Raw genomic sequence first — 72,089 nt, forward strand, 5'->3', positions numbered from 1 at the left:
TATGTGATCTCAAAAGAGGTAGGGCACGATGAAATGTGATCTCAAGAGAGGTAGGGCACGATGAAATGTGATCTCAAGGGAGGTAGGGCACGATGAAATGTGATCTCAAGAGAGGTAGGGCACGATGATATGTGATCTCAAGAGAGGTAGGGCACGATGAAATGTGATCTCAAGAGAGGTAGGGCGCGATGAAATGTGATCTCAAGGGAGGTAGGGCACGATTGTAAAATATGTATTGTGACGGAGGAATAAATAACACACGTAGGCTGGTTGTAAGACTAACTCTTTATTCATCTACCCACACATATGAAAGTATATATATGACATCTCCCTTTTTATAAGGAGAAAAAAAAATTAACAATAAAAAAAAAACATGCTAAATCAGCTAAATCCATGAGAGGATTTCTGAGATGATTACATTAGATACATGCAATTTTTATTACAAAATTATACATGCTGATTATTTTACAATTCATTCATTAATTTTACAATGACTTGGTATTTTAATATTTTAAATTATATCATGTTTAGGTACAAATTTTTAATAGTTTATTTGTAGTAGCTACAAATGTTCAGAGTGCATTATGCTGGAGCTGGACAAGTCCGTATTATATTATAGTTAATTAAACATTTAATTAGGAATTATTCTTACTACATTAACTTAAACGCATGACAATACAGGCAAAATTAGTTTGTAAGTGATTGTATCACATAAACGTAAATTGACTTATAACATATAGCTTTTACATAATTTTATTCGCCATTCCTGAACCAAACATGTGGAACATTAAGTATGTCTAGGTAGGTACAAAATCTCAGGTCCTTCGGTGCGTGTCGGTGTAACCCCAGCGATCAGGCGGTCTCACTGTCCTGCCGTAACGAGTAATGTATAAGTTGTTGTTTTGGTTACACGGATTGTTGGATAAGCTAGAATTTAAATTATTCTGGTTGTTCGGGATGACAATATCATCGTATGATTGGGACCGGTGTTGAATATTATTGTTGCGTCGTTCAGAATCGGTAATCACGTGCCTACGGTTCCTAACTATTTCATTTCCGGTTTCCAAACGAATTAGGTATGATCTTATTCCGACATTTTTTTCTATAATCCCACTTTTCCACTTTTTATTTATAAGTGCTTTTACTTTTTGGCCTATTTTTAATGATGGAAGATCATGAGCATGTTTATCATAATAATGTTTTTGAGTCATCTGTCTATCTTGCAACTTTTTTACAATATTTTGCTGAAATTTAGATTTAGACATAGTAGACGCACATGGTACTATGCTACGAAGTTTTCTTTTATATAGAAGTTCTGCAGGTGAAGGTATGTCATTACTCATAGGTGTATTTAAAAATTCGAGAAGTGCTAGATTGAAGTCCGAGTTAGTGTAAGTTGTTTTTCTTAATATGTTTTTTATCGTCTGTATACTTCGCTCCGCAAGACCATTCGATTGAGCGTATCTTGGAGATGATGTAATATGTTGGAACTTCCAATCACTTGAAAAACGCTCAAAAAGTTCAGAACGAAACTCTGGCCCATTGTCAGATACAAATATAACCGGTTTGCCCTGTCTTCTAAATATCGTTTTCAAATGACTAATAATTTTTTCTGATGTTAAAGATTTAATTTTGACAACTTCAATAAATTTACTATAGTAGTCAACCACTAATAAGTATGACTCACCATTATAATGGAAAATGTCTGCCGCAACTTTATACCACGGGTTGTTTGGTACTTCGTGCGGAATCATCGTCTCTTTACAGTTCGACCTCCTATAGGATAAACAAGCCTGACAATGTGAAATCATATCAGCAATCTGCGAATTTATGTTAGGCCAGTAAATCGTTTCTCTAGCCCTTAACTTGCACTTCTCAACGCCTAAGTGATTCAAATGAATTTTCTTTAACATTTCAGTGCGCATACAAGTAGGTATTACTATTCTAGTGCCTTTCCAAATTAATCCATAAGACAAGGTCAACTCATCTCTTACGTCCCAATAACTACGTATATTTAAATCAACATCATTTTTATTAATAGGCCATCCCTTTTTTATCGTTTTCATCAGGTGTTGGAGTTCGTTATCTTCGCGCGTACATTTCTGTATTAATAAAAAATGTGTATCTGTGAGCGGGTTGCATGCGGTCAACGCACACACCTGCGCTTGCGCTTCCAGATGATCGCGCGGGTCTGTGTCAAGGTCAGCACCCGGATTGTTATCACACGCCCGAGATAAGGTATCCGCTATGTATAGGTATTTACCAGGTTTATAAACTAGTTTAAATGTATACGGCTGCAACCTCATTAGCATTCTTTGTAATCTGGGTGGCGCGCAACCTATGGGTTTATTTATTATAGAAATTAGGGGCTTATGATCTGTTTCTATTGTAATATCGGAACGTCCGTATAAATAAGCATAAAATTTTTCGCACGCGTATACACAAGCGTATAATTCTTTTTCTATTTGTGCATATGCTTGTTCGGTCTTATTAAGTGATTTAGACGCATAGCATACTGGCAGATTATTTTGTAAAATGCAAACTCCAAGGCCATTTTTGCTCGCATCAACTGAAACCGTTATGGGTATGTCCAGTGAATAATATTGAAGTACGGGCGGATTTATAAGGCACTGTTTTAGCAAGTCAAAGCATTGCTGATGTTTTTCATGCCAATGCCACTCCACATCTTTTTTTAAAAGTTGGCGTAGCAAGTGTGTCTTATCAGACAAATTCGGCACAAAACTACCTACGTATGTAATTAAGCCAAGAAATCTTTCTAGGTCCTTAACATTTTTTGGCTTAGGCATATTTCGTACAGCCACTACATGCGAATCGTCGGGCGAAACCCCATGTTCACTTATTTTGTGACCTAGGTATTTTATTTCTTTGAGGCCAATTTTACATTTGTCTTTGTTTAATTTTATATTTATTTTACGACACCTGTCCAAGACTTTTCGCAATCGTTCATCGTGTTCTTATTTGGTTTTTCCATAGACCAACAGATCATCGATGAACTGACACACGCCCTCTAAATCATCAAATTGTTCTAAAAGTTTTTTGTGAAATACCTCACTAGCTGACGATATTCCGTATGGTAACCGTAAAAATTTATATCTGCCAAAAACAGTGTTAAAAGTGCATAAATCAGTGCAATCTGGGCTATGTTTCACCTGCCAAAACCCTTGCTTAGCATCTAAAGTGCTAAACCATTTTGCACCTAATAATTTAGAAGTAATCTCATCTAGGGTCGGCAAACGAAAATGTTCCCGTCTTATGGCTTTATTTAAATCCTGCGGGTCTAGACAAATACGAAAATCACCGTTTGGTTTTTTAGCCAGAGTCATACTATTCACCCAGTCTGTTGGACCCTCGACCTTAGAAATTATTTTCTGTTTTTCCATTTCTATCAATTTGCTTTTAACACTTTCCCTTAGTGCAATGGGTAACTTTCGGGGAGGATGTATGACTGGACGCGCGCTCTCGTTTAACCGTATCTTGTACTCTCCAGGAAGACAACCTATTCCTTCAAATATGTCAGCGTAATCTGCTAACATGCTGTGCTCGTTACTATTACTATCTATCGACATTACGCGCTTCACTAAATTTAGTTCCTCACTAGCATCGCGACCCAGTACCGGGGGAGAATCAACGTCGGCAACAATAAACTTCAATATATAGTTATTGCCCTTATAGTATGTTTTCATATAGCATTTGCCAAGTACTTTGAGACCGTCACCCGAATAACTTCGTAATTTTATAGACGTTTGAGTTAGCTGTTGCACTGACATGTTAATATTTTGCAAACTGTTTAAAGGTAAAACATTTACAGCGGCACCAGTATCAATATTAAATGTAATTGAATTATCGTTAATACTAAGTGTAACAGACCAATCAGTACTCGAAGTATTATTATTATGTCTTTTTACCTGATCACTGGAGGCTCCCTCCACAGCATACACCCGGCACATCTTCGCATAATGATTATACCCATTGCAACTGTCACAACGCACACCGTATGCCGGACATTTGTTATACGCGTGATTACTTCCACATCTCGAACACACTTGATAAGACCGCGAATGATGAGTCGAGACGTTACTAGGTCCAGGTCTCGGAGCCCTGTCCGCCTGTTCAGGGACTGCAGCAGGAGTGCGACGACCTCTTCCTCGTCCGCGACCGCGCCGGCGGCGCCCGCGCGGCTCCCAGGAGCCGGGGGCGGCGGCTGCGGGGGGCGCACCTCTCACCGCACGAGCTCCACAACGACAATACGAATTGTTTACCCAGTTTACCGCTTCCTCAACGTCTTCATGTCTACTTGTACCACAATTCGTGCTTAATTCATGAACATGATGCGTCTCCGATTCTGGTTTTATAGTACTGGCTTGCACCTGCGACATCTCCACTAAACGGCAAATATCCAGCGCTGAGCTAAGTTTTAAATCGGGCTCCCTTAACAAACGTTCACGCAGAGTAGTATTTCGTATACCACAAATCAAACGATCTTTTACAAGGTCATCACATAAGTCTTTGAATCCACACTTGGCAGCCATTTTATTGAGTTCAAAAACATATTGTTCTGCTGATTCTTGTGATTTCTGTTCCCTCGTGAAAAACCTATGCCTCTCAACTGTCGTATTGGTTTTAGGCAAGAAGAAATCGTCAAATTCTTTTAAAAGCGCCTGCAAAGTCGTTGGTTTCACCGAAAACTGCTGATATACCTCTCTGCATTTGGGTCCGATGACGTGCAATAAAATATTAGTTTTCACTTTTTCGTCTTTTTTATGAAGTTCGCATGCCTCACAATATATGTTAAATGCAGTTTTCCAGTTTTGCCACGCCTTACTCAAATTTCCCGAAGTAACACTTGAAATATTGTTCTCAAATAGAAACGGCGCGGGTGGTTGTAACACAGCTTCCATTGTTCATAGGTTAGTTTAACTTCACATAGGAAATACACTTATTTTGTACACTTCGCACTCAATTTTCTTATTACAACGGATACGGGCCGTAATTTAGTACAATATAATTCCGATTTCACGTAGATTTACTCGGCTGCGCCATGTAAAATATGTATTGTGACGGAGGAATAAATAACACACGTAGGCTGGTTGTAAGACTAACTCTTTATTCATCTACCCACACATATGAAAGTATATATATGACAACGATGAAATGTGATCTCAAGAGAGGTAGGGCACGATGATATGTGATCTCAAGAGAGGTAGGGCACGATGAAATGTGATCACAAGAGAGGTAGGGCACGATGAAATGTGATCTCAAGAGAGGTAGGGCACAATAAAAAAACTACACCCTTTTGGTCAAGGTGACGTTCGATGTCAATTGCAGCTGCTTTACTGTTGCGGCCTTGAGGCCGGCGCTGTATCTGTCAATTTCCTTGACAAAGTGAGTGACGGAATGAACAGTTAAAAGCTACTTCGGACTCGATATTTGAGAAAAAACTTAAGCAGATATTGTTGGACATGGCGTGCTACGGTATTGATGAATTCGTTAAGTGCTACAAGTCACTGATCCATCTCTACAATTGTTAAATAAATTATTTTAAGTAGAGGAGACATCCGCATTGCATGATATTGTAATTTGTGATATTAGCAAATGTACCTAATCTAACCTATCTAATACCTTTAAACGAGCAATTCTTGTTTATTTATTTATTTATATATATATATGTCGGCGAAGGATGGTCCTAATGGCGGTGGGCGCGTGGGGGTAGTACCTAGATGTATTACTTCACAGCCAAAATAGTGGGTATGCTACCAACGCATGAAATAAACATTCGGACTCATTAACCATACTAGTGCCTACTATATTTCAGTACTAAATGATGAAAAGAACTAATTGCTATTAGAATGTTGACTGGTTAAATTGAAAATAAAAAGATCACATGAAATCGTTCAAATCTTTATTTCAGTCAAACTAAACCGGTTCCAACCCTACACCTCTGACCCGAGAAGATTTAACCCGGCAACAAACTCGGCGGGACACATCTTTTCAAAACAACACGTAGTTTCTTTATTTTACAAAAGTAAGCTTCTAATGGCACATAAGAAATCAAAATAACACTTGGAATAGAACACTTAGCTAAACGGTTAAACAACGTGAGAATCTATAAGCTTTCAGAATAATCCTTCAGGTGTAAGCCTTCAGGAACGTAGCGAATTAGGCACGAGCTTGGCTAACGTCCGATCTCTAGCGCGGTCCGATCAAGAAGAAGGAAGCCAGTTCCAGCGGCGGAGCCAACCGCTCCCGCCTCCAATTCAAGTTGGTAAACCTGCCTGACCAGTCTACCAACATAACGACAAAAATGCCTGCTTGTGCCTACGTTCACTCAAGATACCCCTCTTGACGTTCCAAAGCCTTCTACCTGTCATCTTAGTTCATCAATACGCCAATAGATGGTGGCGTTACTCTCTACGCAACTTTATGATTCCGTTACAAGCAAATAATATGTAGCCAAACATTGCTAATCGACTTTTACAGGCGTCTAACTATGAACTGTAATGCTGCAATACGTCTTTCTGGTGTCTCGCTCCGACACGGCCGTCCTGCGCTACACACGTCCTCGTGTGTGGGTGTATGCATTTGATACTGAAACAAAACATACAGCACAGTATCTCATCGCTCGGTCATTCCTGACCAACAATTTGGTTCTCACCCAAATTACTATTAAAATCAAACTTTGTTATCAATCAAACCAGAAAAAAATAATTGTTCAAAACTACTTTAACAATCCTCAATTCTCTAGTCAAAAATAGTCCATCGAGCAACGACTAAATAAAAATAATCATCAGTAATCATCGCCGCTATCTAACGGATACACTCCAATAATCATCGCCTCCATACGGCGGATACTCTCAAATTTATGTGAAAACAGAACAATCCCAAACATCAAAAACACAAATCACAACAGCTCTAATTCATTGCTCGACAGTATCACTACTATTGTCGTCAATATCAATTTACGGGGAAATTATCTAGCATTAAAAAAAAATTGGTCATATGTGATCTAAATTTTTGTAAGACATCTTAAAATAAATAACATTCTGAATTGATAGTTCCAATTTTACTCATATGAACACAGTACATAAACGGGAATTCATTTTTAACAAAACAACACCAGTCCTTCGGTGCATTGCCAGTCCTTCGGCAGATACCAGACCCTCGTCAGAAGTAACCATCTCAGCCGCGTAAGCGCTACTCCTCGCAAAGAGCATTCTGCACATAAAAAGCAGACCACGTGCACATCTTACATGCTCCGGCACTTCTGATGCGGTCACTAAAAAATACCCAGTCCATCGGGCATACTTTCAGTCCATCGAAAGCGCATGAGTGCGTTTTATTTCATTCTATGAACAAACAAACACGTGTTCCAAAAATAAGTAACAAGGTAAAATGGGCCAATACGAAAAGTGACAGCTTATTAGTTACGTTCGACTGTTATGCTTCGCCATTACACTCAAAATAAAATTCACTAATAAACAATTAGAACGAAACCTGTCCTTTTATTTCCAAATCTCCAGCACAGAAGATACTGCACAGCTGCTTCTGTGCCACGGGCGTAATGGTGTCTGCAAGTTCGCTCGGCTCTGGCTGCAGGACACTGTAACATTAATTTTCATATGCGTAGCTCATGTTTCCATAGTATTCGCTATTTGTGATCTATCACGGCATTACGAGCAATAATTTGTCGCAATTTTATTAATTACTAAACGTTACAGGGTAATTTTTCAAAATCGCTTCTTAGCTCTTGTACACTTTATAAATTCAACCTATTGTCCAAATTTCAACGTTCTAGCATTTGTAATCATTAATTTGGAATTTTGCGTAGTAATTTTGCATTTTATTGTTGACACGTCTTATTGAATAATGTACATTTTGTTATTGCTTGTTAATGTTATGGTAATGGTATACAAAGTATTTGTAGTTAATGTATTCCATCACCTATTTATATATTTCTACGCCAGTGATGGCAGAATATGCTGTTCTACACCAAAAAACAACGACACCAAAATTGTACATACCATATTCTATGAAATAAATTTATGATTATGATTATGATTATGTAGTTTCGGCTCTGCGTTGATGAGTCAGTCAGGACACGTGCATTTATATATATAGAAGATATGTGAAAACAATAGGTATCACAAACTCATTTTAAATGTTACAACATGATGACGATAAACATCGTTGTTGTCATTGTTATCGTTGTCTGAGTACCCAGAACACAAGCCTTCTTGAGCTTATTGTGGGACTTAGTCAATCTGTGTAAGAATGTCCTATAATAATTATTTATTTGGGTCAATTTCTGAACACGATTTTTTTTCTGTCCGTGATGAAAATCGCGGATTAGCATCAGATAATACTTACCATTTTTTTTTTACATAAAGAAGTCACACTTTCACACCGAGTTCCATATGAATTCACTGATTAGTTGGTTTTTAGAGTACACATAAAAATACCTAAAGGCTCAAATTACTACTCCCGTGCCCTGTCCGGAATCTACTTTTAAGCATAATGAAAAATCCTACGAAAAATTCTACATTAGTATCACTAATTTAGTGTCAAATACTTAAACTAGATGATATTTACTATCACTGAGCACATATACTATTAACTTAATTGTGGTAAATAACTTGTGATCGATGTTTAAATTTTGTCCGAGCGCGCGAGTAAAATTTCGTCGGCAAAACTCAAAGGGCTCTGACAGCCGACGTTTGTATTTGAACCGCCTCGTGTCCCGCCTCACCTGTACTGGCAGTATTCGGCTGTCTCTCAAAGCAAGCGGATGTAAGTCAAGCCGCGGCGTGTTCGAGGAAATCGCGTAAGTATTTCGGAATCCGGATGGGCGACAATTTTTTTCTAATTTCGATGCCCCTTATAAATTTTATTTTCCACATAGCTTTTCAATGACAATTGTCATATTTGGGAGCCCTTTATGTATCTTTATGTAAGCGATAACATATCAGTTTGGTCAAACACGATTTAAATTTTTGGCGAATTTTTTTATTACGAATTCTAATTTCCGTGCCCTAATTCCCATAGCAAATTTACCTAAAACAGCTGATTAAGTGGCACGGGAATTAGAAAGTATTACATATATTGTCAACAAATCTTTTATTGGGGGCACTGTAAGTTAATTGGCAATGTTTACGTCATATTATTATTACATATATATATTGGCATTGAATATATATTATATGTAATAATAATACGACGTATATCTGTCTATTTTACATTTAAGGAAATCTTAAAGAATGCACAAAAATCTGTGAATAGTTTTTTAATATAAGTACTATAGTACATACAGGATGGACCCGAATAACCCGGGCAATTTTAATACGTAAGGTAAGGTGGGGTAAGACGACACCGGGGTAAGACTATCACTTGTATGGAATCCTTGTACTGTTAGTCTTATCCCACCTTACCTTATTCATTGATCATATTATAACATTAAAATATTATATAAACATAAAACTATTTCTGGAATTATTACATATTATAATACCTGTACCTAAAGTTACATGAAACAAAATGAATCACATTTGCAATGTTTTGTTTTTGTAAATTTGACAGCTGACAGCGTATGCCGTATAAAGTTTAAATATCTGGGAGACCGAGCTTTGCTTGGAAAACATATACCTACCTACCTAAAAACTCAAAAATGCGCGTTTTTCCAGAGATAACACCTACCTAGATCGATTTTTCACCCCAGAAAACCCTCATATATGATCAAATTTCATCGAAATCGTTAGAGCCGTTTCCGAGATCCCCGAAATATATACAAGAATTGCTCGTTTAATAGATTAGTTGTTATAAATTAAACCGTAATACTATTAGATACCTTATTTGGGTTCCGTAGCCAAATGGCAAAAAACGGAACCCTTATGGATTCGTCATGTCTGTCTGTCTGTGATAGTCTTACCCCGGTGATAGTCTTACCCCACCTTACCTCATATGTGGTTAAACAATTTTTTGTGTTATGAATTTATGAAGGCAGCATATTCGATTTCTTCAGATTAACTTACACAATAACTTCTTCTCTCTGTGCCCCTATTTATTTCTTAGTATCATTTCCTATACGGCCATATACCAGATCATACACCTTGTACCTATCTACATGCAGATACATAATGACACTTTTTAATGAATAGTTTTGTATGTAAGGCGGACATGTTTACGCAACTACTCAAAGTATTGTTTTGAAATAAGTATATTTTACTAAGAAAGAGAGATTAGTTGCCATTAAAATCAAGGAAACGATTAGTCAAATACGTAGTTTTTAGTGTATCATACTTTCGTAGATTTGTCGTCCGAAACTAAAATTAAAGAAGATAAATATGTTCGATGCCGCTTCAGTATGGTTGAAGTATATTATTGTAGATTAAAATATATATAAATAATAGTTTTAACTACCAAAATAAGCTAAGAAAACAATTCCTGTGCCATGTTCTAATTTCCGTGCTAGTAAAATCTAATTCCCATGGACACACTAATTCCCGTGCCCTGACCAAAATTTTAAATTGAAATAACTTTTATAGTTTTATGAATTTTTTTACCCCATAAGAAAATTAATGTTTATTATATTTTTTATCAAATTATCAGCATAATTTTTTTTGTGTAATGTTGGTATTTCAAAATTCCATGGGAATTAGACAAAAATGCTCGTTTGGTGAAATTGACCCATTTATTTAAACATGCATGCATATTTTGACGTTTTTAATTTAATTCTATTTGCTTTGTTTTGATTTGTTATGTACTAATTTTATTTTACTTTATATTTTGATGTTCGGTTCTAATTCTTATTATTATTCTAAAAAAACGATCATCATACGACAACTTAGTACAAGCTGAAATGTATGTATATTTTACCTGTATGAAAATTGTATATTGAGATAAATAAACTAAACTAAACTAGTGATGGTCTACTTTACGTCGGAATACCCATATTATCAACACACGTCACATCAACGTACGTGACGTTACTATTACATTAATTTTCGAGATTTGGAACAAACTTTATTTTCCCTGTCCCTAAAAAAAGTATCATATCGTTACTATAGTTGGTCAAACCAAATTGTCAGTAATAAGAACAAAAACAACTATACTCATCCTTTTCTTTTGGGTGCTGGTACTAGTGTAAGACAAAGACAGTATGATTCTCTCTGTCTATGTTTGAAATGAAAATGAAATGATCCTTTGACAATAGTAGTTTGTGTTACAAGGGATCAAAATGATATATTTCCGTCAAGGGCGTACATTGAATCCTGAACGAAGCGATGGATTCTACAATATAGAATCCTGAGCGTAATGAGGGATTCAAGTGTTAACGCCCAAGACGTAATAATTTTGATACCGCGTGTGACACATACTGCTTTTCACATCAACTATGAGGAAAATAAAAAAATCTTAGTGTTTGCACAATCTGATGCTTAAACAGATTATTAAAGCTAAAAAAATAATGTGCAAAAAAAATGTAAAAATAGTGTGCTAGAACAGAAAAGTGTTACTTTGATCCCTCCTAGCAGGGAGGAAAAGTGCTACTTTGATCCCTCCTAGCAGGGAAGAAAAAGCTTTTTTCTGAATAGGAGGTGTGAAAACTATATTTTTCATAGACTTTGTATATCTAACGGTAACGGAATGGAAGAAGCAAAAAAGTATGGAATTTCAGCTAGTGGCACTTTTTTCGAGCTTGTAATTCTGAGCTCGAATAACACAACTTTGGGAACAAATCTTTTTTTTTAATATTTTGATTTGTGTTTTTTTAAGAGGAAAGTTAAATTTATTCAGAAATTTTCGTTAATACAGTCCTTAAAAAAATACTTAAAATATAAATAAATTAATCAAAAATACCTCTACTAGTAGTAGTAGTAGTAATCACACTACTATATATAAATTATAAACTGAAATAGATGTCATTATTTCAGTTTATAGGTTCATAATACTTTCAATAAAATGGTCCCACATAAATACACCATATCTCCATTCTTATAATATACCTCTGACCGAAAAACCCCTCAACTCAGCGAAAAAAGATGAAGCGTCGCTTCTCACAACCCTATTCTTCATGTCACTGCATGTGCGCTTACCTCCAAATCTATTATGTGAAACAATTTCTCACGAAAAAAACCCCGCAATTATTCAAAGAGATTTACAACCGTATCACCCGGTTATAGGGTTCAATTTAGCACTGTCGAGAAAAGTAATGAAGTGTAGGGTTGCTACTGCTCTGGTATTTTGGAATTCGTAATGTAATTTGATGTTGAGATGCGAGTGATATGCACAGATTAGATTATGACACCTCAAAAATGCTTTAAATTCGTAATAACAGGTTGCAAAATATGATGTTGCTCGCACTTAACACTTGGTGACATCGCGTGTAACCAAACGTAGTTCCCACTTGTAGGTATAAGAAGAAAGAAGACATTTTTGAAAAGAGGAAAATGGGGACTACGTTTGTATGGAGAAGTGGTCATCTGCTAGGTACCTGCCGTCTTGAGAGGGTTGCGCCGGTAATGGATTTTCGTACAACATTGGCTGATCTAGGCCGGCAAAGAGGTCATGAGCGCGCGTCACGACGCACCGTTCATTAAGATTTTAGGCTATTAATATTTAGATAGTAGTTTGACCCATTTTAGATGACAAATACCTACTTATCTAAGCCAGAATCGGAATTATCGGCCTTGAATTCATAAAATGGCTTCGCTTGGCTCGGAACTTACTATCAAACTGGGGCGAGAATATTTTATTTCCGACCTTTGTGGCACCTAATGAACTGTCACATAAATCTGTTTTTTGTTACAGATACGTCTGAGCAGTCTTGAAAAAGTTTTCAATGACTACAGCTTGGTGACAAATACGTTCGTCTCCCTGAGAAGAGATTCTATTACTCTTGCGGGCTTTCAAACAATACATAAAAAGAAATTACACATTATTTGTAACGTCCCTCGACAGGAATGAAGTTTCAGAGTTTAGTATGAAGATAGGACGATTCCCGTACACTCACATGCTTTTAGTAGCTGTCACCTTTTTTAGGGTTTTGTACCTAAAAAGGAATAAAAAAACGGAACCCTTATAGGATCACTCGTGCGTCTGTCTGTCCGACCATTCCCCCCCCCTTTCCCAACTATGTACTGGGTCTGAAATTTTGAAAAATAAAATAAATCTTTACCTAGATGACAGGAAAACCTATTAGAAATGTGCAGTCAAGCGTGAGTCGGACTTAAGTACTTCGTTTTTGATCCGACCCCTACGGAAAAATTGGGTACCTAATGTACGGAACCCTTGGAAAGCTAGTCCGACTTGCACTTGACCGTTTTTTTTAATAATAAATAGAGGTCACTGAAAACTGTCAATCATGTGAGTGGATAAGGAACATCGTACATTGACCCGCTTATTGCTATCTCTTTTGCACGGTCTAGCTGTCTTTGTGAAATCGGAACATACCTGTATAATAAATCTTGATGAGAGGCCGCAGAGGGGCATACATTATATGTAAAATTAAATTTTACATAAAAGCTCAAATTTTGGGAGGTTATTTTTGTAATGTTTGAGCCCTACCTACCTACGTCCATGTAATTAATTTATACATGGACGTAATACGTTACTACGTCACGTCCATGTAATAATTAATCGTCGTCGTCGTACGTCGTGGTACGTTATGTTTTAATTATTTATAATTTATTATCTTTCGTCGGAAGTTTCGCGCAGCCATATCTATTGTTTCCTACTAATTTCCTGGCTTTACCCTCTTAATTGGCATCAGAATACGAATTTGGGGCTAAAGACAAACGACTTCAGAACGTGGTTCACAATTAGAGCGTTTTCTCATTGCCCGATCCGATATCAGATGTCGGATAGAAGTAAAATGTATGATACATAATATATGTGTTTTTCTGTATTTATTAATTCATTTTAATAAATCATTATTACTAAAAACACGATAGATAACGCAAAAAAGGCGGACTTGATGACGTATGGCACTCTCCTGCAGCTGGTTTTCTCATGTAAAATACTTCTATTTCACTACATAGCATAAAACAAAGTCGCTTCCCGCTGTCTGTTTGTCCCTATGTATGCTTAGATCTTTAAAATTACGCAACGGATTTTGATGCGGTTTTTTTAATAGATAGGGTGATTCAAGAGGAAGGTTTATGTATTATTTGTTAACCCGTGCGAAGCCGGGGCGGGTCGCCAGTTATCAATAAAAGTTTGTTTGTTTGATTAATTGATTGATTAATATGTGCGTTCCGACATTCGATATCGGAAAGGCGCTTCCGATAATTCTCCCGTCAGCTGTCGGACCGATAATATTTGTTCGTGTGCGTATGTGTAGGCGTAATTTTTGTTGCCGGTCCCATATTGGGATGCCCTCCTTCATTGAGGGGGGATTTAAATCTTCTCGAGGCAGAGGTTGGAGCCGGTGTAGCTTTATTTGACGTTCATAAGCGCATTGTAATATGCCTACTTGAATAAACTATTTTTTATTTATATCTTATGTGAATCTTGGTGTAGTCCGCCGGCGTTGCATGTACGTAGGTACCATCAGCCGTAAAAGTACATGGCGAATTGATCAATGAGTTTATTCATAATTTCTCCATGCAGTTTCACAGCTCACTACGTGTACACGCCCCGCGGCTCGACATTGTAGATGATGTAGTATCCCACATCCGATATCGCATCGTACAATGTGAAACCGCTCTTAGGGCCCGATTCCAATTATGAACTAGATATCTATTAGATATCTATTAGACATCATCAAGATATGTCAGTGTCAAAAAAGTGCCAAAAGTGACGTGTTTGTTTGAAGAAACGTCACTATTGACACTTGGTTGACACTGACATATCCAATCCATATCGTTTCAATTAGGGTTTGCAATCCGGATCCGAAATGTATGAAATTATCCGGATCTGGATCCGGATCCGCGGATCTTCCCATACATTTCGGATCCGTCGTGCAAACCCTAGTTTCAATATCTAGTATTTGACGTATCTTAAAGTTCGAATATGGCTGTTAGGCGTTTTATTGAAATTCTATTCGGGAAACGTTGGAATGAGGTTGTGGGTGACGTTTTGTGTATTCAGATTGCCGGGAAACGGGAAAATCAAATTCCGGTTTGAAGAATCGGCATTCCGGACCAGGCACAATTCGTTCAGTGCCTTTATTCGTTACGAGTAATAGAAAAAAATTCTATAGTGAAAAAACTTATTGTTATCTATGTCGGAGGCAGATCGTAAAATCGGCCATATCGAGATATTCCTAGGCATACCATGAAACGCCGCCATTTCATGATCTGACTAGCGCGACCATCAGCCATATCGTGCAAACTCAAGGGGTGATATTCCTAGGCAGATCATGAAACGCCGGCATTTCATGATCTGCCTAGCGACGACCAGCCATATCGTGCAAACCTCAAGGGGTGATATTCCTAGGCAGATCATGAAACGCCGGCATTTCATGATCTGCCTAGCGACGACCAGCCATATCGTGCAAACCTCAAGGGGTGATATTCCTAGGCAGATCATGAAACGCCGGCATTTCATGATCTGCCTAGCGACGACCAGCCATATCGTGCAAACCTCAAGGGGTGATATTCCTAGGCAGATCATGAAACGCCGGCATTTCATGATCTACCTAGCGACGACCAGCCATATCGTGCAAACCTCAAGGGGTGATATTCCTAGGCAGATCATGAAACGCCGGCATTTCATGATCTGCCCAGCGACGACCAGCCATATCGTGCAAACCTCAAGGGGTGATATTCCTAGGCAGATCATGAAACGCCGGCATTTCATGATCTGCCTAGCGACGACCAGCCATATCATGCAAACCTCAAGGGGTGATATTCCTAGGCAGATCATGAAACGCCGGCATTTCATGATCTGCCTAGCGACGACCAGCCATATCGTGCAAACCTCAAGAGGTGATATTCCTAGGCAGATCATGAAACGCCGGCATTTCATGATCTGCCTAGCGACGACCAGCCATATCGTGCAAACCTCAAGGGGTGATATTGCTAGGCAGATCATGAAACGCCGGCATTTCATGATCTACCTAGCGACGACCAGCCATATCGTGCAAACCTCAAGGGGTGATATTCCTAGGCAGATCATGAAACGCCGGCATTTCATGATCTGCCTAGCGCGACCATCAGCCATATCGTGCAAACCTCAATGGGTGATATTCCTAGGCAGATCATGAAACGCCGGCATTTCATGATCTGCCTAGCGACCATGCACCAGCCATATCGAGCAAACCTCAAGGCTCAAAAGGAACGTAAACTTGTATTAAAAGGTACGATCTGGCAACACTGACTCGGACGCAGGGCCATATAGAATGCAGCGCCATATAGAATGCAGCGCCACCAGTGGCAAAAAATGCAATTATTTTACGATGCGATCGGTATGAATGAAGCTAGGAATTCGACGAATTCATTGCTCCCATCGATCTGCCGAATCTTTTATAAGACAGATCGTGATATGCCTGAGTTAATTTTAGTCAGATCAGGAAATGGCGGCGTTTCATGATATGCCTAGGAATATCTCATCAATTAATTTACGATGCGCCCGGTATGAAGCTAGGAATATCAACGAATACATTGGTCTGACCGATATGCCGCCTCTTTCATAAGGCAGATCGTGATACGCCTGGGTTAATCTTAGTCAGATCATGAAATGGCGGCGTTTCATGATATGCCTAGGAATATCTCGATATGGCCGATTTTACGATCTGCCGCCGACATCTACACGGCAATGGGATGGGATTTTTTTTTATTGAAGAGGGTGTCTTTATTGAGAACTAGCTTAAAGACGATTATAACCGTTCATCTTAAAAAGAATCTTCGTTGGAAATGTTTATAAAGCGTTGTTTCTTTAAATGGTAACGGCACCAGTCATGAAATATTTAAGAGAAAAAAAAGCGGCCAAGTGCGAGTCGGACTCGCCCATGAAGGGTTCCGTATTTAGGCGATTTATGACGTATTAAAAAAAAACTACTTGCTAGATCTCGTTCAAACCAATTTTCGGTGGAAGTTTACATGGTAATGTACATCATATATTTTTTTTAGTTTTATCATTCTCTTATTTTAGAAGTTAGGGGGGGGGGACACACATTTTACCACTTTGGAAGTGTCTCTCGCGCAAACTATTCAGTTTAGAAAAAAATTATATTAGGAACCTCAATATCATTTTTGAAGACCTATCCATAGATACCCCACACGTATGGGTTTGATGAAAAAAAAAAAATTTTGAGTTTCAGTTCGAAGTATGGGGAACCCCAAAAATTAATTGTTTTTTTTCTATTTTTGTGTGAAAATCTTAATGCGGTTCACAGAATACATCTACTTACCAAGTTTCAACAGTATAGTTCTTATAGTTTCGGAGAAAAGTGGCTGTGACATACGGACGGACAGACAGACGGACAGACAGACGGACAGACAGACGGACAGACAGACAGACATGACGAATCTATAAGGGTTCCGTTTTTTGCCATTTGGCTACGGAACCCTAAAAACTGAGTTTGTTTGATATTTCACTGATAGAGTCTGTTTGGAAAGAGAAGAGCCATGGAATGTATTCGGCCCCATACATTAAACATACCTGTAAAGATTTTACCACTTACAATCCCTCTGGTGTCCCGCGTGTCCATGGGCAACGGTAATCGCTGACCATCGAGCGATTCGTCTGCTCGCTTGCCTTCTATATAAAAAAACGTATTTCCCGTAGCCAGGCATCAGTTATGGCCGACAATACGGACGGGATGACAGACGAGCGGTAATAAACCGCGAGCGTTTTGTGATTGATGACGGTGACTTTGCTGTTTGCGGATGGTGCAGACCGGCGGTTAGAACGCTGGGTTTTATTTTATTGTTATAACATGTCGGTGGCAAATAGCGTTAAGGTGCCCACTGATTATCAGGCCGCCGGACGATATCGGCGTCAGTTAAAAGCAAAAGGTGACAGTTCTGAACAACTGACAGGCGGATATCGTTCGGCGGACTGATCATCTGTTGGCCCCTTAAGATGTCTCATTCCACTTACCTAGCTGTCATCAACATGTCTTTGTGACAGTGACAGCTAAGAAATATATTGCCAATTATACATTTTTTTTAAATGGATGTCAAATTATTGCGCTGCAGAGATCCTTGGCCTGACTCCGAACACGACAAATTAAAGGGTAATAAAACTTCCATAAACCGACAAGAAATCTTGAATAGAGTAGTAACTATGTAATTAAAAGTTGATAACTTGAGATATGAAATTAAAGAAAATTTTACTTAAAATAGATTTACATCAGGTTCAAATTTCTTATTTTATTTATTTAAATATTTTCTATATTTATAAGACACAAAGTCTTGAGTTGTCAACTTTTTCCCGCCGTGTGCGGTTATTTTGAAACAACGTTCGTCTGCATTGCGCCCGGCGCCACAAAACCCAGTCCATTGAAATAATAACGTGCGATCGACAGCCCTATTGTCGTCGATTGTTTTTAGCCGTTTCGATAAATGTAGCTTCTTTCATAAGATTTTATCGAAGAATTTAAACAATGTTTTAACAAAAACGCGACTGCTCAAAACAGATTGAAATACCAACGTTGTTTAGGACGGGCCGCGTTCGGGCCGGAGCTTCAGGCGCTTACTTTTCTATGACAGATGACAGGTGATCACGTGATGGTTTCCATAGAAAACGAAGCTCTGGAAGCTCCGGCCTGGACACGGCCCGGTCTAACGTGAACAGTCCGCTGGACCATAGAGAAATATAGTAAGACAAGAGTGCTCACTTCATACATCAGTTAGACTATTAATTTCAGTGTCTACATCTAGCATCGAGTAGCGGAACTATCAGTACTGCTATTTGACAATAGATGTAGCACCGACCGGAAAGTCTTATCTCAACAGCATAATACTTTCCGGTTGGTGCTACATCTATTGTCAAGTAGCAGTACTGATAGTTCCGCTACTCGATGCTAGATGCTAATAGTCTTTTTGGTACTAAAACTGATGTATGGAGTGAGCAATCTATGTATTTTTTTCTCTATGGCTGGACGATATTGGATGTCAGAACAAAAAATTGACAGTTCCGAACAACTGACAGGACGATACCGTCCGGCGGACTGGTAATCTCATCTATCTTCAGGTTCAGTATTAACGGTAATAGGATCGACAAATACAATTTCAAAATCATTTGATGTTTAATTTTAAGAAGGCAATTTCCTCATATTCTACTTCTAAGGGAAAAATTTGAATGAAAAATACTTAATAGCGTTCATTTGGATTTGATTTGTAATATTTTACAGTTAGTATTTTCCTGGAATGCCGCGTTTCACAAGAAGCAATTGTTAAACTCTCGTGCGTTCAAAATCCTTTCAACGCTCAAGATTACACTTTTGAAACTTTGGAATCTTTGCTTGGGTATCAATATTAACATGAAAAATTAAACAACAACATCGCCCCTTTGTCAAACACGTTCGCGAAAATCCTCGAAACAAATGGACATCGTAATTTTATTTTCACCTCAGCAGCTCGAACAAGGGTACTTTGATTCTTAAAAACAGTGAGCAAAATGCGATTTTGCTCACTGAGTGAGACAAATGACATTCAAGTGACCTTTATAGTCAAATGTCATTTCAACATGCGGGGTCTAATAAAAGATCGAAATACTTGGGTTCTATTATCTCTGTCCCTTTCACACTGTTAGCAAAAAGAAACAGACAAAAAAAGTTAAAACGACATTCAACAGTATATTCACGGTTTATAATAGACCCCCGAAAAACTTCAGACCGCATCGTTCCAAACCACGTACGAGTATGAATTCTTAATAATTAATAAATAAAAATAAAGTTTAAGATTTGATAAAAACTGATAAAATACGATATTTTAGGTATTTTATTGTACAATTAAAATAACGAACTCAAAAATACACAGATCATCACGCAAAATTAATTATTTTACTTTTAAGAATTTCTACCATAGTTGACAAATAGTACGTATCCGCAATTCGGACCGTATCTTACAAAGATTTTTTTTACAAAAAAAAATGGTCGATTGAAGTGTCAGTTAATGTTTGTTTTTTGTATATTATTTTACTGGAATTGATTATTACGTTTTGTTTTTGTGTTCCATTGCGGTAATTAAACTTAATTGTTTGTATATCTTAAGAAAACATGAGTGCAGGTATTAAGTGATGAAGAAGGATTACATTTTTCAAGTTGTCTAATAGGTATGTTCTCACTGCGCTGAGGTGAAAAATGTTGTGTACTACACGAGATCAAAGTTATTTACATCTCGTGCGCTTTTGAGTCCCTTACTACGCTCAAGATTCTAAATTAGATTCACTCGCTACGCTCGTGAATCTATTATAGAATCTTTCGCTTGCACGGGACTCAAAATAAGCACTCGAAGAAATATCAAACTTTGATCACTTGTTGTACAAATAACTATAGTTACAATACTTACAACGTCTTATCTGTGAAAGGCCTCCTACTAACAAGCGCTTTTTCAACGCGCGTTAAAAACCGCTTGAATCCGTCCACATGCTAAATTCGATTTAACGACCAACGCTTAAAGTCGAAATTCCAACAACGCTTGATAAATAGCGCCACCGCCATCATGTATCCATTTGTGTCATTCAAACGATTTTTTAACGCGCGTTGTAAAAGCGCTCGTGCGAATGAGGCCAAAGTGTGATATGATATTGATTGATTATTGCGTAATATTTATGTCGATGTCAATATAATAATGACATTCAAATTTCGAACATCTCTGAAAAAGCAGGACCTCATTTCTAGTATCAGTCGAAATTACGTTTTATTAAGTGTGTGGTCAAATGCCGCAATGGCGTTCGTAACACATGGTTCCTTAAAAACACTTTGAGTGACCCGTTTAAATATATAGAATATGTCTGTGTCTCACAGATTCTATCCGACTTTACGACATATCTAGAAAGATTTAAATTCGAAACCTAAATTGAAAGTAAAACCACGACCTAAGTAGGTAATTTAAATCACTATAAATTTGCATTCCCTCTCAATTACTTGCTAAAATGAACTTTCCAAAGGAATCCAAACTAACCCCATTAGGAACCACTCGTGGTTTCCTTCAATCGTCTTAATACCTCAGATTGCTCGTTCTATAATAAGATTAACTAGCGACCCGCCCCGGCTTCGCACGGGTTAACAAATTATACAAAAACCTTCCTCTTGAATCACTCTATTAAAAAAACTGCATCATAATCCGTTGCGTAGTTTTAAAGATCTAAGCATAGAGACAGACGGACAGACAGACAGCGGGAAGCGACTATGTTTTATACTATGTAGTGATAAGTATATACCTATACAGTATTAAGTCTTATTACTTTGAGTTAAGATCCAAAACTTTATACTTAGGAAGTAATATTGGTTTGGAATAAATAGCTCTCGAACGTTCGCTTTTCTGTTTTTAGCCTTTGTATAGTAAAGTTTATAATTGGGATAAGTCTAGATTGAAGTACTACTTATTACTAATAAACTTAGGGAAAGAGGAGGTAAAGAAATATATCCCCAATTAACTTTCTTTTGTAAATAAATAATAATTCAGCCTATATAGGTACGTCCCACTGCTGGGCATAGGCCTCCTCTCATACGCGAGAGGGCTTGGGCTATAGTCCCTACGCTGGCCCAATGCGGATCGGAGACTTCACATACATCATTGATTTTCTTTGCTGATGTATGCAGGTTTCCTCACAATGTTTTGCTTCAACGGAAAGCGGTGGTTAATATCAAATGATATTCCGTAGATAAGTTAATTAATTTGGTCACGAGCCAGAAATTGAATCCGGAGCGGGTTGAAAGTCGGACGTCATATGTCATCATATGTCACTCAAGTAAAGTTAGTTTTAGCTACGATGTTAGTTTTAATTTTTAATATGTTACGTTGATTATGTAAGTACTTACAACAGAGACTCGCACCTGCAGTCAAACTGTGCAAACAGTTTTGCAGCGAACTGTATTAGATTATAAGTTTATTTCATGTATTAATAATAACAAATAAATAATAAATTAATAATAATATCAACTCGGCCACCGGTGTTTTTTATTTTACCGGCGATTTATATACCAAAACCATGCCAAATATCAGCTTTCAGCTTTTTAGCACTAACGATGTAAATCGAGGTAAATTTTATGTAATATACCTATTACCCAGTGGAAACCTGTTAATTAACTATAAATTCTGTTTCCAGTAAAGCCGTAATACATTTGATATTAAATTGTTTGCATAATTAGATGCCAAACAAATACTAAGCGTTGCATAATTTTACCAGTACATTTTCAAACACGCTACATTTCCGTACGTTGCATGATCTGGAGGCTAAAGGTGAAAAGTTCATCAGAAAAGCAGAGAGATATTTTTTATGATATACGTCTGCTCTTTTGCCTCCTACATATATAACATGATAAAGCTAGATACCTAGTTAATTTGTAATTCTCTAGTTTTTGACGTGCAATAGTTAAGTAATGAGTAAAGAGTTTATACTTCATTTAGTTTATATTTTGAATCAAATACAATTATAGCGAGCGAGCGTATCTTTCCTTTCTCGAAATACAATTTAAAGATTTTCACGATAACTTCAATCTCGTTTTCTGATTTCAGGTTTCGAAATTATGAAACATCAGTTTTGTAAACATTTTACTCTTTTATATTATATAAAGAATGGGAAAATATTAAACTAACAGACATGTCGATACTTGTAAAATTATAAAATACAATATAAATATAATTCTTTTGAAAATATTAAGCTTGGTTTATAAGTAGGTAGATATACTATTTGTACAATTTTTATTGCAATATTTTTATAGTTAATGGTGTGATATAAAATTTAATAAACAACGTTTAAGGCATGAAATAACGTATCGTCTTGAAAAGGTGTAAATAAGGAATAGAGATATTAGATTTTTACTAAACCGTCCATATTAAACGCGAAGATGAATTAGGAACATCAAATTATTAATGTTAATCATAGAATACGCTACCACCTCTAATATATTATACATTGAAATATTAAGTCTTAAAACTAATAAAAAAATAAACTAATGGACAGCTAATTCTTCAGTGCAATTAAAGTGGTAATAATTCATGAAAACTTGATCCATTTGTGCATTTATTTGAAAAAAAATTATTTTCAGAATCATTAAATTATTTGACTGTATAAAAAGACACAGAGTATGAGAGTAGTTATAATTGTTTTAGTTAAATCTATTCTTATTATTTAAAATACCACCCACGGCCACGATAATAAGTATTAACACTAAACAATTATATATGGTGAGAGGTAGGTGTCTTAAATTTCTCTCAAGGAAGTTTTGGAAATATTAGTGCTATTATGCATTATTTCAATTCCATTTACTAGATTAAAGTTCACGAAATATAAAGCCGATTGTGTTCAAATTTGTTCGAGAGATCGCCTCACTTTATATTCCGTCAACCTTACATACAAATGATAACATTTGTATGTAAGGTAGGCTCGAAGGCAACTCATTATGGATCGTTCTAGTGTGAAACATGCTTTATATGTGTTAGATAGTACAGCTGACGTCAAAGATATGTTTACATTATTTCGCCTTATTACAAAGAAGTAAGATGCAAAAGTGTAAATATATCTTTGACCTCGACTTTACAACAGATTCGGTTGGATCGTTATGATTATAACGATACCTAATACTTTCTTAAAATGTTTTTATTAGATATTACTTATAGTTACCAAAGAAAAATGTAGGATTAGATACAGATTTATCATAGAAAAAATATATAGTAGGTATTATAATACTAACGAGTATTTATTGTAAAGTTTGATTAGCAGTTATATTTAAAAAAGATTAACGAATATTTTTCTTATTTCTATTAATCCATTTCTTAAAATATTTGGAATCTCATTATTTATACGCTATTCTTTGGTGTTCAATGGAGCACATTCAAATTAAGAACTAGGATCCTATTTGAATAGAAAAAGTGACAAAAAATAAGTGACATATGATAAAAATTGCAGCTCGACCGTACTGAATAGTGATGTGGTAGCCATTATTTAGCTATAATTTCACCTTATGTCACTTTCTCGATTCTAACAAGGTCCCAATAATACTTAAAGCTTTAAAAAAACAACAACAACACAAAAGTCGGTTTCAAAAACTTTTATCACTTTTAAAACTTTTTTGTACTTTAAAAACCTTAGGAAACCAGAAAAATTTCGCCGTATTTTTTTTTAAGTATATTTTTCCTCGGATGCATGTTGTACAAATTTAAAACACATTGTAAATAATTTATTTTATGAATAAATATGTATCTTTTCGTTTTCATTAACATCATAAGATTCATAAGATAAAGTGGTTTGACATACAAGTGAAATATCCCCATTTTTAATAAAAAATATTATTCAGCTAATTTTACGGTTTAACCCACGTTTGTAGTCACTCGGGCGACATAATATGTTTCATGCGCCGCATAAGTACAAACACCAACACTCTTCACTGTCCATCGGTGGACCTTATGTCTTTTGAAATAAGGTACGGTACGGGTGTACGGTTTGGTACGGCTGACATGACCGCTGCTCATACCTCATGCACTGTTAGTGCTTCAAAATTGACGCTCTCCGAAACATGTGGCGCGAGTGACTACGTACGAGTGTACAACATGCGAGTGTATACGTGAGTTAAACGACACTTTAAATTCAAGTTGTTAGTAGGCACTAAATATAAGTATCAGAAGAAATATTAATGGATCATTTCGCAACTTATCTTTCGGACAAATCTCAAAGCAAGTGTATTATACGAATTCGTAGTAAACATCTAATTTACCTTATTATACCTAAGCCCGAACTTTCTATACGATTCTACAAATAAAAGGAAACTAATATTCGTTTAAATCGACTTATCTTAATATAGTATTGCTTATGGAAACACACGGCCTGCAAACACATGATGCCATCTTTCTTGTGAAGTTGAGTAAGAATACGAGTATATTCTACCCCTCACATTCTAATTGTATTAACTAGACAGGGATGTCTTATATATTTCTCAGAGAATACAGATGACGGGAGCGCATTCCATTCCTTAGCCGTCCTTATCAAAAAAGACGAGGCAAATCGTTTTGTGCGGACAAATGGGATATTAACAACGAACGGGTGCATTCGCTCCCCGCGCCTGGACGTCCGATGATGGAAAGGGGAAGGTCGGATCAGGTCATGCAGTTCTTGTGCGCACTCCCCAGAATGTATCAGATAGAACACCGATAGACAAGAAAACCCTGATATATCTATTGTATGTACCCGGGTCGTTAACTTTAATTGTATTCTCCACACAGAGACCTTTTTCTAAAATGTGTTTGACCAACTTCGTTTCGATGCAGCTAACATAATAATTATATATTATATGCAGTGGCGTTTAAGCGTCGCCTCTTCATCGTACATTTTGCTGCATAAACGATGTGACAGTATTTTATGCTTCAGACGTGAACTGCAAGAGACCTTACATGATATTAAATTAAACTTTACGACTTAATTAAATTAGCTATGCAGAATTGAAGCCAAGCCAGCTGCACGTGTGTAAATTATAAAGACGATAGGTCACACGAACTCGTCAAAAGCCGTTCCCATAGGTGCAATTTAATTACTTGAAACTGGGCGTGAACATTAACGTAAATTGTATCTATGTTTGGTACTGTTGCTAAAATTGTTTAAAACAGTTTTATTACAATTTATAGCAAAAAAAACTAGTAACCATAGTACCAGACATAGATAGATATAAGTACCTATGTTACTTGAATGTTCATGACATCATGTCAAATCCCATATTATTGCAGATTTACAGAATGTCGTTTTAAAATGAGAGTTTAACTACGATTCAGCTGATGAGATGCTCAAGCTAGCATACAATTTTCATGTTATTTTCTTGGTTTATAAGAGGTTTATAATGAGATGTTTGGAAGTTTTGTTTATATTACACATTATCTACGTTCCTAATCACCTTCCAAAGGAGGTCTATAAAACTAGTATTCGTAAAGGGAGTACGCTTTTTTCTTGAATTACCATCAGAACAAAGTATGTTATGATGGCCCCGGTTCTTTTAGGAATCAGATTTCTTTGAGGATAGTTAGGTCTAAAAATACGATTTCTAGTTTTATTTGACCTCTCTTTCATATCCCTGTTTCCTTCATTGACATTATATTAGTTGGCTACTCTTTGTACATTCTCGTACATTAGTCGAATTGTTATAATTATATGCTAGGTATCTTAGACATAATTTAGTAATTTATTAAGGAATTCGTTTTTTAACTAGGACTAAAGGTACTAATCAGATCACGATATTAGAAATGTTTATAGTGCATCTGGTCGAAAAATTCATAAGAATAATTAGTTTAATATTATAAAATCTCTCAACCATATAGAAAAATAGGTAGTTTTTAATTCAGCGTCAAAGTATTACAGAACCTACCCGGAAAAGGAATATTGAAATAAAAAGAAAACTCGTTGAAAAATTCATTAAAATAATGAAATTACAAAGCTATTGATAATTAAAGTGAATGTAAGTGAGAAGGTACTTAAACATTAATTACTAAGCTTTAAAGTTTAAATATTACATAAGTGCCAACAATGTTTTATTCACGACTCACAGTCACTTTAATATTTTTTTGACCTAGTCCCTGAAATCCGAATAGAACTTTTTACGACTTTTAGAACTTTTTTGTCGGCAACTTCACACTTTACGCCTTTGACTATGCCGTAAAAAATAATCTATTTTCATGGTAACTTATTCCTTACATTTGACGTTGACTGTGAAAATGATTACATAATAATATACATGATACAAAACAACAGGCAAACAAGAGGCGAACTCATTGCTAAAAAGCGATAATATGTTCCAAACTTTCGGTAGTTGTAGGTATTATTTAATTGTAATGATAATGGTGTAACGTTATACAGTAGGGCTAACGGACCATAGTCCGTTTTTATCATTTGTCATCATGCCTGTCACGTTTTAATAATTAAGGGCGAAATTGACGCATGACATGACAAGTGATAAAAATGCGACCTTAATACCGCCGCTGGATTCCTTAAATCTCATCTAGCGACTAATCTATACGACATCGATAAAATTTTAAAAACACCTGGCAGTGGGAATGTCTACTCTATACATTGCCATGGTCAGCCAATACGAGTTCCTCGTCATATTATCAGAGTCCGGAATTTTACAAAGTCCGGACACTGCTATTATGGATTGGCATAGCACGGCAGTTGGAAATTCGAAGTGTATTTGACGAATCAAACTAGTTATTCCGAAAAACACTATTGACTTCTCTCGAGAAAAGGACTTTGAAAATGTTTTTGATTTATCCTGCATTATATAGAGTTAGACCAAGTTAAGTCTGCAACGAGTTTGATATACCTACGTTATTTATACGTCATAATTTCATAGAAGTTTGACGTTTAACATAACACTTGCACTGCTTGGGCTATCAAAATCGTTGCAGAATTATCTTGGTCTAACTCTACAGTATTTTATACTTTTTGCGAGGTACGACTACTGGAAAATTGTTATTATAGGACCAAACCCGAAACCATGAAAAAATGTTGGCTGTCTGTTAAAAACCTGGACATCAGACAAAATGTGTGTATCGGCCATTTTTTATTCGACACGGTCGCCCCGTGGTAAAAGATCTTCAGTATGAACTATATTACCTACGAGTACATACATACCTATGCTTTACATAAAGATAGAAAAAAAAATGAAAATATTTAAATCAACATCCAATTACAGATTATTATGGCGATTTCATTCTGACTTTATTACTTTCTAGGAAAATATAAACCAATTTTCGTAAGTCCTTGTCCACGAGAACGTCAAAAATAAACAGAAAAACACCGAATCTACCCAATTACTATAATAACAACAAAACAGGAAACCCTACTTCCTACTCTATTCTTATGATTTCTTTTTATTACACTTTTGTAAGCGTTTTTATTTGTTTTTGAACGATAATTGGGACGTTAGCTTAAGTATGAGTTACCGAAATACATTTAATTTAATTCTGATAAATATTTGAATTCTGTAGTTTGACCAATCACAGGTCAATAAAGAAGAAAAAAGAAGAATCTAAGGAAGTACCTACCACTGAAAAGAAAGGAATGAGAATATATTTTAACTGCTCTCCTACTGACATGAATGATTGGCCAGACTAGGTATACAATTTAAATCTGGGTTTTCTGTATCTTACTTCGTAAAATCGAACAGATTTAATATAATTATATGAATTCAAGTATTAAATTCTCTCCTGACAATATGTATTACATTGGTAGAAATGAAAAAATATCACGTTTATACCTTAACAAGTTAACATACATTTCATAAGCGTCATGTAGTTGTCCATAAATTTGTGTAGTCCAAAAATGTCTTCAGAAAATCTTACTCCAAAAATATTGTAAACTCTAAGTCATTGCTATGCTTAAAAATGGGCGCGCCGCCAACGCCGCACCTGGAAAACAAAATTAATTGAATAACCTGATAAAAATTCAATTGGGGAAACTTTTGAAACTGGCTGTTGGCGAATGGAGGCAAAACTTGTTATTAGCTCACAAAAATACACACTGGGGAAATTGGGTTCGGGTCGTTCACGATGCCTGTTATTGACTTTGGCGAAAATATCCGCAGATGTGAGAGGTACCAAAAGTTTGAGCTATTGGCGATCTTTAGAATGCATTCCAACTTTTTTTGTCGCACTACTACAGGTATACTTAGTTACTTGGGTTTCAAAGGATATTGAATTTATTTTTACTGTTCAAGATTTTCAAGAACGCGCAAAATATATGTCATGATTTTATGTTTATTAAATTAGATTGTGTCGGACATTTTTCGTCGTTGATTACGGTACCTATTTATTATCCTAGGTGATTGTACTCTGTAAATCATTGTTCCAAAGTAGTTGAAGCATGATCGAAGGTTTAATATTATAAGAAAGGTTGTCGTCTTAAAATTATCATTTGTAATAAAATGTTTACCCAAGAAATCAAGCGTTAGAATTGACTCTGGGGCGGCGTGCCATCAAAGGACTCCTCGTTGATAAGCCGCAGCTTCACAGACTCCCGGCGCAGGTTGTAGCTCGTCGAGATGTGGCAGTGCTTCACGTCCACCGTCAGCAGGTCCTCGTTCAGCTCCACCCCGCTCCTCTCCACGTCCGCCGCCGCACTCGGCTTCCTCTTATTCCTAAATGACGTCCCCCTCTGGGAACTAGACCCCAAGTAACTATCAGTGGTTGTGTTCCCATTAAACGTCTTCTCCGAAGGACCCATCGGATCCAACTGAATATTAGCCCTCAAGTGAGCTGAGGTATCCATACAAGGAATCAACTGCTTAAACTCTTTACGGAAATTCTCGTTCATCCAAGCGTATATGAAAGGATTGTAACATGTCGACGACATAGCTATGCCGTGGCAGATGAAGAATGTCACCAAGTAATACTTCAAATGGATTGCGTATTTGTAATAATCATTGCATAAGTTTATCACGTTGAGCGGAAGCCACGACAGGCCGAAGATAGTCACCATCGCGATCAACATCTGGTTCGTTCGACGTTTCCTGTACTTATCTATCTCTTCTTTACGGGAATTCTTCGCAGCTGCTTTAGCTTTGGCCCTATCGTTCAGTTTGAAACTGACGCATGTATAGCAGAAGGCGATGACGATAAATGGAAGTACAAATTGCATGATAGAAGTTATAGAGCCAAACACTTGCCTGAGCTCTTCAGAGGGCCACATCTCCTCACAATACTTCCCGACCCCAGGAACTTCATAATAAGTCATAAATAAAGCGTAAGGCATTGTCACCGTGACAGCAAACGTCCAAATCATAAAGATAACGGTGACGCACGTCCCTATCTTCATTCTTGGCCTAAACGGATAAATAATCACGAAGAATCTATCGATAGCTATAGACATAAGTGTCAATGTAGATATGTATACGCTGCAACCTTGTGCAAAAGGCATTATGTGACATAAGATACTGCCCCAGCCCCACGTGCCTCGGAAGGAGTAGAGCGGAGTGAACGGGACGGCAAATATGCAGAGTAGTATGTCAGACAAGGCTAGATTGGTGATGAAGAGGTTGGTGACGGTCTGCATGGCTTTGTTTCGAATGACGACGAAGCAGACGAGAAGGTTGCCGAGAAGGCCGAGGACGAAGATGACGGTGTAGAAGATGCAGAAGCCGCTTTGGACCCATTTGTTGTCGATGATGTTTTCTATGAAGTGAGACGTGTTTCGAGCTTTAACCAAATGTTCTTCGAGCGTATAATTGTGCGTCCAGTTCATTTCGAGTCGGAGGCCGATTGTTATTCAGCGTCGGCCTAGAATTGTCAGTTTTACGACCTACGACGCTGAGGTTTAACGCCGGTAATTCGAGCCTGCAACAAAGCATAGATTACGCTCATTTCCTATTGTTACGGAATGTTAAATCTTGCTAATAAAATGGAATTGTTTACAATCAAGGTAATTTTCAAGGAACAGGAAACATCAATGCTCTCGGTTTACTAATTATTGTAATTATTCGATTTCGAACGGGTTACATAAAGCGATTCAAAAATTTGTGCCACTTGCAAAATGCCTTATGTAAAATGCGAAATATTGTTATTAGGTAATCGCAAAAAGCCTTATATGCCAAACAGAATAAACATTTAAATTACGATTGGAAGTAATTTATGGAAATTACTTTGAAAATGCCAAAACTTTGTACTGTAGATTTGTAAATAGAAGTAGCGCTCTATAAAACGAGCCACTTGCAAAGTCAATCATTAATTTGTTGATCGAGAAGCTGATTCTCTTTTAATAATTTGATAAGGTTTTTATCTCATTTTGATGAGAGACAAGATGACAATCGTTAATAGAAAACACTAATCAAAACTTAAATAATGTATGGAAATAGTCACGTGACTCTTCGTAGCATCTGTCATCCCGATACATTTTAACTTTTCATTTGGCTTTTGTCCATGTGTCGCAGTCGGATCGTATAATCCGCCGTATTACATTACGGCTAGCCGTTTTACAAAACAGGGGCGTTTTGAAATGCGGCGGTTCGACGATTAGCCGGATTGAATGCGGCTGAATGAAAATCCGCCGGAATGTATACCCCATACGCCATACGTTCTTCAACACGGCTAGCCGTAATGTAATACAGCGAGTCATTAGCCGCCGCTTTGACAGTTTTTAGTTCCCATTTTTAACACTCGTGGCGCTGCCTGACATAACAACAAAATAAAATAAATAAACTATGAAAATTGCTGGGGTGTCCATCAAATCTGGAGTTCGTCGGACTGTTTCTTTTCAAAAAACATTTACTTCGCAACTTAACTAGATGGAGCCCCGCTCCTATTTCTGAGCGGTTTGCCCTTCGGGCATCTGAAGCTACCTAACGAACCTAACCTACCTACCTACCTATTGATTTAGTGAGACGTCCGTGAAAACATTACACTTTGGGGAAAAAAGCGTAGGTAGGTAAGTAGGTTAGGTTCGTTAGGTAGCTTCAGATGCCCGAAGGACAAACCGCCCAGAAATAGGAGCCCCGCTTCTCCGTCTATTTAAGTTGTGAAGGAAATGTTTTGGAAAAGAAACAAATGTAGTGCGGTGGGACCATGGTAAAAATAAATTAAATTGCAAACATTGTCAAACTCCGGTTACGTAGACGACCGAAAGAACTGGTCACTCTACAATCTAAATAGTAGATACGATGCGGCTAAACGTAGGCCGCCTTATTGAAGAACGTATCGCAATGACAATCCGGCTAATCGTCGAACCGCCGCATTTCAAAACGCCCCTGTTTTGTAAAACGGCTAGCCGTAATGTAATACGGCGGATTATACGATCTGACTACGACAGATGTACGATTATCATTTCGTCAGCACCAATCAGTATGAGCCGCTTACGCTTGAGGCTCAGGGACAAGGTCGGTCGTATAAAAACAAAATGAAAACAATAAATCAAATAGTAAAATACAGAATCGGCCCCGAGATGCGTGTTTCCCGGGTGTACATTATACGGAAATGTTGAAGTTATAACAAGTTTTCCATTTTGCGGTCACTGAGATTGCTTTAAGTTCCCGGGTCATATTAGTAATTGCGAGTAGATGTTATGAGAGGCGTGTTTACGTAAAAAGGAAAATAGGATCGTTAAGTGGGTGGGCGTGTCTGTACCTACCAATAACCTATACTTAGTCGACTTCCAAAAAGTCAGAAAGTCCAGAAATTTGAACGTAAACATTTAAGTTTTTTCTTTCTTTATGGTTGGAAAATAATTTTGCATTTTCGGGGTTGGCCCCATAGTAAAAGTTGTTCTCGTTGTACCTACATATTCACCCCTCAGAGTAGGTATGGTCAGACATAACAAAATCACTCTGTCTGTATATAGCCAGGCAGGTCACCCTTTACAAATCAAGTGGCGATAGCGACAAGAGCGGTCACTCTTTGCGGTGTTAAAAGGCTGAAGGTGAAGTGGCTAGGCCACTGGGTCACAAAGCTGCTGGTTTTATACCGACTTAAAAAGCACAAAAAGAGGTTCTCAGCTCGTTGGTTTTTTTAAGAGCTACACGAACCCGCAGCCAAAAAGCGCTCCCATACAATCGAATTTACGTATTCGATATTTAGAATAGGCCCTTTCGTATTGGATAGGTATTTAAATAAATAAATTTATTTCAAACAATTAAACAGTCCATATTTTTTCATTTTTAAATTAAATTAAATTAAAATAAAATAAAATAAATTAAAATTAAAATTAAAATTAAAATTAAAATTAAAATTAAAATTAAAATTAAAATTAAAATTAAAATTAAAATTAAAATTAAAATTAAAATTAAAATTAAAATTAAAATTAAAACTAAAACTAAAACTAAAACTAAAACTAAAACTAAAACTAAAACTAAAATTAAAATTAAAATTAAAATTAAAATTAAAATTAAAATTAAAATTAAAATTAAAATTAAAATTAAAATTAAAATTAAAATTAAAATTAAAATTAAAATTAAAATTAAAATTAAAATTAAAATTAAAATTAAAATTAAAATTAAAATTAAAATTAAAATTAAAATTAAAATTAAAATTAAAATTAAAATTAAAATTAAAATTAAAATTAAAATTAAAATTAAAATTAAAATTAAAATTAAAATTAAAATTAAAATTAAAATTAAAATTAAAATTAAAATTAAAATTAAAATTAAAATTAAAATTAAAATTAAAATTAAAATTAAAATTAAAATTAAAATTAAAATTAAAATTAAAATTAAAATTAAAATTAAAATTAAAATTAAAATTAAAATTAAAATTAAAATTAAAATTAAAATTAAAATTAAAATTAAAATTAAAATTAAAATTAAAATTAAAATTTAATAATAAATAATAAATTCATTTATTTGCGACCAACTTGGATCAAATCAATGTGTTAGTGATAGTATCTATCTTAAGGCTAATGTTAGTATAATATACAAAATGATCTACTACTAACTATATACAAATGTGTTTCTTATAAATCAATAAATAAATAAGCAGATTCTCTCAAAGAGCAGTATAAAGAAAATCCGCCCACTCACCTATTCCTGCGCACATGAGTCATGCAGCAGTTATTTATATACAGCCCATCAACTCTGTCCGCAATCATGGTCAGGATGCTGTTGGAGCTGGCCCGTACTCTGCGCACCAGGGATGTGGCTCGTTTGCGCATCGTGGTGTAGAAGCAGTCTACCCGCGCTTCCGCGAACATCCCTGACGCGCTACAGGATCTGGGCAACCCCATCAGCACCCTGTATGCGTTGTTATATTGAACGCGCAGAGCGTTGTACCGTTTATACGTATAGTCCGCCCACAGGCTGCTTGTGTAGAAACTAGTACAGTAGGCTCTGAACAAACTGACTTTGACTTCTTTAGAGCAGTGAGCAAACCTGCGGGCTATCATATTCGCTCTGACGGACAACGCTCTGCGCTCACGCTCAATATCGGCATCATCTTTAAGGTCAGCGCTCACCAAGTGTCCTAAATATTTAAATTGGCCAACGATGTTTAGCGGTTGACCATTTAATTTAACTGATGGAAACGCCGGCGGGCATTTACCCTTGACCTTAAAAATAACGCATTCGCTCTTGCTGACGTTGTAAACCAACCCATGGCTCGCCGCGTATCGTTCACAAATAGAGATAAGTTTGGCGAGGCCACAAGCCGAGGCGCTGAGCAGCACCATGTCGTCGGCGTAGCTTAAGTTATTGACGCACACCCCATCTATGTGACAGCCGACACGGGTGCTGCTCAGCTCCTCGATTAGGGCGTTTACGTACAAGTTAAACAGTTTGGGCGAGGTCAGCCCGCCCTGCCTCACGCCTAATGCAATGCTCGTAAAGATTAATAATAAGTCAATCGCCTTTTGGCGCGATTCGGGAAATGAATTAGTGATTCACTAGATATGAAAAAGTGAAGATATGTGACGTTCCACGGCAAAAGGTACCTTATGGCGGCTGGCGCTTACGCTATTATTAACGCCGCTCCAATATTCAGCCGGGGCAATGGTATCTTTTGCCGTGGAACGTCACATATCTTTACTATATCATATCTAGTGAATCTCTTATTCATTTTCCGAATCGCGCCGTTTGACTTTAACCTTTAGAAAGGTTAATTATCCTATAAATCAATTAAGTAAGTAGAGTGGTGCTGAAAGCTTTTAAGAGGGGGCTAACAAAAACTGATTATTTTATAATTAATGAATTTTTAAACGTTTTAATTAAAGGCAACTGCCATGAAAAAAATCACACGGCATCTATACTGTCGAAACTGTCTGTGTAGTGGAAACTGGATAAGCGGAACCTGGGTTAGTGGAAAACCTCTTTAAGTGGACCCAAGTTCTCGGTTCCAGTCCCTTGGCTACGAATTACCTCTATAAGTGGAATTTTGGGAGCTCTACGTATAAGCGGAATCCATATTTTCGAAAATTTCTTATTTTTACCTCTGTAACTGGAAGCAGCCGTCTCCGTAACCTCTATGAGTGGAATAGCTCAGCGTTATAAAATTTGTATTTTTAATAAACTGCCACAAGGAGGGTAGTTTGTTTCGTTAACATTATGGTTCGTGTTTTAACTACGTATTTTATATGAGATCACACATCGTTCAGTTTGGTTCTTTTAGCCGTGGTGCAATGTCGTGCTGTTAGATAGCCTAAGCGCAAAATAAAGTGTTTAATGAATTTGGTGCATTTGCAAAAAGGCTAAATATTCATAGTTTTTCTAAGAGTAACGGATGGTTAGAAGGATTCAAAAAACGCAACGATTTGGTTTTAAAAAAAATATGCGGAGATAGTAATGCAGTGGACACCAACACCTGTAGTCAGCAATAGATTGAAGATCTACCAACATTATTACATGACTATTTTTTGTTAATACATACATATCTACATACCTACATATTTAATAAAAGATGATTATTGAAGTCTTGATCTTTTATTTGACCTGTAGTGTTTAGGTAGTATCTATACATAAATAGATACACACCGTCTCGGGCGCAGACCGCATAGGATGCCGCGTCAGTTACACGAGAGCCGAGGGCGAGGGTGGACGTGTGACATTGCTGTGCGTGTTTGTGTGAACGAGCAGGTGTTTACTAATCGGGGCAGGTCCTACATATGGCGACGAGCAAAAAGGTAAATTTATTCACCGTTTACTTTGTTGCAATTAAGGGAAAAATAAAACAAACAAGGAAAAAAGACGAACGAAATACCTATCATACTCGTATATTGCTGTAATGGCAATAATAACTGTTGCATACCCGACTGCAACGAGTATTTTGCTCAATTATTTATTTTTATTAAGAAAGAATCATAGATTTGATTTTCGAAACAAAATATCGGATACTGGGTAGGTAGGTACTAGTTTACTTAGTAAAAATACAAAAGAGTTTGATATAACGGACGATTGTTTTTACGTATTTAAGCTTATTTGTAATATTTAATTTGATTAATCCGATACCTACGGCACTGTTTTTTGAGTGTAAATAATGCATGAATAAAAAACAACTATGCATAAATATACTATGCTATGCTTTATTCAATAATCAATAGGTGATATTTGTATCCTTTGCTATAAATTTACACTAAAACAATAGGTTGTTTCATTATTTCTTTAATTTCCTGCACTTCCGTATAGTTTTATTTTAGTAGGTACCTACATATTAACTAAAAACAAAAACTATTTTTCATAATATGTCGTGATATTCGATTGGAACTAAAATTTACGTGTAAAGATGTAAGTGATTTCAATAAAACTGGTGTTTAGTTACGACAATGCAAATTAGAAGGAATAGCAACGTAAGCTGGTTTGTTTTGTTTGTCCTTATTGCGACAAAAGTAGGTACGGTGATTAATTTGATAGAAATAGTATTGTGGTGATGAAATAATAGTTTTAATCACCTGTTTAATTAAAATATAATAGCTGTGGTTTTGAGACTCCCATTAAATTGGGATACCTGAGGTCTCAAAACAACCATTAAATTGGTATCTGCCTGTCTGTGATTTCAAACCTCCATTAAATTGGAATTGTTGTGGTTTTGAAATATCCATTCAATTGGAATATAATAGCTGTGGTTTTGAGACTCCCATTAAATTGGGATAACCGAGGTCTCAAAACGACCATTAAATTGGTGTCTGTGATTTTAAAACTCCATTAAATTGGAATTGTTGAGGTTTTAAAATTTCCATTAAATTGGATTATATATTGCAATTTTTTAGGCTACCAGTAAATTGGGAGTGAAGCATAAAAAGAGACGAATTTGAAGTACATGTCGGTAAACGCTAGTTAGTCGGAAAAAAAAAAGTTTTCAATAATATAAATTGTAGGTCTACAATGTAGGTATATTTTTCAGGTCGCTTCACCTGACCTCCCGAAGTACGCCACCATGAACAACTTGCCAACCCCAGAAAAATTAGATTTAGAAGGTAGCGATGGGTCAATGGGCCAAAGGTGGGAAAAATGGAAGAGATCCTTGGAGATTTATATGGAAGCGGCAGAAATTCAAACGTCACTAAAGAAACGGGCAACGCTATTACTTTTAGGAGGTACCGCGTTGCAAGAAATTTATTACAATCTGCCCGGAGCATCAGTAGAATCAGGTGAAGGTGTCGATGTGTTTAAAATAGCAATCGAAAAATTGGATGCTTATTTCCGGCCAAAACAAAGTCGCGTTTATGAAAGACATCTTTTTCGGCTCATAAAACAGGAGGAAACAGAAAGATTTGAAACGTTTCTAGTTAGACTGAGGAAGCAAGCAACCAAATGTGGGTTTGACAAAACGGAGGATCATCTTATTGCAGAGAAATGTGCTTCTGTGGAACTAAGAAAAAAGATTTTGACCATCGGAGATGACATTACTCTTGAAAGGATCGTAACAGAAGGGAATACTTTGGAAATAGTAAAACAACAACTAGAAGGTTTTGATGATAAGACAAAAAAAAATGAGGTGAATCAGATTAGGAGCAAGGAGAATGTACGAGACAAAAAGAGAGAAAATAGTTATTGTGGAAGATGTGGAAGCCCAAAACATGATTCGAATGACAGTTCTTGTCCAGCAAAGACTCAAAAATGCCATTCCTGTGGAAAAATAGGACATTTTGTACGATCGTGCAGAACTAAACAAGGCCAGAAAAGGAAAATTGATGCTACGTTAGATAAAACGAAAGAGGAAGGTAAAAGCAAAGGGAATAAAAGGACGAAGAGAGACGTGAAGATAAATTGTGTAGATGATGAGGACGTCGAGTACGTTTTTAACGTAAATAACGATAATGATCCTTCCATAAAGTGCAAAATTGGGGGAGTATATACGGATCTTTTAGTGGACTCTGGTTGTAAACCAAACCTGATTACTGTCGAGACTTGGGAAAAATTGAAAAAAGATAACGCAAAGGTTTACAAGCAAGTACAGAGACCGACTAAAAGACTAATTCCATACGGAACTGATACACCTCTAAAGGTTGAAGGTTCATTTGAGGCAGCGGTTACAGCAGGAGTAAGGGAAATACACGCTACATTTTACGTCATCAATGGAGGGACGAGAGATTTATTAGGAAGAGATTCAGCAACAGAGTTAGGAGTTCTAAAAGTCGGAGTGGGAATCAATCAAGTCGACACCAAAGAATTTCCCAAGTTCAAGGATGTCGTAGTAGAGATTCCAATCGACGAAAAAATAAAACCAGTCGCCCAACCATACCGACGGATACCCATACCTCTGGAGAAGAAAGTTAACGAAAAAATACAAGAGTTGCTGGATTCCGAAATAATAGAAGAGGTAAAGCAACCATCTAGATGGGTTTCTCCCATGGTACCAATCCTCAAGGAGAACGGTGAATTACGCCTTTGTGTTGACATGAGGCGAGCAAATGCCGCTATACTAAGGGAGAACCACCCTTTACCCACAATGGACAATCTGCTGCCTAAAATCGGCAAGGCTAAGTTTTTCACCAAACTCGACATCAAGAATGCTTTTCACCAGATTGAACTGCACGCTGATTCCCGGCACATTACAACTTTTATAACATCGAAAGGTTTGTTTCAGTACAAACGGTTAATGTTTGGAATCACGTGTGCTCCGGAAGTTTTCCAAAAAATACTAGAAAGAATGGTGATTTCCTGTGAAGGGGTAATTAACTTCATAGACGATATATTGGTTTTTGGGAGTACAGAGGAAGAACATGACAGTAGGGTAGAGAAGGTATTAAGAATTTTGGAAGACAACAATGTGTTACTCAACGACAAGAAATGCATAAGGAAAGTCCAGAAGGTTGAATTTCTTGGCCACGAGCTCACCCCGGAAGGCATCAAACCTTTAAAAAAGTATATAGACAGTATCGAAAAATTTGGTGCACCAAATACGGTTGAAGAACTACAAAGCTTCCTGGGCTTGGTAAACTACATAAATAAATGGGTACCAAATCTGGCTACTACGACTGAACCATTAAAACAGATATTACGGAAAAAACTTAGCAAAAATGCGAGCATAAAAGAGCATTGGGGCAGAGATCAAGAAGAGACATTTAACTTGTTAAAAAAAGATCTTACGACATTACACTCTCTCGGTTACTACGATGTTAAGGATAAAACCCAGGTCATTGCGGATGCGAGTCCTGTCGGGTTGGGAGCGGTTTTGGTTCAAATGGACGACAAGGGGCCACGTATTATAGCTTATGGAAACAAAACGTTAACTGACTGTGAACGACGTTATAGCCAGACGGAGAAGGAAGCCTTGGCCTTAGTATGGGCTGTCGAGCATTTCGATATTTTCCTTTTTGGAAAAACTTTTGACCTCATAACGGATCATAAGCCGCTAGAAATTCTGTTTGGTGCGAAATCAAAACCCTGTGCTCGTATAGAAAGGTGGGTCCTACGTCTGCAGTCGTACACATATAATATTAAGTATAAATCTGGTAAATCGAATATAGCGGATTCTTTATCCCGATTGTGTCATCGAAAAGGGGTTATTAAATCTCTATATGAAGATCAGCATGTCTGTCAGATTGTGGAACATGCAAGACCTCAGGCTGTTTCCATGAGAGATATAACGGAACAGTCTGCAAAGGATACGGAAATTACCAATGTGAAATCGGGGCTATACGGAGGCTGCTGGGATGATTCGGTAAAAGAATACAAGATCTTCGAAAGTGAGTTATGCTTTTATGATGATATCCTTTTAAGAGGAAATCGAATTGTCATACCTTTGAAACTACGAAAGGCGGTCCTTGAAGCTGCGCATGAAGGGCACCCGGGGATCGTGGCAATGAAAGGTCGGCTAAGATCTAAGGTGTGGTGGCCACGAATAGATCGTGATGCGGAAAACCTTGTTAAGAGTTGCAAAGGATGTACTTTAGTTGGTGCACCGAACCCGCCGGTCCCTATGAAAAGACGCGAACTACCTTCCGAGCCATGGGTGGACATAGCGATTGATCTATTGGGACCACTGCCCAGCAGCGACTACCTATTAGTAATTGTTGACTATTACAGTCGGTATAAAGAGGTTAAAGTAACGAAGAATATTACCAGTTCTCAAATTATCAAGATATTGGATGAAATGTTTAGCAGGCTGGGGTATCCAGTTTCTATCACGGCTGATAATGGTCGTCAATTCATCAGCCAAGAGTTCAAGTCGTTCTTGAAGGAATGCAACATCACTCTTTTCAATACAGTACCCTATTGGCCTCAGCAGAATGGCGAGGTCGAAAGGCAGAATAGGGATATATTGAAAAGGCTGAAGATAGGAAACATGGAAAAGAAAGACTTGAAGAAAACATTGTTTGAGTATCTGCTTATGTGTAATGCCACACCACATTCAACAACAAAAAAATCACCTTCAGAACTATTTTTCGGGAGGAAATGCAGGGATAAAATACTGTAGCGGTAACTCGCTACCCGCTCCGCTCAACTTATGGCACTTGGACCATCGGCTAGGCGGCATACGTCACACGCCCCGCACGCTGCGCGCATCACCCGCCGTCGCCCGGCGGGCCGGTTCCCTCGCGGCATCGGCACCCACCACTCGCTCTCAGACCGCGCTCGCATGCGCCCGCGCACTTGTTTTATATAGCTTCTGCTTACGCGTAGTTTAAATTGTAACGCTTTAACTTGTTTGTTTATTATATGTAGTTTAAAAAGTTGAAGTTGCTTTTGTCATTTCATCGCTTCTACGCTGTCACCCTCGCTTCGCACAAACAAAGGCTTACGTGTAGTGACTTATACAGTTACTACAAAGTGGTGACCCGCGACAAAGGAAGTGGACACGAGCGTCGGCGACAAGAAGAAACCTTCAACAATGAACGATGGAACGGGAAATGTGCAAAGTCCAGGTGACGGTGCTGGTAATCCGACGCCTCCGATGGAGGTTGGCAACAGATCCGGTCCAGGTACGGTACATTTGGGTGGTGGTCCAAGTGATGTGTTTCGAGTGGGTGTGCGTCCGCCACCATTTTGGCCAGACGAACCAGAGGTTTGGTTCGCGCAGTTAGAAAGCCAATTCAGTCTTTCTGGCATCACTTTGGACGAGACAAAATACCATTTCGTGTGCGGCCAGCTCGACCCAGAGTACGCGGTCAAAATCAAAGACATTCTTCGAAATCCCCCAGCTACTGGCAAGTATATTAAATTAAAAAGCGAGCTCATTCAACGTATTTCTGTCTCACGCGAAAAGAAAACCCTGCAGCTACTCCAGCATGAGGAAATTGGAGACAGGAAGCCGACCGACTTTCTAAGGCATCTTAAGGATTTAGCTGGTCCGCACATGCCAGAGGAATTTATTCGGACAATTTGGACCAGTAGATTACCACCTAATGTACAGACTGTTGTTGCATTTCAGCCTACCTTGGACCTCGACACCCTGGCAGGCCTGGCAGACAAGGTCGTCGACGTAACGCAGCCATCCTTCAAGGTCGCCAGCACCTCCTCGGGCGTGCCAGGTACCGCTCTGGAACAGCGGGTAGAGGAACTGACACGGCAAGTAGAAAGCCTCCTTAAGGTTCAAGGTCAAAGGTCTGGATCATTTAATCACCGCAGACGCTCTCGCTCTCATTCAAGGTCAAGAGGCCGATCCCGCTCCAGACAACGTCCCGAAGGTCATCCTCACTGCTGGTATCATTTCACTTTTGGCAACAAAGCAAAGACGTGCAAGCAGCCATGCAGTTATCATTCGGGAAACGCTCAGGGCGGCCACTAGTAGCGGCGAGCGACTGCCCAGCAACAACCCGCCGCCTGTTCATCACTGACCGTACGACGAAGGTGCAATACCTCATAGACACGGGTTCAGACCTGTGTGTTTTCCCAAGGTCAGCTGTTCGGGGGGCATGTCCGAGGACAAAGTACCTCCTATTTGCCGCTAACGGCACAGAGATTGGCACTTATGGGCTCCTGAACCTCCATTTAGATCTAGGTCTCCGTCGAGCATTCGAGTGGCGCTTCACAGTGGCTGACGTCTCAAAACCCATCATCGGCGTCGACTTTTTAGGATTCTATAACCTTCTTGTCGATGTCCGAAACCAACGCCTGATCGACGCCATAACTTTACTCACCACTCCGGCCAGGGTCCCTGGCAGCAGCGAGGAAATATATTCCGTACACATGATGGCCTTGGAGAGTAGGAGTACGCCTTTCCGCGAACTACTTCGTGAGTACCCAGACATTACCCGTCCAGCTGGTAAGCCGGGCACTCCAAAGCATAGTACGGAGCATCACATCAGGACCACTCCAGGACCACCGGTCTCCGGCCGTCCGCGTCGCCTGGATCCAGAGAGACTTGCCGTAGCGAAAAAGGAGTTTGAGGATATGGTCCGCAGTGGTACTGCTCGGAGATCAGAGAGTGCATGGTCCTCTCCACTACATTTGGCACGCAAAAAGAATGACGGTTGGAGAGGTTCGTGCGTTGAGAGCCCTGTAGTCTCCTACAGGGCTCTCAACGCACGAACCATACCTGATTGTTACCCAGTGCCGCACATTCAAGACTTCGCTTACCAGCTGACAGGTAAGAAGATATTTAGTACCATAGACTTGGTCAAGGCGTATAATCAGATACCAGTCTTTGTCGACGACATACCCAAGACTGCTATCACCACGCCTTTTGGCCTATTCGAGTTCCCTTACATGACGTTTGGCCTCAGAAATGCAGCCCAGACATTCCAGCGCTTTCTGGATGAAGTGCTGAAGGGACTCGATTTTTGCTTCGGATACATCGACGACATAATCGTCTACTCAGAGTCAGAAGCTCAGCATCAACAGCATCTCCGCCAGCTGTTCGGACGACTGCAGGACTACGGGATGCTTATAAACACCGCGAAGTGCGTCTTCGGTCAATCCAAGGTCACCTTCTTAGGACACGCAGTATCCGCACAAGGTATCAGCCCTTTGGAGAGTAAGGTACAAGCCGTCCAGGAATTTCCAGTACCTAAGAACACGAAGGAGTTAAGGAGGTTCCTGGGTATGATGAATTTTTACCGTCGTTTTATCCCTGGGGCAGCGGCAATACAAGCTCCACTCCATTTACTACTCGGCGGTGAACAGACGAAAGGCTCCAAACCAATCGAGCTGAATGCAGAGCAAACGGAGGCCTTTGAAACTTGTAAGTACAGACTGGTACGAGCAGCACTTCTAGCGCATCCAGATTCGAAGGCCGAGCTCGCTATCCAGACAGATGCATCAGACGTCGCGGTTGGTGCTGTGCTCCAGCAGTTCAGAAATGGCGCATGGGAGCCATTAGCTTTCTTTTCGCGGAAGCTAAACTCAGCACAACGAAAGTACAGCCCGTATGACAGAGAGCTTCTTGCAATTTACGAGGCTATTCGGTACTTTAGGTACATGGTCGAAGCGCGTACTTTCAGCATCTACACTGACCACAAGCCGCTAACATACGCATTCAGCACACGCAGAGACAACTGTACACCACGTCAGTATAGATACCTGGATTATATTTCCCAATTCACCACTGATGTCAGGTTCATAGCCGGCAGGGACAACGCAGTGGCAGACACACTATCACGAATTGAGGAACTCGCCTTTACTCCCTTTGATTACCAGTCTTTAGCCCGCGACCAGGAGACAGACACTGAGTTACAGGACCTACTCAGAGATGGTTCTTCGCTAGACCTGCAGAAGGTAACAACTCCACATTCAAACGTGCCAATCTACTGCGACGTGTCAACTCCAGAGCCTAGACCGTACATCACGCCAACGCATCGGCGTCAGGTATTCAATGCTCTCCACAACCTAAGTCACCCTGGCGTCAAAACTACAGTTCGATTGGTCACGCATAGATACATATGGCCTGGCGTGAGGCAAGACTGTCGACAATGGGCAAGGGAGTGTGTGCACTGTCAGCGTTGCAAAGTAACAAAGCATACTTCCTCACCAATTGGACAATTCAAGCCACCTCAAGCCCGTTTTCGACATGTCCACATTGACATTGTCGGTCCTTTACCCCCATCTAATGATTTCAGGTACTGCCTCACAGCTGTCGACCGCTTCACACGATGGCCTGAGGCGTACCCACTGAAAGACATCACGGCAGAGACCTGCGCGGCCGCATTCCTGGCTGGCTGGGTCGCACGCTTCGGTTGTCCAGAGCGCATCACAACGGACCGCGGCCGCCAGTTCGGGTCGCGCATGTTCCAGTCCTTGGCAAAACTGATGGGCACCGAGCATCACACTACTACCGCATACCATCCGGCAGCCAACGGCCTCGTGGAGCGCCTGCACCGGCAACTAAAAGCCGCTATCACGTGCTATGCGTCACCATCATGGACTGAGGTCTTACCTTTAGTACTTCTCGGGATTAGGAGCGCCTGGAAGGAGGATATCCAGGCATCTGCAGCCGAACTGGTCTACGGCGAGCCACTCCGCTTGCCTGGGCAGTTCCTGGCTACATCACCGGATCAGGTGGTCGACTACGAAGACTACGCCAGCCGGCTTTGTGCTCATATGGCCAAGCTGGTTCCGCAGCCGGCGTCCCGCCATGGTACTCGGCCATTCTACATACCAAAAGATCTCAACGCAGCCACGCATGTCTTCCTACGGCAGGGCCCAGCAAGAAGACCTCTTCAGGCAGCATATCTTGGGCCTTACAAGGTCGTTAGAAGAGGGACGAAGACATTTACCATTCTAGTGCAGGGTAAAGAAGTTACCGTCACCATAGATCGCCTCAAACCGGCTTATATGGCGAAGGACGAGCAACCGGCACGTGCTAGTACTCCAGATGGCAGCAAAACGACCGAGCAAGAGACCGAGAGAAGAACGAAGAGTGGGCGAACAGTCAGATTCCCAGATTACTATCGCCCGTAGTCACGGTCTCAGCGGGGGAGTACTTGTAGCGGTAACTCGCTACCCGCTCCGCTCAACTTATGGCACTTGGACCATCGGCTAGGCGGCATACGTCACACGCCCCGCACGCTGCGCGCATCACCCGCCGTCGCCCGGCGGGCCGGTTCCCTCGCGGCATCGGCACCCACCACTCGCTCTCAGACCGCGCTCGCATGCGCCCGCGCACTTGTTTTATATAGCTTCTGCTTACGCGTAGTTTAAATTGTAACGCTTTAACTTGTTTGTTTATTATATGTAGTTTAAAAAGTTGAAGTTGCTTTTGTCATTTCATCGCTTCTACGCTGTCACCCTCGCTTCGCACAAACAAAGGCTTACGTGTAGTGACTTATACAGTTACTACAATACCATCTTTAAGAGAAACAGGAAATGAATATGATTCGGAAGTAAGAGATAAAGATAAAGAACAAAAGGAAAAAGGAAAGGAATACGGGGATAGGAAACGTCAAGCAAAAGAGAGTGATCTAATTGAAGGGGATAAAGTTTATGTAAAGTAAATGGAAAACAATAAATTAAGTTTAAATTACAACCCCACCCCACATGTAGTAGAAACTCGAACAGGTGGAGATGTCACAGTAAGGAATGAGCAGACAGGACAAACTGTGAGAAGGAACGTGTTACATCTAAAGAAAGTGGAGGGAGAATGGAAGTCGATGGGAGGAGACGAAAGTGACAGGGATTAACTATGTACTTGATAGCGATTAGGTTATGTAATCAAATCAAACTAAAGGAATTAGCTAATGTGGCAGATAATAAATATGATTTGCAATGAAAATAAAAAGTCTTTTAATAAGGAAGGGATGTAGTGTTTAGGTAGTATCTATACATAAATAGATACACACCGTCTCGGGCGCAGACCGCATAGGATGCCGCGTCAGTTACACGAGAGCCGAGGGCGAGGGTGGACGTGTGACATTGCTGTGCGTGTTTGTGTGAACGAGCAGGTGTTTACTAATCGGGGCAGGTCCTACATGACCATACTATACGTGACCTCTATTGCGATTCCACTTATCCAGTATCTACTGCCGCAAATCAAACCTCGAGATCAGAAACGTCCCGGAGCAAAAAATGGAAACTAAAGAAAACCTACTTAGTCTAGCTACCAACTTGGGCGACACCATAAACTGCCCCATAAGAACATCGGATATCAAGGATATTTATCGCCTTAAAAATAAAAAAGATAACTCCAAAACGTCGACCGTCGTAATAGAAACTACATCTACCTTAATCAAAAACGACGTACTAAAAAAGTGTAAGGACTTTAATATGAGAAAAGCAGAAAGCCTGCGCGCAAAGCACCTAGGTTTCAAGGTCGGAGAGGATACGCCCGTCTACGTTTCGGAACAACTAACCCCCCATGCCGCCAGACTCTACTTCCTAGCAAGAGACCTAAAAAAGGCTAAATTCTACAAATACTGTTGGACCAGCTATGGACGAATTTACTTAAGGAAAGACGACAAATCACCTATTATTTTGATCACTAATGAAAGCCAAATAACTCAACTAGGCCAGGGGCGCACCTGCAGCCAGGAAGGCAGACCCCAAGCGTCCCCTTTACTCTACGAAACTCACAGTGCTCGCCCGGATACAGATAAGTGACAATTACTTCTGACAATGTTATGTGCCCTTAGTACTATTGATCAAACAATATCTGTCAAAGCGTCCAACTGTCTTACAAACTCGAAAACCTACCTACGTGTAATTTTATGCACATATTACTATAGTTATAAATGTTACAATACTTATAATATTTATAATGCTTTGCTAAAAATCCGCTGCATGATGTCTTTAGTGACACCACACCCCCACTCATGTTCCCCTAGTACACATCTTATAAATTGCCATGTTGGAAACCGCTGCACGATTTCTTTAGTGACACCACACCATAGATGGTAGTATTTCTATAGATGTGGCCTACCGCGTGCCCCCGTAAGGGATAGACATAGATGACGTCACAAACCCGGGGATACCATATAATTAAAAATTACCCCAATATTATCAAATATTGGGGTAATTTTAATCACGTTCGCGAGTTGTTCGCCTACGTAAGACGCAGCGATAAATAAAATATCAATGGGCCAATTTTTTTATTTTTTTATTTAGAAAACAAACAGCCTTTTACAAATAAGTCTTACAAAAATGACTAAAAATAGGCCTAAAGTTTCATACGTTACTAAGTTGACTATTACAATGAAAAGTAAATAGGTTACTTAAATTACCCGTAGGTATAGTTCAATAATTGTGAGTACAACACGCAAATAAAGTAAGAAAACAATGCAAAATATTTACTTGAAACAATTTTTCAATTACTAGTAAACAAAATATGCCGAACTTTGTTCTTGAAAACGGACAAACTATGAACAAAAATGTCTATATCATTAAACGATTCATTATACATATTACAAGTACGCCTAAAGAAAGAATTTTTAGCATACTGTGTGCCACAGGAAGAAATAGAAAAGGTAGGTTTTCATAAATATGCTTTGAGCATATCCGGCAGTTTTGCGTCGGTGCCCAGTTTCTCCTTCCGGTTGCTAAAATCCATTTAGCACGCGTGCCTGCATCTTGTGGAAATCTGGAGGTAATAAACGAAATATTCATTTTGTAATCTGTCACTCTTATTGCAAAATTAAGAATTAGTGCCTGCAGCATATCAATTAGATTCTCTGAGTCGTGGCAAAACCCCCTATCCTATAACGTTAGAAAGAATCCGTAATGCTTAAATACATAATATAATTATATAATTTACATTCTAATTTAAACACAGTTCAATTTTATTGTTCGTATATGTCAAGTTCTACAGCAAAATTATTTATAAAAATGTTATTAAAATACAAAATACCCGAATTTTGGGGTAATTGTATGCATCACGGGCTGGTATCCCTCGATTAATAGCAATGCGACTAAATTGAATACACGTTATTAAAAGGGTGACGGCTTACTGTCAATATGCGTACGTAATTTGGTCGGTTAATTTACCAGGAAATATTTATAGGTAAATTTTTTTACCCGAGTTATTATTTACTGTAAATGCTTTTTCTACTCAGATTTTAATTTATATAGATTGTAGGATGCTGTTACTAAGCATGATAATGTGACCGAAGTATAAAATACTGTATTTACCTGTGAAATGTTACGTTGTCCTGTTTTTGCCGGCAGTCACTTGTACAGCGCAAAACTGAGCAATTCACCATATTTGTTGAATTGTTAAGTACTACCACATGCACACGAAACACTGATTTCAATATTTTTCCTGATAATCTTTGCACTGTTCATATGTTTCACACCAATTTGACGTTTACGCATTGTTTGTATCCCACCATAAACTACGGTGGGGAATAAAAAATATGAGACTGTGACAAAGACAAACAATAATAGCGCTTTCTCTGCTACTCCTAGTGAAAGATACATAAGACTATCCCGTTCTGTCAGTTATCCCCACCACTCATGCCATGCCCTCGCACCACACTCTCATTCATGTTCCCCTAGTACAAATCTTATAAATTGCCATGTTGAAATTGTAATTTTGAGTTCCAAATTAGCGTATCTGGCCTCTATTGACATTGTTTCATGTGTTTTTTGTACTTCTCAGCTGCACCAACTAAGTAAAATTCAGATATCTCAGATGTACACACATTTCAACCTAGTATTTGCATTAGCACACATTTACCATGCATACACATACTGTCATAATATTTACCACATATACTTACACCCAATATCAAATCATTCTGAAGGTTTCTGTTCCCCTGGTAGCTGGAAGGAATTAATTGGGGAAAAAATTACGCCTTTTCAACAACTATCGAAAATAACTCAGTCCGCCTTTGAAATATGCATTCCTAGTACCAGACCTCCTAAAGCCAGATATACTTATACCACCACCCGACCCCGTGATTATCCCATACTTTATCTGATAATTGGAAATGAATAGTAGTCAACTATCAACTACAGATGATATAGATAGTAGTGAAATATCGCACTCATTCGGGTGTGACATTCACGAACTCACAAAACGGATTACCATAACAAACAGCAACCTCACGGTTATATCACAGAACATTCGCAGTATTTACCGAAATTTTGATGATTTTCAATTGACTCTAACGGAACTAAACACCAACGTCAATGTAATAATTTTAACTGAATGTAGATTAAACCCTAACAAGCCCATTCCCTGTCTAGAGAATTATACTCACATGGCCACCACTAACAATTTGAACCAAAATGATGGCGTGGTTAGCTATGTACGTGGAACTTTAAATGCAGTAGCAAATGAAATAATACTTACGCAGGCTTCCTGTATTCAGCTGAAAGTAAATAACGTCATTATTTTGGGTATCTATAGATCTCCTTCGAACCCCAACGCATCAGATTTCATTGACTCACTTTGTACACATTTGGATACTATAAAGTCCTTCAATAATATAATAATTACTGGCGATATTAATATAAATCTCATACCCCGTCCTCAGGAATCGTCTCAAGAGAGATCAAACAGAAATTATTATTTAAATATGCTCTCTATGTATGGATTTTTGGCTGGTCACACACTTCCCACCAGAGACGGGAGCTGCTTAGATCATTTTATGTTAAAAACTGCAGTAGATAAATTAACAGCACACAGCATAGTTCTTAACACTTCTGTCACGGATCACCTTACCATCTTTTTAACTTTATCAAAAATTCAAAACAATAGAGATATTATTAAAACTAAGCCCATAAATTACTCTGTAGCACTTTCGTATTTGTCAGAAAAAAATCTAGAAAGCCTACTATCAGTTTCAGATCCGGCTGACATAGCCTACCACCTAACAAAAAAGCTTAATGAATCCATAGAGGCTAGCAAATCCGTAAAAAAAGTTCCCAGGAAACAAAGATTTCTTAAGCCATGGATGACCGCCGGAGTACTGAGATGCATTAGAAACAGGAACAAGCTACAACTCAAATCTAGACTAGACCCTAATAATGAAATTCTAAAAATAACTTTCCGAAGATACCGAAACTACTGTAGTAACCTTATTAATAACTTAAAGAGGCAACATGACAGAGAACTGCTCGCTCGTGCAGCAAAAAATCCAAAAGCATTGTGGACTACCATTAGAAAACTAACTTTCTATAAAACAACTAATAAACATAGTCTAGAGTTGCTGAATTCTAAACCGTCACCGAGCATTGCGGTAAATCATGTGAACGAATTCTTTTCAAATGCCGGAAAAATACTTGCAGAACAAATTACAAGTCAAAGCTCTTCTGTCAGGAACTTGACGCCCCTTACCACTCTGACAAATAACCCCACCTCCTTTGTACTCCTCCAATCGGACCCTAGTGAAGTAGACAGCATTCTGATGAGTTTAAAGAGTGATAGTGCCCCTGGATGGGATGGAGTGACCACTAAATTTCTAAAATTAGCCAGGATAAATGTCGTTCCTGTTATCTGCAGACTAGCTAACATATGTTTTGATGCCGGGGTCTTTCCTAAACAGTTAAAACAGGCTGTTGTGACACCTGTACACAAGGCCGGGGCGAGAGACGATGTTAATAACTTTCGACCAATATCCGTTTTGACTGCTATTTCCAAAATAGTGGAGAAAATAATTAACAATCGCCTTACCAATTACTTTAATAGATATAACATCATATCAAATCGACAATTTGGATTTCGTAAAGGCAGATCTACAGAAGATGCTGTCCTGGCGCTCACCACGGAAATCACACGTCAAACCGACAATGGTAAAAAATGCCTTGCAGTATTTCTGGATCTTCGTAAGGCCTTTGACACCGTCTCGCACTCCGTACTTACACAAAAACTCGAAAAACTAGGCGTTCGAGGCACTCCACTAGAGCTGTTCAAAAGCTATCTTCAGGAAAGGTCACAAACTGTTAAGATAGGCGACTACACTAGTTGTAAGTCTCAAATTTCCTTTGGTGTACCACAAGGGAGCGTTCTCGGACCTACCTTATTTCTAGCATACATAAATGATCTTACAAATCTAGACATTGACAGGGGCTGTGTGTTCTCGTATGCAGATGATACTGTAGTGGTTTTCCATGACGAATCCTGGGAAGCTGTATACGAAACAGCAGAAGCTGGGCTACGTAAAATAGCTACTTGGCTGATCAATAACCTCCTTACTCTAAATAGCTCAAAGACAACTTATATCTGCTTTACAAAATACAGAAACACGCAGCCTCCTGCAGACTTTGAGTTGAGAGTGCATAACTGCCCTGACAACACTCAAAACTGCAACTGCACAATCATTACCCGGACTCACTCCACAAAATATCTAGGCATAATAATAGACTCACGGCTTTCCTGGCATAATCATATTGAACTTCTGAATGGGAGGATCAGGAAGTTAATATGGATTTTCAAAATTTTGAAACGTATTGCCCCTATAGAACTACTAAAGCAAGTGTACTTGTCACTAGCCCAGTCTATAATAACCTACTGCATCCCAGTATGGGGAGGGCCTAATAAAACTAATCTCATGGAGGTTGAAAGGGCGCAACGTAGTTTGCTTAAAGTCATATATTCTAAACCTTTTAGATTCCCTACTACTGAATTATATGGGATTAGCGACCTACACTCCGTAAGAAAACTCTATATAGAAGCTCTGCTTCTCAAACAACACAAGGCTATACAATTTGTTAATGACAACATGACTCGACGTAGGAGAATACCCAATGTTATTAATATTCCGTCTACCAAATCAAAATTTGCCCAACGCCAATTTCCGACTCAATCAGCCAAGTTATATAATTCTGTCAATAAAATACTTAACATTTACCCAATGACATATCTAAAGTGTAGAGAGAGTGTTAGATCATGGCTAAGCACACTGGATTATGAAGAAACGGAGGCACTGTTAGTCTGAATCCCACTCACATACACATTCACACACACTCACACACACACACACACACACACACACACACACACACACACACATACATATACACACACTCACACTCATACACACATGCATATACACACACACACACACTTTCACTTGAAATATAATTATGTAATTACCTGTATTTTTGTTTTATAATACTATAGATCTTTAATTGTAATTACACAATTGAAACTGATCATTAATTGTAAATTGTATAATAATTTGTAAGTACAATATAATAATTTGTAAATTGTATATTGATTTATGTAGTTAAGTACAGTTTGTTGGTTATTACCCTATTTCCTAATGGAAGAGCGGGCTCTCCCGACACAAGTATTGTTTTACTTAATGGGAGACTCCAGCCTTTTATGTAAAGTGTATCATAAGTTAAACCAAATAAACTATTTTGTATTTTGTATTTTGTATTTTTTGTACTGTATTTGCAAGAGAAGACTCTAGCCAAAAGTTTAAATGGTGAAAGTGCTCGAAAAAGAATATATCACGGAAACATGAAGCATGCCTAATTTTAATTTGTTTTCAGTTGTAATATCGTTACCCTAAAGCTCACGCGTCACTCTTAACGACCTTGATAAGAATCTTCAAAAGATCTTAATAATAATAAAAGCTGAATAACACTAAATTACACATAAGTACAAAAGTAATGACCGCTCTGTCATACTGAATCCTTACTTTAGGCAATAATGAAAGTCCGCGTATTATCCCATCATATCTTCAATAAGGAAAAATGAACAGTCAATGCCCAATATACGGGGACAACTTTGTTATTATTTAATTTTGCCTTTTGATAGTGGCTAATATTTATTATTAATATGGAAATACATCCAATATTGTGCGTAATAGAAAAGAGAGAGGTGGACGAAAATTGATTTGTTGTGTTATTGGTCTCAGATTGCCCGTCAAATATCAAAATTACGACCAAAATCGGAAAGATGTCTAGTGTCATTGGAAGCATTGAATTCAGTAATAATGTGATTGCGTAAATTGTTTGCTGTTGATATATTCCAAGACATAATCAACCTTACGTTTTGGTATATTTAAGCGAGAAAGTAACTTAATTTAGCCTGAAATTATAACGGAGTAAAAAAAAACATGGTGTAGACTAGACTTGCGGGCGTTCGCCGCTAAGCAAGATTAGAGTAGTCATAGTGATTACATTATGTCTACACCCATGACAGCCCCATAATCTCCCCCATTACCATGAGTGTTACCCCATAACCAACCCATGACCATTCCCGCGACTTTCCCCACTGCCACTGAGAAGGTATGTAAGAGGGTATGGCTCCCTTCAAAACTATTCCCACCTATATGACTACTTAAAACAAAATATTTTTTTGAAATTATTTGATTTGTTCCCTAAGTTCAAAATTTTACAGTTGTACTGAACCCTATGTTTCATCGGATAGGAAAACAATATTACGTTGTCTGTATCTTGTGTGTATCTTCTACAGTCAATGAATTTTTGCTATCACTAAAAACTATTACGATATACATATATATAAAAAAACCATAACATTTGGGCTACTGAATAGGTTCGACAAAAAGCAAATAAAATTTACGAATAAAATTGAATCGTATACTTATTCTTTTGAGCAAATTGTGAACATAAACAGACTGACTATAAAAACTAATATTTTGATACCAGTGTCTTTCAATCAATCTGTTATGTCATTGTATTTTCTAAATCAAATACAACCAAACCACAAATAAATTCTAATTATATTAAGTCTACTTTTGGTCCACAACCTTTACTGAGGGCTTCGAATATACCTACTCATCTCACACACGCTTTCATTTTGTCTCCTCATAATCTCATAATGAGATCCTTTCAAGACAGATATAAAAATCCATTTCTAATTTTTGGATATACATTTTCGTGTCTCTAAGCGAATAAGTAGGTTTATAGTATTATTTATTCTTTGTTTTTGTGTAGGCGGATTCTCAGTACGAACTACTACGTTGTTACTATTAGCATAAGGCAATCAGCGCCGTATAGAGTACTCGTAGAGCACGTGTGTATAAAAAAACCTTTCAAGAATATCACGATAACCAAAGCAAATAATAAAAACACGCGAAAAAAGAGAACTATTCTAACATAATCTCGAACTCAAAAGAAGCTTTCAGACAGCTATCAAAATAAAATTATCAAAACATTTGAAGGTTATATTTAATGATCAACAAAGTCTATTTTACTTACGATTGGCGCTCCGTTGACTTTAGTTATTTGGACACTATAAACATCACTTTTGGAATGGAAAATACTTGTTTAGATAAGGATTTTGTTACAGAAATCATATTAAAAATGTATTTGTTTTTGCTGGAGTTTCTAGTGAGTGTTCAGGGGGCATGCGCGGAGCGTTTTGCGACTGCGCTCTGGCGTTGTAGGAGAGGCTATTATATGGACGAAATTTCCGCCCTGGCGATTAAAGCCAATATCGAATATTTCTGGGCTTGGCGGGCAGGTTTTACCTTTTTTTATGTTATCATTATTGGAAACACTGGGTAATTGTTTTTAAATCTAATTATACGTTACGGGGCAAAACCTTAGTTTTCGCTTTGTGTAATTAGAGTGAGAGCTCTTTAGGTACCTACCTAATGATTATTTTTGTGGCTTTTCAGTTTTCGTTAATAAATATGTAATTACTAGTGTTTTATTTCACTTATGTAGGTCGCAACTTTAAAACACAAGATTGATTTTCGCATAACTGATAGATACGCGATTCTGAAAGTGAGATAGTCATCCAGCTGTCCTTGTCATTCTGTCACAAATTGAGATACCCTTTGGTTTCAAAGTGATAAATGGTTTTGAAGCTTAATTTATTGAGGTTTATGACAGTTTATAATAACCAGATTTTACTTTGTGATTAATTGAAGCGTGATTGGATTTTAGATTAGGCATCGAAGATTATTATTTTCATTAAAGGCAATTTTGATTTTGTTAGATGTACTGTGTACTTTTGCATTAACCGCGTTGTCGATTTTTCAATATTTAAGAGCCAACAGGAGTGGTCATTTCTCCATACAAACGTACTCGACTGTTTCCTCCGTGGGTTTTGAAGCTAGAGCAATGATTTTTTCAACATAGATTAATATTATCAATATCTGTGTCGGACCGTTTTGCTTTTTTTGATATTTTTGTTTTTTAAGGCGCTAGAGCCCTTCAAAAATGGCCAAAATGGCCTAATTGACTATGCCGCAATGAGAGGCGCGCTATTCAAAACTTATATCAATTAGCCAAAAAAGAAAAACGGTCCGACACAGATAATGTCATAATCATTTAGATTTCCAAATTTGGTTACGATTGGTTAAGTTTTGGAGGAGGATACAGTCGAGTACGAAACCTCGATTTTTGAGATTTTTACGCAGGATTTTTCGCCTTGTCCTTATCGCACTAGTTTTAGGAGCCTCTTCCGTTAGCGAGACGGGTATATTTACCTAAAATATTTAAATCTCAGCTCCTGTTGGCTCTTAAGAGTCATACCCGCCGCCGAAAAGCCGCTCCCACACCCTACAATCGAAGTTACGCTCTCATTTTAAAACGACATGAAACTTGGCATGAATATGTACGTATCATTGACCGAGCATTAGCAAAGGTCTCAGTCTCAATTTGGGCAAAAATACTTTCGTATAAATATTCTATCGTATAGTTTTTTGGAAAATTCTCATAAAGGACTAAAGCGCCAGTAGGGTACAGCACTTAAGACTATTGCGAGTTCGCTGTGATAAACAATGACTCAACGAAGTAAGTACTTTTAATGCTCACATTTTTCAAACTTACCGCGAGGTCTACAGCTAGTATATCCGACAAATGCCAGGTCCGAGGCAGCGAAATGTCACCCCGCTTGCCCCCTAATACAGATACATTATACGTTTCGAAAATATCGATATTCGCTATCGTACAATTCCCAGCGCCCGTCAGGAGCACCAGGAAACGTATTGTGCCACCGCCGGACGCGAAGCCAACTATTTCCCGCGATATAACCAACTAATCGCACGCTATCGATTATTCACACTTCGATGAGAGTGGCAAACAAGTACACCGTGCATTCAAAGCACGAGTCAACTAAGAAACAACAAAACTAAACTTTTTTACCAATTTAAGGATGACTCACGTTAGACCGGGCCGAACGGACCGTGTCCGGGCCGGAGCTTCCGGCGCTTACTTTTCTATGACAGGTGATCACGTGATGCTTTCCATAGAAAACGAAGCTCCGGAAGCTCCGGCCCGGACACGGCCCGGTCTAACGTAAGTCATCCTTTAAGTAGCTACGTTGAAATTCTTTGTTATAGAGGCCCAACGGAGCCGACATGTCTTTTTGATAAAGGCTTATTTTAAATAAGTAGATAAAAAAAAGTAGCTACGTTTTAATTGAAAGAAAATGATAAGTCTAACACATAAGATAAGAGTCACACGAACCTAGCTGTAAAACAATCGACGATACGCTCTCATTTTGAAACGACATTAAAAGTAACGTCAAATTTGACATGAGTGTTCAAGTAACATATGTCTGGTCTAGTACATTTACATACAGTTCTACTCGCTCTATTTTCTTTGTAGGTATTTATAATAATTTAATGGCAACAAAAACTCATACCAGATATACGTAGATATACTATGATACGTAAATGTTCATGTTAAGTTTCATCTTTTTTTGTATATATTTCGGGGATCTCGAAAACGGCTTTAACGATTTCGATGAAATTTGCTATATGGGGATTTACCGGGGCGAAAAATCGATCTAAGTAGCTAGGTCTTACGAGTATTTCTGGGAAACGCGCATTTTTGATTTTTTATATTTTTTCCGTGCAAAGCTCGCAAAGCTCGGTCCTCCAGATATTGTAATTTAAAATGAGAGCGTTTTGAATGAGGCGGTTAGTGAGAAATTCTTACTTTATTGCACTAGCTAGTACTACTAGTTACCGAACGAAAGTTAAAGTCGTAGAAAAGTAAAAGACCATGTTCGGTTTAAGTCCCTTTAGATTCTTTTCTCTTTATTGCGGTTAAAAAATAAACCGCCTTCGAATGGACGTTAAGAATGAAAGATCCCTCATCTTCTATTAAACGAGCTTGAATGATAAATCCAAATGACGGTTGAAGCTCCTTAAATCTCTTTTTAATGTAAAACTAACTAAGGATCCTTTTTATAATAAGACATTTTCACGTTAAAACAGTTCTTTTTCTACTCGTCGACTGCAATGCTTGAAATAAGACTTCGTAATACCAAAGTGAAATCGCATACTTTTTTTACTATGGGACCCCAACTCAACTATAATATTGAATTAAATTCGATCAACTATAATATTCATTTCGATACAGTTTAGTCAACTATAATATTCATTTGGATACAGTTTAGTCAACTATAATATTCATTTCGATACAGTTTAGTCAACTATAATGAAATTGACCAATCGAAAGCGCGGAGCAAGTACCAGGGGCTCATGAGTTACGAGTAGGTGTCGTTGACCAACCGGCTGGGGGCGTGTGGCGCGGGAGCCGGGTCGCTTACGAGTATGAAGGTATCGCGGCTGCTCGCGCATCTTAGCTGTATACTTTTGGTTTTTTAGGGTTCCGTACCCAAAGGGTAAAAACGGGACCCTATTACTAAGACTCCGCTGTCCGTCCGTCCGTCCGTCCGTCCGTCCGTCCGTCTGTCACCAGGCTGTATCTCACGAACCGTGATAGCTAGACAGTTGACATTTTCACAGATGATGTATTTCTGTTGCCGCTATAACAACAAATACTAAAAACAGAATAAAATAAAGATTTAAGTGGGGCTTCCATACAACAAACGTAATTTTTGACCGAAGTTAAGCAACGTCGGGCGGGGTCAGTACTTGGATGGGTGACCGTTTTTTTGCTTGTTTTTTTTTTGCTCGTTTTGCTATATTTTTTGTTGATGGTGCGGAACCCTCCGTGCGCGAGTCCGACTCGCACTTGGCCGGTTTTTTTACCTACATATATGATTCTTTTACTAGTTTTAAGTATTTTTTTTGTTGACTCGTAGAAAAAGTATTGTATACAATAGTGATATAATCAAGCTTTTCAATCTCGTACCTTACTTAGGCAACTCAGTAAGCTTCATTGCCTAAACACGGTACTCGACTGAAAAGCTCTCCATTATATCACGATTGTATAAAATACTATTATTTTACAGTGGGCAAAGTTGTTGTTTAACTGCTCGTGGATACCCGAAAGATTCTAAAATTGCCATTCTAATTTTCATTATTTTTTTTATAGATTATTACGACTTGTGATTTTAATCTCGGGAAATCTCCACTTAAAGAGCCTGACATACTCACATCCGGAAAAGCTGCACGAATGACCAAACAGAGAACAGAGTCGCAAAATGGAGGCACGTGATTAGTGATGTGCCACGTGCCTGAACTTAAAATAAGACCTTTATCACACGGGCTATCCGAAAATATATTTGAAAATTGAAAACCTGTTTATAAATCGTACATACTCAGAAAGTGACATCTTCAGGAAGTGACCTGCATGCAGTGATGTACTCACAGAGAGTGACTTACCTCGAATGCATTGCAATTCACTTTGCCGCTTTTTATGTCGAGTATTCTCTACTGTCATATGACTTTAAATGGGGATAATTTTATTTAAAACTTTGAAAAAAAGGGAATGAAGCTCACATCACTATACATAAGCCATGTAAATGAACCGCATCGCGCAGATGTGCTCGTTAACTTTTAAATGACGCGATTACGTCGACAGACTGATCAGCCATTTTTAAAACTGGGGTAAAGGGACTAACGGAACTTTAGTTTTTTTTCTTAAGGTGTAGTTCGTTCAGCCAGCCGAGTTTTTGAAAAATGAGCGATGATGATCATAGCGCTGTTTTATATGATAATAGGGTTGCCAAAAAATATGAATAGCAATTTTGAGGCATCTATCTAGTAATTGCATCGAATAGAAACCTAATTTTAAGGTATTGTAACAATTTTTTCCAAATATGAAAATGTCGTCTAAAAACGCGTAATGTTATTTTTGATCAAAGTCATCGATTACTTTTTTTTAATAATTAACAATTGTAATGTTAAAAATAATAATTCGATAACAATGATATCTGACGCCGATGTGACGACTTTTTCTTGTTAAATCTAAGTTATTTGACTTAAAAAAGCCTTTTGGGTCAATGTCAAAATACCTGCGAGAAAAATAATGAAAATCTTTTTTTATCTTGACAATTTTCCCTAATAAAGTCTTATTTTTGGCAAGAAGCACTAAGCAATTTTTAAGGACACTAAATTTGCAACAAAATGAATATGACAGACACACTGGCAGTCATCAGGTACAGGGTTATACATACAGGGGCTGTGTGCGTAAAATGGAGCTGAATATTAGCAGAGGTAGCACAGTAAAATTATAAAATTAAGGTGACTGACAGCCGAAATCAACTTGGTCGCCGAAGGAGTTAAGGAGGGCTTATTAAGAAATAAGATTTTGATACTTTTATAATTAGGTGGAAAGGAAAACTAAATACAGGTTGGCTCAAAAATAAGTTGAAACTAATTTATTTCCTTTATTTCACTTGGGTCTTAGGTTAGGGTTTTACAATGTTAGTATAAAAGTACAATATAAAAAAAATTACGAAACATTACAAAAATATACAAAACCTTATAAAAATACACACAAAACGGACTTATTAATGTTATCTGCACTCTTGGCTGGCTTTTAGGGTTCCGTACCCAAAGGGTAAAAAACGGGACCCTATTACTTCGTCAACTTCGCTGTCCGTCCGTCCGTCTGCACCAGGCTGTATCTCATGAACCGCGATAGCTAGACAGTTTAAATTTTCACAAATGATGTATCTCTGTTGCCGCTATAACAACAAACACTAAAAATAAAATAAATATGTATTTAAGGGGCTCCTATACAACAAACACGATTTTTCTGATCTATTTGTTGATGGTGCCGAACCCTCCGTGCGCGATTACGACTCGCACTTGGCCTGTTTTTTATTCTACTGTTACTACAACAGGTTTACAAATAGTTATAATAATTCTATATATCTTAATCGGATATTTCCTAACTCAACAACGCCAATGATTTATATATATCGAATGTCCTGAACTTTGACTTTCACGTGAACCACAAAAATGTTATTATAGGTCTTTTATTTGTTCAGGACAAAGAAACCGTACGCTTCTATCCTAAGCACGGTTGAGATAACTTACCTACTATTTATTTACTGACTGTGATATCACTACAGTATTTGAGAAGGTTCGGAAGGGACCTAATAATGGCTTTTACCCCAAGAGGGTTTTCTGATGCAAGATAAGGTATACGCCTCACTTTGTTGACCGTGTGCTAAATGATTCAGTAATATTTATAGTGGAAAACCCACATTATTATAGTTATTAGGTTGGTTTAGGTAGAAACTATCTTAGGGTCTTATACTCATTATATCTCTCGCGTCCTATGATGGTCCCTATCACAGTAAAGTTCATTTTTATGGAGTAGCTGTCGCGTAAAATGTTAATAAGCATTTTTTGGATCTTTTGCATATTAAGTTGTAGTGTGTCAAAGGACTGTCTTTTTTCAAACACAGACAGAGAGAGTCATACTATCTTTGTCTTACACTAGTACTAGCACCCAAAAGAAAAGGATGAGTATAGTTTTTTTTTGTTCCTATTTACTGACAGATTGGTTTGACCATCTATATTTAGAAAGGTAACATTTTAGTAGGTAATAAAAATACCTACGGTAAGCATAATATTTTATTTATAGGTATTTTAAATCATGCCGAACCAAACGCGATTTGAAGGAACTGGCCCCGTAGCCAACATGCCAATCACTACCGCTACGTAGCGAACGAAACGCAACTGTCACTGTCACACTAATATGGAAGAGCGATAGAGAGACACAAAGCGATTCGATGGCGAAGCGATAGCGATCGTCACCTTGGCTAGGCCGCCTATTATTCATCGCGAAAGGTACATACCTATCTGTTAAACGTAAAACAATAGTATAGAAAATAGAGTAAGACCTAGATAAGTCTGCAACGATTTTAATAGCACACGCAGTGCAAGTGTTAATTATACGTCATAATTTCATAGAAGTATGACGTTTAAAATAACACTTGCACTGCGTGTGCTATAGAAATCGTTACAGACTTATCTTGGTCTACCCCTAATTATGTACCTGCATATTTAGAAGCGGGTGAGTAGGTTTCGCGGGGAGAGGTGGGTTATGAATGGGGAGAGAAGGGTTGAGAGGGGGGTGAGAGGGGATTTTAAGGCTACTGCTAGAAAAATAATGTATTCCAATTTAAAATTGAGCTATAGTAATACGCATAATAAAAAAAAATCGATCCAACAATCTTCCAAAATCAACTTTGTATGAAAACCCCTCTCACCCCATATACGAGGCACTACGGGGTGAGGTGGGTTTTCCTCTTTATCGTCAAAGTTATGAAATAGAACTACCCAAAATAAAATAAAAACTAAAATACAAATGTCCGGAACACTTATTATATACACCATTCAGTTTTCATATGTAAAAATAAAATGTTAATGTCCCCATTTTACGGTAAGCGTACGTGATATGTTTAAAAATCTCTTGAGCTTTAGAAAAAGTTGGTCTGTGAAAGGCTGAAAGGCCATGTAACGAAATAGATATTCAATACGATTTACCCGAAGGATTCTTTCAAAACTTTTACTAGTTTCTTTTTTATAAATGTGACTCCTTTTCGTCTTTCCAATTTCTATAGGTAGTTCAAAAACTCAAGTCTTTTAAAGTGTTAAAAGAACAATTAAAATATGTTAAATATATGGTTTCAGATATGTCCAAGATCTGTCTGACAGATACCTATGGCTGGTGGATAAATCATGACAAATTTATTATATTTTCAGATATTATAATAGAGGTGTAAGTATGGCAGAAATTAATAGGCACAGATGTGTCTGTGGTTAGGTCTCGTCAATGGTTTAATTTTTATAACAACTAGGAATCCAATTGACACAATTTTCTTTTTCCCACGCCCGAATGTCCAATAAAATGGACGTGTATAAGGTTTTTTTATAGCGGACGTGTGACATCGAATATGTATTTCATATTTCATTGAGGCAAGTCTGGCTTTTGATGAGCGTATTTATGATAGAACGTGTGGAAATTTTATACCCGTGGGGCAGCTTTTGTTTTTGTCGGTGGATAAACAATATCAGCTAGATATTTTTCACAGTAGGTGCATTCTTATTAATATAAGATAATGATATTTTTTGTGATCAAATAATAAAAAATACAGGTTTCAGAGATTGTCCATCTCCTACAAGACGTTGCTTCATGACCTTCATGTTTCTAGGTCAACAAGAAGTTGAAAAAAAAAGCGGCCAAGTGCGAGTCGGACTCGCCCATGAAGGGTTCCGTATTTAGGCGATTTATGACTTATGACGTATAAAAAAAAACTACTTACTAGATCTCGTTCAAACCAATTTTCGGTGGAAGTTTACATGGTAATGTACATCATATATTTTTTTTTGTATTATCATTCTCTTATTTTAGAAGTTACAGGGGGGGGGACACACATTTTACCACTTTGGAAGTGTCTCTCGCGCAAACTATTCAGTTTAGAAAAAAATGATATTAGAAACCTCAATATCATTTTTGAAGACCTATCCATAGATACCCCACACGTATGGGTTTGATGAAAAAAAAATTTTTGAGTTTCAGTTCGAAGTATGGGGAACCCCAAAAATTTATTGTTTTTTTCTATTTTTGTGTGAAAATCTTAATGCGGTTCACAGAATACATCTACTTACCAAGTTTCAACAGTATAGTTCTTATAGTTTCGGATAAAAGTGGCTGTGACAAACGGACGGACAGACAGACGGACAGACAGACAGACAGACAGACAGACATGACGAATCTATAAGGGTTCCGTTTTTTGCCATTTGGCTACGGAACCCTAAAAACATCTTACAATTATACAAAGTATAAATTAATATGATTAAAACACGAGCCAAAATAGTTTCCATGAGTTTCCATTAATGAAATAGGTACAAAATAATACGAAAATATTATCTAAAGTACGAGGAAGTTAATTAATTGGTATTTTAATAATAATGTAATTTCTTTATTCAGATAACTTATGATCCATTGGTGTTAGGTACAAAGCGACTTAAAATCTATTGTTAATATTTAAAATACTACATAAGTTATAAATAAATGAAATTAAAATTTACAATAAATTAAATTAATCAAAATTAAAAATTAACTGACACTCGTGCTTGTAAACGAGAAAAAAACATACAAATACAATACTCATATAAGTTTTTTATTTTATTTTATATGAAAATATGCGTTATAAACGAATAAAAATATAGTAAAACCCGAACCTAAGACAAAATAACTTTGGTTGAACCCCACTTAGCGAGTTAAAATGACCACACTGAAACCTTTGTGCAACAAAAACACTTTATAATGTTGAAAACGTGTCAAAGACAATTTGCAGCGACGAACGCTTTATCTCCCTAATTTTGCTATGAATAATGATCCTTTTGCTACTAAGGGATTAAATATGCTGCTGCAAATCTTTATGTGAGGCTTGAGTCTCGTGCGGATAGGAAATAAAAAAAGAAAGTTTCACCAGTGCCACTACCACCTGTTTGGCATTGACATAAACGTCATCGAGAACGTAATTTACTTTCTATGCATCTCGCACGTACTCGCATATTAGTGCAAGCGAGATGTATAGAAAGTAAATTACGTTCTCTAAAGCGTTTATGTCAGTTTTGACACCACTGTCAATGAGTCATGGTACGGGCTCTGAGCGTAGTTACTAGGTAAACTAAAAGTTACAAACAAAAAATGAATTCTACCCAGATCTCTTTGAGAAATCGGGGAACATGTATAATAAAGCAAAATAAAGGATTCCGACGAATTGACAAACTCCCCGTCGTTTATGGAGTTAAATATAGAAACCCGCGTATTGAAAAGCCGATGGGCCTGGGTTCGAACCCTGGTAAGGGCATTTATTTGTGTGATGAACACTAATATTTGTTCGTGAGTCCTGGGTGTTTTCTATGCATATAAGTATGTATTTATCTATATAAGTATATGTACCTATATCGTCACCTAGTCTAGTATCCATAGTATAAGCTTTGCTTTGTTTGGGACTAGCTTGATCTGTGTAAGTTGGCCCCCAATATTTATTATTTATTTATTTACTATTCTGTTTGGGCTGTAATTAGTGATATTATTAAACGTAATATTAATATCGATAAGTAAATAAAAACCAAGTTAATATTAAATACTAGGTACTAACTAAAATACTATTTTATATATAAAATCACATTATATCACAATCGTGATGAACATAGTAACTTTGTGATAAAACAACACAACCTAATTATGTTTGAGGTTTTTAGAATTATCTCAATGAGTATTAGTTGTCTTTGGAAAGAAAAGTACAGTCAGCGATAAAAACTTGTACCAAAAATGTTATTTTTTTGCCAAAAACTTATTACTTGGCAACTAATAAAGCAACGATGTCGATTGGGACCGAAAGTAACGTTTGCTATAAACTTGTTTAAACAAAATCCATCGTGAAGATAATAAAATCCCAAGGGCAGAACTTGGGGATAGCGTGTATAAAAGTTGTATTTTACCTTGGTGATCATTTTTCTTCAGGAAACTATTTGCATAGATAAAGTTTCGCCATCATCCACAAGACGTGAAGGAGTGGAGGTGAAAATAGTGTCGTTTCAAGTTTTCTACTCATCCTACATATTTTCTGGCTTTGCCCAGGGTGTAATTATTTGTCTTAAATCAAAAACGGTTTTGTACCTAAAGCATATAGGGTCTACATAAATTATTTACATTCAACTAAGAATTAACTTGAGCTTTAACGAAATAACAGCAATTTTAAAAATAGGTATTAGGTATTATTTGTATTTGTTTGTGTCACTAATTAATAAGTAAAGATCTAATTTACGGCTTAATATATCACATTTATTACTCTCACATTCGCAGTCTATATCACATTTATTACTCTCAAAATTTCTCAGACCTGTTAATTATGTAAGTAGCTACAATTAATGAAAATTAATTAATACGAGTAGCGTAATATGAGACTTTATTTACTACAGACAAATTAAATTTACCTACATTCAGAAAGTTTCATATCATAAAGAGTAAGGGGAGTAATGTCACAGTGGAAAACGCCCATCGAAATTTAAATAATGTATGGAGGGGGGATTAATTTTATTTGGTTTAATCTTAGGGGTCTTATTTTTATTATGTGCGAATTTTTTTCAATCCTTACTTATGTATTTTTATTTAATTTGATATGATATGTGACATGTTATAATTTGTAATAATGTGAAAAAAATATTGATTTTCAAATACTTTTATTACAAAACAAAACCTTAAATTACATATGAAAGAAAAAAAAATCTGTACAATTAATATTTTTTTTATAGGTATAAAAATCATGTTTACATATTTCTATAGTCCCTGGATTGTATCGATACTGTTTGATGGAGGATAGTTTAAACTTGTTAGTGACAACTTGAACACGAGTTTTATATTAACTGGCTCAATATTCACGTTGCTTATAAAACTTCGCTTCGAGGAAGGTCAGTATCTCCAATCTCGTATTATACAACTATAAATATGTTACAAGACTCATATACTATTAGCACAAAAAAACTCATATTTATTTAATTCCCTACGAATAATAAATTAATAAATATTTGGGGATAGTCTTACACAGATCGATCTAGTCTTTTACTGAGTTACGTAAACTGTATTTTCGTAACTCACTTCAAAACTAGCTCTAGGAGCTCTTCAAACTAGTAAAATTAAAAAAAAAATCGACAACAAGGTAAAAATCGGATCATTTATATCGCGTTATAACGTTTTGTGTCGCGAGATTATTACTACTTCGAACTAGTTTAGTGGTGCACTTACCTAGTACGAGTACCTTCCCTGTGCACATCTTGAGACGTTTGGATGCACTATTATATATATGCGCGGGCAATGAATCCTGAGTCTCGAATTGAGGGGGGCTATTCTCTAAGCGTAAAGATAAACTGGGGCCAGTTCGCGTTATTTAGTAACAAAAACCTTACTGCACATTACTAACGTAAAGGGTAGTCTTTTCCAGATATTACGAAGAAATAATTAGCTGCCTGTTCTGAACAGAATTGAAATTAAACTACTGTGAGTCATATTAACAATATCATAATTTTATGATTTCAGTTTCATCGTAGGCATCCTAAAGCTAAACGCGATCATCTCGGTAGTATAATCGTAAGAGCCCGTTCTCAAACAAAACATACATTATGTCTACACAAATATTCTTACTCACACAAATAAATAATATCGGGCCGGCAGCTGACGGGGGTCCGACGTGGCTGAAATTATCGGAAGTGTTAATCCAATATCGGCTGTCGGATAGCCTCTATGAGAAACACAACAGCTGTTGAAGAGTGCCCTGTGGCATGAACTCCACCTTTTTACAACACAAAAATACAAATGTTACACATTTTACTTCTGCATTTGACATTGTGAAAATGCTCTTAGCGCTTGAAAAAAGATACCTAAGCTTTTCAAAACCTATTGTGTCCTTAGCGACTTAAATGTGGCTTTCCATGAGATAAGGGTCCTTATGCTCCGTTTGCTTCTCGGATGGAAAACCACAAACCTACGTGAATGAAACCATAAAATTAAGTTGTAAACGAGAATAGGTCCAACGGGACTTAATCGCGTATTTAAGTTTTAAGTTTTCCTTCCGACGTTTCGAGGACGGCGTTGTCCCCGTGGTCTCGGAGAAGACTACATACATACATACATACAAGACTGGCTGAAGTTGACATCAAAATCTTCTAGCCGCGCGGGTTTTTCGAACTACCCGCACTTGGTCTTGTTTGAACGTTAGGTTGAACGTTTTGCGCACTCTAGGAATGTTACTCTGTCGACACACAACTTCGTTCCCGCTTACATTTACTAATTTTATGACTGAATTCCATGTAGATGAGATCTTAAAACCATCGTTCCTATTGTAATTACAATGTTTTTTTTATTTCAATGGCTACCTACTTTCCTACTATAGAAATGGCGTTGTGCAATTTAATAATGTGTAAAAATCGTGAGAGTTTAAATCAGTGAGAATAGGTCCCCTTGTTGGTTGAGGAAATCACTCCTTGCACGATGATGGGCGACACTCTTCAAACAATACGATCAAATTGATTTATCTTGTAGTCAACGAGTGATTGAGATAAGGTCAGGGACTTTTTCCTAGCGCTTATGAACATTAATTGAACATCGGTCGTCATCATTATCATTCATCATCGGTTTGCTAATTGAGCAGTCTGGTCGGCTGTCTCGAGAACTGATGGTTTTTTAGGGTTCCGTAGCCAAATGGCAAAAAACGGAACCCTTATAGATTCGTCATGTCTGTCTGTCTGTCCGTCTGTCTGTCCGTCCGTATGTCACAGCCACTTTTCTCCGAAACTATACTGTTGAAACTTGGTAAGTAGATGTATTCTGTGAACCGCATTAAGATTTTCACACAAAAATAGAAAAAAAACAATAAATTTTTGGGGTTCCCCATACTTCGAACTGAAACTCAAAAATTTTTTTTTCATCAAACCCATACGTGTGGGGTATCTATGGATAGGTCTTCAAAAATGATATTGAGGTTTCTAATATCATTTTTTTCTAAACTGAATAGTTTGCGCGAGAGACACTTCCAAAGTGGTAAAATGTGTGCCCCCCCCCCCTTTAACTTCTAAAATAAGAGAAATATAAAACTAAAAAAAATATATGATGTACATTACCATGCAAACTTCCACCGAAAATTGGTTTGAACGAGATCTAGTAAGTAGTTTTTTTTAATACGTCATAAATCGCCTAAATACGGAACCCTTCATGGGCGAGTCCGACTCGCACTTGGCCGCTTTTTGTCGTGTGGTTGTCATGTCTAATTTTGAATTTAAATGTGCGTAGTTCCAAATGTATGCCAGTCAACCAGTCAGTCAGTTGGTCTATGTCAGGTCGCCACGGAGGTTGGAAGCCACGACACTAGTTAATCATCTTCCTCGCGTTGTCCCGGCATTTTGCCACGGCTCATGGGAGCCTGGGGTCCGCTTGACAACTAGGCTAAGAATTGGCGTAAGCACTAGTTTTTATGAAAGCGACTACTGCCATCTGACCTTCCAACTCATGATACGAGTAGGTAATGCTGCATTATACGCGATAAGTATAAACAGTTCCCATAGTTTTATTTCATAGTACTTATTACGTAGATAAGCAGCGCAATTCATTACTTCCGCACCTACATATAAGCGCCATTTTTCCATCGCTACATTATTCATTACAAATTTCTCTGTTAGCAAGGAACTCCAGTAATTTAGTTCTTTCCGTTTTTCAATTGCCTTCGCGTGCTAAGTAAATGCATTCCTGCTACAACTATGCAGATATAACATTTTAAACTCTCGCGTTTTGTACACATATTTAATTACACCAACGGGTCTACCGCGATATAGTTTTGTTGTTACCTTAAATTCCGACGTTTTAGCTGAGTTGTACCAGCTGTGCTCACGGAAAGACTGACGTCCCAGTATAATATGCCAACGGAGATATAAATGGTCCCCAAGTAGGGTCCTACCTACAAATTGTCGTCTACTTGGGGATATGCGATCCAAATTTTGAAACGTGACGTGCCGTGGACAATAGACATTTTACTTTAACGGGTAGCTGCAATTCCTTTGTCTACTCCGAACATTTTTATAAAGTAATTTCGGGTAGTTCAGTGTTGTTTTATTAATATCTCCGTTGACATTTGTTGGGACGTCAGTCTTTCCGTGACCACAGGGTGCAACTCAGCTGAAACGTAGGAATTTAAGGTAAAAACAATGAAACTATACCGGGTTAGGTACTTAAGTTACCTACTTATGTCCATTAGAACGTCAAAAACGTTAACCATTTAAGGAAGACTTACGCTAGACCGGGACCGGGCCGAGGTGTCCGACATGTCATTTTCTATGACGGCTGATCGGTGATCACGTGGTGCTTTCCGTAGAAAATGAAGACCGAAAGCTCCGGCCCGGCCCCGGCCTCGGCCCGGTCTAGCGTGAGTCATCCTTTAAGTACGAGTCCAAACAAACAAAAATAAACAAACGTACCAAACACACCTAAACTCTAGAATATTATTAATTACGGTAAGTATCTCTTCTCTAATAAACTTTGTGAACGTTCAAACAAATTGTACGTAATTATATTCCCTGTGTTTATTGAAATTTCCACCGAGTTGTTTTAATGTTATCATTAATTTAACTCGGGTAGTTAACCAACTAATCCTACAAGTTTGCCTGCACTACAGAAAATACGGAGATTGCCTACAAACAGATAGATCATAATACAGGTACGACTTCGAAGTAAATTAATTAATTTTCATTCATATTTGCAATCAACTGTCCCATCATGGAACAATGGTGCTCCGGACATTCGAGAGGCGGGCGCGGAGCCGAAGCCAACACGTAGAAGCCCTTTTGACTAATGAGATGTGAGGGATACACCAAGCAGATGCTACCCTTGCCCGTGTCATGGGACACACGCAGAGGAAGCACCAACCAGGGTTGGTTGGTGCTTTCTCTGCCATTGGGCATTAAGTCCGGCATTTTGTACATTTATTGTAATAATATATTTTGTGCAATAAAGTTTAAACTGCACCACAGTGCAGTGCTGTCTTAATTGCACCACAAAATACAACAAATCAAAAAATAGAATTACAAATGTACAGTCGACGTCAAAGATATATTTACAATTAAAAGTTACAAAAAAATCTTTACATTAAAATAAGTTGCCATGTAATGTGACAAGTACTTGTTTACGTGATATATTACAGTTTTATATTTTCACACAATGTGCCCAAAATATGTTTACACTATTTAATCCATTGTAGTTTGCCCCTTTTTCTGACGTATGTTCATTTACATGACAAGTTACAGAATAATATTTACACCTAATGTGTCAAACGTGATACACGTCAAGAGCAACATTTCTGTTTTTACGTTTCATGATGCATAAAAACTATTACGCATTCTGCTACAAAAACATATTTACACAATTCACCTGTTTATTTACTAATTTCTTTATAATTCACCTATTTCATTCTGGCCTACTTTTTATTTATGAAACCTCCTTGCTATAATTTTCTTTACCTTCTTACTTATTTTTATTAATTCATATTAAGAATATTCATATTAGCTTTTGCGTTTGACATGGCGCGGAAAAGGGTTAACTTATAATTCTTCAGTATCTATGCATTTACAAAATAACCGGCCAAGGGCGAGTCGGATTCGTCCATTAAGGGTTCTGTACAATTGGCAAAAAATCACGTTTGTTGTATGGGAGCTCCACTTAAATATTTATTTTATTCTGATTTTAGTATTTGTTATTAAACTTAACGGCACAGAAATACATCGTCTGAAAGTTTTAACTATTTGTGAGATAGATGCAGTCTGGTGACAGACAGACAGCCGAACGGACAGTAGAGGTTTAGTAATTGGGTCGGTTTTAACCTTTGGGTACGAAACCCTGAAAATCAAAAATACTGAAAATGGTTTAAATGTAAACATCGAAACTACATACTCGACAAAGCATTGACGTCATCTAAACGAACGAGTCAAACAGACCATTTGACAGTATGGTACTCTTTTCGACGATTGTCATTATTTGAAATTAGAATGCAGCTTTCAAATGTTTGTAAAGATATTTATTTAGCAGGAGGTATAAAACTGTTTATGTATGGTTGATTGTAAATATTACATTAGATCTTTACATGCAATTTAATTTGGTACATTAAGAGTAAATATTATTCTGTAACTTGTCATGTAATACATACATGATACAGTATACATGATGTTGTATGTACATACGTCATAAAAAGGGGCAAACTACACGGATTAAATAGTGTAAACATATTTTGGGCACATTGTGTGAAAATATAAAACTGTAATATATCACGTAAACAAGTACTTGTCACATTACATGGCAACTTATTTTAATGTAAAGATTTTTTTGTAACTTTCAATTGTAAATATATCTTTGACGTCGACTGTACCTACACAGGCGGTCTTGTCGCTGTGAGGGATTTGTTTCAAACAGCCTTAGTAGGGTTGCAGATAAATAAATAGACAAGTCGTTCATCATGTTCTGCGTATTTTCCTCGCGTACTTTGTCTGAAAAACAGGCAAGTCAGAAATACATACTGAAAATACAGGATCTAGTAGCAGACAATCAATGCATGCACTATACTATACTATAGTAATCAAGTTGGGGCGAACGAGTTTGCTTCAATTTACGCCGAACTCAACTTAGTTTCCAGTTGGAACTAGCCGTGTGACATGAGGAGCTTGCACGTTACCGATCTCTGTCATAAAGAATCTTCTATAGAACCATAGAGAAATATAGTAAGACAAGAGTGCTCACTCCATCAAAAAAACACAGTAATTTCAATCGGGACGAGGGTTTCAAGATCTCATCCAGGGAATCCAGTCATTAGTAAATGTAAGCGTAAACGAATATCGACAGTCGATAAATCGAATATCGTTAGTGTTGTGTGTCGACAGGGTGACATCCCTAATGCGCAAAACGTTCAAGCGAATAAACAAGACCAAGTGCGGGTAGTTCGAAAAACTCGCGCGGTTAGAAGATGCTGATGTCAACTTAAGCCAGTCTTCTCCGAGACCACGGGGACAACGCCGTCCTCGAAACGTCGGAGGTAAATCTTAAAACTTAGATAAGTACGCGATTAAGTCCCGTTGTACAATTTAATAATGTGTAAAAATCGTGAAAGTTGAAATCAGTGATATTAAAAGTTAGTATAGCGGTCACCGAATCTGAATCAGTACGAACTCGCACGAAACACTAATCATTGTAAACAGGTTCTTACCTACCTTAGTGTAAAGGCCTGAGTGGACGCCCGAGTTGGGCGTGCAGCGGGGCGGGGCGTGCGGCGTGCATGTTAAACAAATGCATACGTATAGTAGCGGCCTTAGTGCACGCTGCTCAAATCACTTGTGAGCCCGACGCCACGCTGCACGCCCCGCCGAACGCTCCGCTTCGAGCGTCCACTCAGGCCTTACACTTATTGGGACTGGTTCGGATTCCTCACGATGTTTTCCTTCACTGAATACCGTCTACACATCAAAAAATGTCTACCTTTTATCCCAGTCCTAAGATAACTTTAGACCTATCCGTCATACCAATATCACTTGGAAGGTTTTTCCTTTTGATGGATAAAATAAAAATCATTCATTCATAACTG

The 72,089-nt window shown here is 37.7% G+C and overlaps 4 protein-coding genes across 4 annotated transcripts; 1 reads left to right on the forward strand and 3 right to left on the reverse strand.

Moving 5' to 3' along the window:
• Positions 1–2,975: 2,975 nt before the first annotated feature.
• Positions 2,976–5,158, reverse strand: LOC134652352 (uncharacterized). The gene has a single exon (XM_063507523.1). It carries the CDS (start codon positions 4,917–4,919, stop codon positions 2,976–2,978), a length of 1,944 nt encoding a protein of 647 aa, XP_063363593.1. The 5' UTR covers positions 4,920–5,158.
• A 23,169-nt stretch (positions 5,159–28,327) lies between these two features.
• Positions 28,328–30,608, reverse strand: LOC134652250 (prolactin-releasing peptide receptor-like). The gene is made up of 2 exons (XM_063507420.1): positions 29,035–30,608; positions 28,328–28,511 (listed from the first exon to the last, which is right to left on the reverse strand). The coding sequence occupies exon 1, from the start codon at positions 30,340–30,342 to the stop codon at positions 29,050–29,052; it is 1,293 nt and encodes a 430-aa protein (XP_063363490.1). The 5' UTR covers positions 30,343–30,608; the 3' UTR covers positions 28,328–28,511; positions 29,035–29,049.
• A 2,992-nt stretch (positions 30,609–33,600) lies between these two features.
• On the reverse strand, positions 33,601–34,248 carry LOC134652353 (uncharacterized). The gene has a single exon (XM_063507524.1). It carries the CDS (start codon positions 34,246–34,248, stop codon positions 33,601–33,603), a length of 648 nt encoding a protein of 215 aa, XP_063363594.1.
• A 2,770-nt stretch (positions 34,249–37,018) lies between these two features.
• On the forward strand, positions 37,019–40,430 carry LOC134652354 (uncharacterized protein K02A2.6-like). Its single transcript, XM_063507526.1, has 3 exons — positions 37,019–37,104; positions 37,673–38,945; positions 39,555–40,430. Exons 1-3 carry the CDS (start codon positions 37,019–37,021, stop codon positions 40,428–40,430), a joined length of 2,235 nt encoding a protein of 744 aa, XP_063363596.1.
• The last annotated feature ends 31,659 nt before the right edge of the window (positions 40,431–72,089 follow it).

Source organism: Cydia amplana, chromosome 11 (assembly GCF_948474715.1).
Source record: "Cydia amplana chromosome 11, ilCydAmpl1.1, whole genome shotgun sequence".
Lineage (NCBI taxonomy): Eukaryota > Metazoa > Arthropoda > Insecta > Lepidoptera > Tortricidae > Cydia > Cydia amplana.

Excerpts from the sequence above, each read along its gene's own strand:
- LOC134652250 (XM_063507420.1), bottom strand. The coding sequence starts at position 30,342 with ATGAACTGGACGCACAATTATACGCTCGAAGAACATTTGGTTAAAGCT.
- LOC134652354 (XM_063507526.1), top strand. The coding sequence starts at position 37,019 with ATGGAAGAGATCCTTGGAGATTTATATGGAAGCGGCAGAAATTCAAAC. Across the intron at positions 37,105-37,672 it reads AACGCTATTACTTTTAGGAG|AACTAAACAAGGCCAGAAAA; the intron begins GTACCGCGTTGC and ends ACGATCGTGCAG. Across the intron at positions 38,946-39,554 it reads TACAAAGCTTCCTGGGCTTG|ATTGTGGAACATGCAAGACC; the intron begins GTAAACTACATA and ends CATGTCTGTCAG.
- LOC134652352 (XM_063507523.1), bottom strand. The coding sequence starts at position 4,919 with ATGGAAGCTGTGTTACAACCACCCGCGCCGTTTCTATTTGAGAACAAT.
- LOC134652353 (XM_063507524.1), bottom strand. The coding sequence starts at position 34,248 with ATGGTGCTGCTCAGCGCCTCGGCTTGTGGCCTCGCCAAACTTATCTCT.